Genomic DNA, 72,089 nt, shown 5'->3' with positions numbered 1-72,089 from the left:
TTCCAGGCCCTGACCTTTCGGTCCTCATTACAACGCCTTCCGGCCCATAACATAATCGCCTTCCGGCCCACATATAATACATAGCACATATAACAATTAACTTACCACATATAGCATACATATCACATAACATATCCGACCTTCCGGTCACACAGTCAAACCCTTCCGGGTACAGTATAGTGAGAAGACTCACCTCGTAGAAGCTGAACGCTAGCAAACCCCGAAATGACTCGTGCACAACCGACGAGCTACAACCTCCCTATAGCATTACATATCTCATTAATACTTATATCTTCTAAGTGTGACTATCCCTAAAAAGTCAGACTTAGGTCCACTCTGGTCAACGGTCAACTGTCAACTCGACCGGACTCGGCGAGTACCATGACGACTCGGCGAGTCTGGACGTCTTCCAACTTTCTGAGATTCCTTATCTACTCGTCGAGTACCCTCCTCGACCCGACGAGTTACTCCTGGAAGAATCGCGGGGCCACCCCGACTCCACTCGCCGAGTCTGAAGAACAACTCGGCGAGTCCCAGTAAATCTTCAAGCTACTCGCCGAGTCTGAAGAACAACTCGGCGAGTCCATGCCATGCAGACGAGTAACTGCTTCCTGAGATAGGTCTCGTCCCGAATTACACATGCATGGGACCTTCTGGACCTCTAAAGGTCCTACTACAAGATTATAGTCGTTGGGTAACAGGGCACTACTTCATCTAATCACTAAATGGGTTCTATAAACCCTAATTTCATAAATACATCAATATAGCAGAGCACACACGAATTCTTACCTGGATGATGTATTCTCTGTAATCCCAATCCTCAGAATGTGACCCCTTGCTGCTCCTTCAGCCAATCCTTTCTCTTCCTTGCACAACCACTCTTCTATAACCAACAATGGCCTAAGATCCTTGCTCCAGCTGCACCCAATCGATCTAGGGTTCTTCTCAGAAGGCTAAAACGAACAATGACGGCCAATGAGTCCCTTTTATACGTCCCAAACCTGAACGGTTAGGGTTTCCGCTAAACAGCGTCGACTCGCCGAGTCCATACCTGGACTCGTCGAGTCCAGTCGCGATCCCGCGACCAAGTCTGCGATCCTACTCGGCGAGTCTAGGCTCCAACTCGCCGAGTCCCCTCTTAAACCACCCAAAAACGTAATTTAATAATACCTGAGATTTCGGGCTGTTTCAAAATGGATGTGAAGTGCGCTTTTCTGAATGGGGAACTTGAAGAAACGGTTTACGTGGAGCAACCTCCTGGTTTTGTGAATGAAAAACATCCAAATCACTACTACATTCTAGATAAGGCAGTTTATGGTCTGAAACAAGCACCTAGGGCATGGTATGAAACACTAACTAAGTTCTTAAAGATGTCTAAATTCAAACAAGGTTCGGTTGACCCAACCTTCTTTCGTAAAAAGGAAGGTAACCACCTTATGATAGTTCAGATCTATGTCGATGATATCATCTTTGGCTCAACGAATCCTAGCTTAACAGCTGAATTCGGAAAGCTGATGGAGACAAAATTTGAAATGAGCTCAATGGGTCCGATTAACTTTTTCCTTGGTTTAAACATTAGACAGGGACCCGAAGGCATCTTTATCAACCAGGAAGCATATACCAAGACTCTTCTTGCTAAATTTGGCATGATGGGAGATTCAAAGGTCAAAGTTCCAATGGTGTTCGGCACCAAGCTCACACCATCCTTGGAAAAACCGGTAGTCGACATAACGCTATACCGCCAAATGATTGGTTCCCTGATGTACCTCACAGCTAGCAGGCCTGATATAATGTTTTCTGTGTGCTATTGTGCTAGGTTTCAAGCGAATCCCCATGAACAACATATGCTAGCAGTGAAAAAAATACTCCGATATCTGAAGCGAACCACCTCTCTCGGTCTCTGGTATCCCTCAAACTCAGGTTTCTTTGTTAAAGCCTACTCAGATGCAGACCTTGGAGGATGTGGTTTAGACAGGAAAAGCACTAGAGGAGGCTGCCAATTCCTCGACGGGAAGTTGGTAAGCTGGCAATCTAAGAAACAAACATGTGTTTCTCTATCTACAGCCGAAGCAGAATATATTGCAGCCGCTTCCTGCACATCTCAAGTGATTTGGATCCAAAGCCAACTCCGGGATTATGGACTCAATATGAAAAAGATCCCTCTATATTGTGACTCAGAAAGTGCAATTAGGATCTGTCATAACCCCGTGTAACATTCCAAAACCAAACACATTGCATTGAGGTATCACTTCATTAAAGATCACGTGGAAGACGGAAACGCAAAGATTCATTTTGTTCGAACTACTGATCAACTGGCTGACATCTTCACCAAAACTCTTCCTGAAGCAAGTTTTAATAAAATTCTACAAGGTCTAAGTATGATGGAATCGGAGTTAGTACCAAAAACTCCTTCTCAAAACTAAAAGTTGGAAGCGAAATGAACCGAACGTTCGGGTTCGGTTCACGTAGGTACCGAAATGAACCGAGCGCTCGGGTTCGGTCCTATTCACTTGTCTTCGCTTATCACTTAAAGGTAGTTTCTTTGGTTATAAACTTTTTTGTACTCTTATTTCTCAATTATTTCTTACTTATTTCCCAATTCTCTTTCTTTTTCAAACATTTTTTTTTAAACCGAAATGAACCGAGCGTTCGGTCTATTTCATGTTCCGTTCCAAAAAAATTTTGGTTTGTTTTATTTTTTTTCTCTTTGAATCAAAAATTCCAAAAAAAAAATTTGGTTTGTTTTATTTTTGTTTTTCTCTTTGAATCAAAAATTCAAAAATAAATTTTGGTTTGTTTTATTTTTGTTTTTCTCTTTGAATCAAAAACTCCAAATTTTTTTTTTGGTTTGTTTTATTTTTATTTTTTTTACCATTTGTGGATGATCAATGGGGCAGGTATTGTTCTCACACCTTTTAAATAGTTAAGTGTCCCTAGAAGCATGCTGTTGTATGTTGTCCATAGCCTCAACTGATTCTGAATAAAGCCTTACCTACTTGGTATATACAAACCTTGTCTTCCCAATTAGGCTATCATATTTATTCTAATCATGAGCTACCTTACTCTCTTCTCACATGAGATAAGAGTTTTCTGCTTGGTCCGTATTTTAACAGCAGAGGTACTTTGGTTTCTTTACACCATCTCCAATACTTTTCTCCATCCTATTCACTTCATACACGTAACCCTTGAGACTCTCAGAAATTACCACTGAGGTTTATGGTTACACAATTTCTGTGTTTATGATCTTAGCTTCGTGCCACTACGTGCTAAGTGAAACCCACAATTCAATACCTGCTATGCATTGACGGTGAACAATTAACTTTGCTCTAATTTTCACTAATGAATTAACGAATTCACCCAAGTGGTTGTACCTTGAAATCTCTAATTTTTCTTTTTGTGTGATTCTTATGAAATTGTTAAATCCCATGACATTTCTTCCCTTAGAATCCAGTTTCAATATTTTTTTTGAGAGTTCATCTAAAAGTGTTTTCATCATGTCACTTATATTCTCTTCACACCTACTTGTTCAACAGACCACATTGGTCTCACAAGTACTTCAGTCGATTTTTGTCTTATGTCAAGATCAGGAATTCTGAACTGAAGTGAAAGCCTCCCAAAATAGCCTTATTAAAAGATACCTTTCAACACTTCTTAATTAGTGTCTGATCATAATTCAACGGGAAACCACACAAACACTTTAAGGTCTCTCTTGACTTTGAAGGAAGAGATTAGTGCCCGGGATCCACTGTTTCGTGTCTTTATTGACATCACAATTTCCCACATATGTGTTGCTTTATTTCTTTTTCTTTGACACTCTATGCACGAAAATCTTTTTGATTTTCCATAAATTTGGTTTCATTAATTATATGCTCTTTTTAGCCATCGCATTTACTGTTATAAACGAGATGTGGTTAACAATGTTACACGTGGTTCTCTTGATCTATGGCGACAGCTCATACTAAAAGGATAAGTTTCTGACTCAGCCGAAAGTCTTATCGTTTTTCTATTTCAAATGGCGCCTGATGGGAAGGCATGAGAAGCGGAATCGTTTGTGATATTTCAAACGGCGCTTGATGGGAAGGCGTGTGAAACGGGACAGTTTTTCTCTCTCCTACGTAATCATCGAGGTTCTAAACTGTCACGCGTCAATCACCTAAGGAAAAGCTTCGTTTGTTTTTCTTCTCTCTCTTCTCACCACGGTATAAAAGGTAAATTCTACAATTCTTTACCTCTTTACTACACCAAATATTCAGAGAGCAAGAAAATATTAATTTCTCCTACTGTTCATCATCTTCCCCAAAAACTTCTCTTCAATGGCGGACTCCTCTTCAGTTCATGCTATCTCCCACATTCTACCCTTCCGTCCTCAACAAAGCATGATCATCGATCTCACCCTATGTCACACCCCCGGACCAGACGGCGGAAACGTCTGGGGGCTGTCGTGACTCAATTGAATACCATAACATTGAATATATATGAAACATAACAACATTCGTCACCGTGCATTAATATATTACAACTGATAGTGTTTACATGTCATACATTGTCTAAACGTTACATTCCCAAAAATTAAAATGTTCGATTCATACATAAATAAACTGCAACCGTCACCGAATATGATTTCCTTTGATTCACTGGTTCCCTGAGAATACAAGTATGTTGAAAAACGTCAACATATGAAATGTTGGTGAGTTCATAAGTAGTGTTTGCAATCCAATGTTTTGTATTGTTTGAAAACCACCAGAAAATCCGATATTTTCTGAAAAGAAAAGCTTTTGAAAATGTTGTGAAGATCCATAAGTATGCTTGTTTGTTTTCTATACTTGTAAAATATTGTTTGTTGAAATCGTATGTATTCTGAAATTGTATGTATTGAAAACCCTAGGAAAACCCGATGTTTTCCTAATTCTTTGAATTCCATGAAATTTCTTGAAACCATTGCAACGCATGAAGTTATCATTCCAGACGACATTGGATTATTTTTTAGCATGATTATCCGCTACAAACACGCGTTACACAAACGACTAGTCTATAGCAATACTAACGACCCCGAGGCGTCGTCCGTACTAATCACGTTATCCAACCGTCATGTAGTCCCACATCCGAAGAGAAGGAGGGCACGAAGGCCTCGACGACTCCATTAGCCGGTTGGGGATAAAAAGGTACGAGGGGTCCCAGACCCGCCTCGCAAAAAGGCAGACTCCACTAGCGACACTAAAGGACCCTTGGGGACCAGTAGTCTACAGCCATTGAAAGTCCGGTTACGTCGTGTCGGATTGGTAAAGCCCAACACTTCGTAAGATGAAGTCTTTGGGCCTTAAGATCAGGTCGTCGGGCTAGCTAGGCTCAACGGACAAGATTTTACACTTGTGGGGCCCAAAGATAGTGCGTAGACGTCTGTGCACATGTATAATGAATTCCAAATCGTTATTTGTATGAATCATAGTATTGTAGTATCATAGTATCGTTGTGTTAGTGGTTTGGGATTTCTATTGGTTCGAGACCGAACCAATTCGTTCAACAACGACTTTTGGTGTTGTAGTGTATTGTATTTTGTCGATAGTTGTAGTACCATTACTTGGTCAAATTGTATGTATTGAATTAGTCATGAAAATTTTCTGTTTTCAGCCCCTCCTCGTTTGTAAAATTTACTTTTTCAACCCTTTATTTAAAATATTTTCCGGTTTGGTCCTTAAATCAATTTTCTTGACATTTTAACACCAAAAATTATTGAAATAAACATTTTCCAGCACATTTTTCATAGAAAACAGCTTAAGTCCCTGAAAATGCAGTTTTCTCGGTTTTAATCCCTTCTTTTCGCAACTTTGACAATTTTGGCCCAAATTGGAAAATTTTTGCAACTTTGGTCCTTTTTAAATTTAAAAAGCATTTTAAACCTTTGAAAAGGATTTGGAACACTTATAGTCCACTGTTTTACAGAAAATTACAGTTTTGGCCCTCCAAAACAGAAAAATTCGCATAATGGGCCTCATTGGGCCGAAATTTTCATTTTTAGCCCATTAAGCTTGAAATTCATGTTTTTAATCCTCTAATTGAGTATAGTTCCAGAAATAGTTTTATGGAAACTGTTTTGGCACACTTCATCCATCAGAATCTGTGGAATGTCAATTTGGGCCCTTAATTTTTTTATTTTTCACATTTTTGGCCCAAAATTTGGGTTTTTAGCTTAAAGAACATTGTTACTAAACCATTTAGCTATCTTTCTTGAAACACTTTGTATGTAGAAATACATTTCATGCTAAAATCATATAACATAAGTTATATCTCGGTTTTGAGGAGTTTTATGGCTAGATCCAACATTAAAACACATAAAAGCATACATATAAGCATGGAAATCATACAAGGCATACAAATACATATAGATCTACACTTTCACTTGTATTCCCCCCCCCCCCCCCCCCACAAAACTCATAAAAACAGAAAATAGGGGGTATGAAGCTCACCTTGGGTGTGGTTTCGGTTTTGGAGAGAAGATGGAAGAAAAATGAAGTGATTTTTGGCCTTAGCACCCTTTGATGAAGATTTCGACCTCTAGGATGCAAGATCACAACAGTGAATGAATTTAGAAGAGATTTTAATGAAGTAGAGGGAGTTAGATCATAAGTTAAACATTAACTTACCTTAGATGGCGAATTTCTTTAGGATGATTCTTAGACTTCAAGCCAAATTTTCAAGACTTTTGAGTGGAGAGAGGGGACGATTTCTTGAGTAATTTAGAGAGAGTTTGTGAGGTGTGTGTGTGTGGGTTACTCTCGGCCAAAACAAGAAGGGAGAGGGAGGGAGAGAAGAAAAGACTTTGAGGTGATGTTTGCATGGAAGAATGAGAATGCATGGATGTTTGAAGGGTAATGCCTAGATATCCTCCATACAAAGATGATGTGTCATGCAAGAAGTCAACTCCTCCCTTTTATTTGGGCTTGGGCCGAGAATGGTGGGGGAAAAGAGGATGTTTGGGCCATAAATGCTTAAGCCCAATTTTCATGGTTAAATTGAGTGATTTTTGGTCCAAATAAATATAAAGGTGATTTTTTTTTATGACTTGTTAGGGTCAAATTAGGTTAATTATGGTTCATAGTCATTAATTTATTTCATTCTAGGCCCAATATGGCCCAAAATGTTGAAATAATTTAGTGTGGGTCCAATTAGAGCCCAATTAGGGTTCTAAGCCCATGATAGTCCAATTGGAAGCTTATTGGTCCACTTGGATCCAATAAGGAAGTTCTAGTCCAAAATAGACTTAACAAGAACTTCTAGGGTTTTCCAATTGTTTGATGACTACTTGTGGTACTTGTATAATGTATTTGATTGAAGTTTTTGATTCACATTAACTTGAATGTTTAGATTACATGACACAAAATTTCCAGTTGTGACACCCTACAAGTTTATGATGCTTTCATGTTCCCAATCATGGAATGTCTCAAGTATTCGCTACTGGTTCCAGCACTCACCAAGGTCGAAGCTGTTCCAATGGAGTGTCTGTCGCAAATCTTCTCCACAGCCCACTATGACAAGTCTGTCGATCGAATCTTCTTCGACATTCTTGATAACAAGTCCTCCATCTCCAAACAGTGATTTTGTTCGCTTTTAGGGTTTGAACCTGATGAGTCTAGGGTTAACCCTGAATCCATTCCCGTGGGACAGCTGTTCTCCATGTTTTACAACATGGGTTACACTGAAATTCTGACCACCGTTACAAAGTTCAAGAAATCATGCTTACCTCCTCAGTGGAATGGCTTCTTCACTGTGTTGTTCAAAGGGCTATCGGAACGAAGTGCAGGTTCAGATGGGGCGAGCTGCCTGTTTATGACAATTCTCTATGGATTGTACCACGGCATCAATCTCTATTATGGATCGGTGTTATGGCAGCAGCTGATTCAAAGCCTAGCGTCTACTTCTCGCCATTCAGAGATCTCTTATGCCTGATTCTGGATGTTGGTCACAAAGTGGGTGATGGACAAGTATCATGTCCCTATAGTTGCTGATTCTCCACTCTCCTTGATAGGAACTTTCCACACTACGAAGATCATAATGTCTAATTCCTCCAAATTTCAGTTCGTTGGCTCAATTCCTGAGTCAATGTATGGGTGTGTTCCAAGCGACAGTCACATCATCAGAACATACAAGGAGTTTCGTCGCTCAGGTCCCAGAGAACTCACACCTGAAATAATTCAGTCAATCCATGACACTGATAGGCCTGCTCCCAGGGGAAAGAAAGAAGACAAGGGAAAAGACAAGAAGGTTGTCAAAGGAGCGAAAGTTCCTTCTCCAAAGAAATGCAAACTTTCCAGGGCAGCTCAATCCCCTCCACCAAAGAAGAGGAAGACTCAACCCAGGTGTAAGCTTATTCTTGCCTCCTCCTCCAGTGAATCTGAGGAAGAGAGTTCAGACTCAGAAGAGTCACTTCGTGGTAATACTCCTCCACGTTCGCCTACTCCTGATGTACCTATTTTTTCTAAACCTGTCTCTCCTCCTTCAATCTCCATCTCTATTTCCATTCCCCCCATAACCTCCACTACTCAAATACCACCTACCTCTATCCCCGTACCACCTCCTATCTTCACCGAAGCTACCACAACAACCACCGCTGACGTTCGAACCAACGTATCTGATATGGGGGCTCCTACTACAGCACCTAAACCTACTCCCACTACCGAACATACATCCGCACCCGAACCTACTACCACAACCGAGCCTCCACCCTCGCCCTCATCTCCAGCTCACTCAGCATAAAATGATGAACCTTTTCTTAGAGGAAAGGACATGACGTTTGACTCGGTCTACTACAGTCCATATCAAGTGCAAAGTGATGATGACGATGATGCTCCAGTCACTAAGAAACATCTCAAGGAGCTTCATGAGAAAATTGATACTCTCATTGCTTCCTCCTCCTCCTCCTCTCGATCTACCATCTCAGAGGCTGCTATTCAGGGGCTCGTTGATACGTTCACCAAGGCTCATGAAGCCTCTATCAACTCTGCCACTGCCGCTATCGACGCCTCTACCAAGGCGTGTGCTGCTGCGACCGAAAAAGTCGAAAAACTATTTGTTGATGCTAATTCTCTTTTGCAGTCTTTACAGGGAGCCACTGAATCCAATGCAGAGAAGCTTGACTCTTTTGTCAACAGGCTGCCACTTCAGTTGCCTCCAAACTGCAGTCCTTTTCCAGTCTTCGTCAATTTCTCAACGATGACAACAAATTATTTCAGGCGACTATTGAGGAGCGCCTGACTAAGCTGCAAGAAGATCTCGCTTCAGAGAACTCAGTGATGGATGCTCTTGCTCACAAGATCACTGCTCTCAAGGTCAAGAGTCTTCATCTTTTCCAATTTGAGATAGAAGTTGCATCTCTACGATCTGAGCGTGAGGTTATTTCATCGTGTGTTTCGGATGTCCACGCCGCCCTTTCCAACATCATCGAAGCACATGATCCTATCCTAAATTACTCAGTAAGGCACGCTCTTACAGAGAAGCTTGCTCCTGCCCTTGCCCTACTAAGCAAACTTGAAGGGCTCCTTGAGTTTGTGGCCTATCCGAAACAAGGGGGAGAAGATGTGTCTCAACCGCCTCCCACTTCCACAGCAACTAAAGCAACCGAACCTCCTACAGCAGGTCAAGCCTCTGGTTTGGGGGTCAAAGACAAAGGAAAGAAGATTGCTGAAGACAGTTATGATGATGATGATAAAGAGACCATCACTGATCTCTTAAAGAAACAAGGTCGGGATAAAGATGCTGACATGAGCGCTCGCGTTGCCAGAGAGTTTGAGGCGAACGAATGCAAAAAGAAGGAGGCTCATGATCTTCTTGAGAGTAGAAAAACTCTTTTTCATCCGTGGACTCTCGAGAAGCTTATAAAAGAAGCCATTGCAACTCCTAGCATCTTGTGGCTCGAACCAATGATCTCCTTGGATCGAATCAATTCTGTCGACTCTCAGTTCGATATGTCACTGACCCGAAAAGCCTTCATCTTCCATGCTTTTGATAATGTTGCTGATGTCCCTCATCCTCATCCAAAAGTTGACAGGGAGCTTGTCAAATTCTATCTGAAGTCTGCTCAACCTCAGTATCAAACATGGAGCGCTCAGAAGATCGTTAATGTTCGGGTCCTCAAACCGTTTCGTGAGGGGAACTTCACGAACGTTCGGTTCAAAGTACTGAGGGGTTCTGCTAAAACCGAACATGCTATATCTCTTGCTGATCTTCCCAACCTGAATCCAAATGATTGGATTATTTTGCATAACATCCTCCTCACCAACGAAGCTGAGTATGGTCTTATCATTGATCACTTCAAAAGAATGCTTGTATGCTATATTATGGAGGTTGCCAAGATGGATCAGGAGATCGCTAGTATCTTGAAGAAAAAGCCTACTATCTCTCTTGTTGGCTCTGCTAGTGATTTGAACATGATGCAGATGGGAAGAATCGACCCGAAGCGGAATTCTGTCATGTTTACTAGGAACGAAGGCCAAAAATGCCTGTTTGCCTTGGCAGATAAGCACATTTACACCACTGCATGCTTGGAACATGTTTTGGGAATCATTCATCGATGCAAGCAGAATTCAGCAGATGACAAGAAGTATTTTGATGACATGATCCAGTGGTACATTCGCTTCAGACAGACAATCCTTGCTCTCATCCCACGTCTGCTTGAAACCACTAAGAAAGCTCCTGCAGCTGGACCCAGTAAGTCGAAGTAATAGTCTCGATCCAATTGACGCAAAGGGGGAGATTGTAGGGTCTGAAAGGTGTTGCGTCATGGGCTCGCTCTTTAGTCCATTTTATCTCCGGATTGGAGCTGTCCATCCGTGAGTTATTTCTAGGGTTTTGTATTTATAGGTGCTTGCATGCATCTTAGTACGTAGGATTTTGGAAGTCAATCTTTTCAAAGATATTATCTTTATCGTTTGTAACCCTAATAGCCTCTACAGCGGAAGTTTTTTATCGAGCTATGCTGAGGCTTGAATCTATTGAATCATTCGACATATTTTGATTCATTCTTGTGCCTTATATTGCTGTTTTCTTTTTGTGATTAATCTGTTAATAGATCTAAATGATCAAAGAGTTTCTTATCTCTTCATGTTTAGTGTATGTATCACGGTTGTGCATAATCAAGATCTTATAGCCTGAGAATGTTTGATTCGACCTTAGGGTAGAATTGGATATTCGAAAGTCTATCGAGTCCAGCGTTATGTGTGGCTAGTATACACTAATGTTGTTGGGTCAGTGGAAGTTTCATGGATTGGGTGGGTAGTGAGAGGCCTGGAGGCCAGATATGAAATGTTTAGCATTCCTCTAGGAGTGCGGATTTAATCGCTCACTACATTTATGTATATTGTTAGGGCGTTGTGATGATACTTGAGACAAATATGGGTAGGTGTGGAAGGTAGTATGGGCCCGTACTACTAAAAGCAGAGGACCCATACGCGTGGCAAGGAATTCACAACCCTTATGGTTGGGTTTTGGAGTTGTTTCCCTGTCATTATATAGGTTATTAGAGACCTTTTAGTGTATTACCAGAATGGTGGTCACAAGACGTCTTGTGACCGGATCCAGGTTAGGATTGGGAGCTGGCAGCCAGGATAGGCCAGCATTGTCAGGGGATCATGTCAGGGAGATCGAGATTGTTCGGGGATAAATTCCTAAGATGATTAGGTCTTTCAATACCGCCATGGTTGAGTATTTTGTCGAGCGTCATGCAGACATTGTTGAGACGGTTGCCGCGGCAGCTTGGGCAGCTATAAAGACGGCAGGGAGAGGAGCTGGACGAGCTTTCCAGGACCGAGACATGTTATCGGTACAAAATCTGATGAGCAGAAGGATACAGTTATCTAGGAGCAGGAAGATGACCTGTACTCGTTATATTTCCACGGGTTGAGCGGGAGAGTCTAGCTTGTGGGTTTATAGATTTGAGGCTTGGGGGTTTGCTCGAGGCTGGGTTTTAGATCGTGGGAACTCTGGAAAGGAGTGATGATTATGTCCAGTTGGGGTTTTGCAGCTGGAAGTGAAATGGTTGATTGATGAATTGGAGCGTCATTTGGTGGGGCAACGATTGCACCCTCTCAGTTTCCGAGCTCGAAAGAGTGAGTAGGCTTGTGATCCCAGGATCAGGTATATCCCAGCTCAGGGTCAGTTGGTTACAGGAATATGCAACATTATTTTAGCGCCGGTGAGCTCAGGACGGCCGGCGTGGCATAAGTGTTGTGAGGATCGGTTTTCCTTGGAACTCTTGTATCGGATGGAAAGGGTTGATTGTGCGATCTATTGCACTTTTGGGACTATAGACTATGTCTTAGGTGTGGTTTGTAGCCCAGTTTAGGGCAGAGGTTGTTTCAGATGCTGCCGTTCAGATGTGGGCGTTTAAGTTAGTGAGTGAGTCAGGGTGTGAACCCTGAAGAGAATGATTTCTAAAGCCCGAAAGAAGGAAGCTTGTTTGGAACACCGTTGGAAAAGGGGTTTTATGTGGGAGGATTGCGGATGGAGTCCCACAAAAGGGTTATTCATCATTGTCAGGATTCAGTGGTTATCAACCATTAGTGGTTGACAGATTAAAAGCGCCAAGAGAAGTAACTCGTTGCCGAGGTATTAGTTGGAGCATCTGTATGGTGGTCTTTAGGAAGTGAGTGTGGAGTCATTTGCGCATTAGTGGTTGTTGGTTTCACTGGGATTCAGTAAGTGATCATTTGATTCTTAGAAGTGTGTGATGAGTCGGGTCTAGCTAGCAATGGAACACTAGTGGGAAAGAGTTGGTTGTCATTGGATAAATTGTTGGGAAGTGAGGAGGATTGAAAATCCTCCAATCTTCATGTATTATGAAGGATTAGTTGAATCTAAGTGGGGGAGTGTTACCCTGAGATGCTGAAGTGGAATGGTTTTGAAACGGGGATAAGCTTCACAGCCCAACAGGGAGAGCAGAGGCCCTATTGGCTGCTTAGTTGAAGGTTGTGTTGTTTGGGGGTCGGCAAAACTCCCCAGCATAAGAACACGTCTTCTGGATGCTTGATAGCAGAAGTTGGGTAACCATGTTGGGGTCCTAGTCAAGAATCGAGTTCAGTTCGAGTTTTCGGTCGAGGGTGTGCTCGACTCTGAGGGTTTTGGATTGATAGATTGAGGGTTTTGTTAGATGTCAGGGCTCAGCAGTGCTTTCAGCACGGGAGTGCAGGTTATTTAGCGTGTATGGTAGACACACGAGCCAAGGAACAGACCTCAGATTTCCGAGAAGGTGGACGATTGACTGAAGGCCTGGTAGGGCGGTCCAGTCATGCTAAAGACTCTATTTATGTTTGTAGATCTATGTTCGGGTACTGAGTAGGCTGCTACGCTTTAGCACTCAATAGGGTTGTTCCACGTTTTGAGCATGCTGCTAGAGTAGGCTGAAGACTCCAGTGTATCTTGGTTGATCGAAAGTTGTTATTAATGGTTGGACGAAGTTCAAAGGATCTTAGTGATCTCATCCGTGCGGAGTGTCTCCGAGGTTTCATATTCTTGGATCGGGTAATACTCCATTTGGGGACCGAGAATGGATCCGAATGGGTGTTTTGATTAAAATGTTGGATCCAGTAGTGTTGTTAGCCGGGAGTGTGGCATGATTGGAGCAAGAGATAGACAAGTGGGGCAGGGAACCGACCATGGTTTCAGGAAAGGTAGTTGGTCGATGTGAGGCTTGGGTTTAGGCCATGGAAAGGACTCCGGGAACGGAACTAGAGTTCGGAACCCCAAGAGGGCTAGAACAGACTGCATGGGAGAGATTCCAGGGAAGAATGGTTCAGGGTGACGTACGACTGTTTTGAGCGGTCCGGATAGACTGAAGGCCGGAAGGCATACCAGTCAAGCCGAAGGCTCAGGGGATGGTCCAGACAGGCTGAAGGCCCGGGAGGGCGGTCTAGAGACATGCTGAAGGTTCTGAGAGTGGTCCAGATAGGCTGTAGGCCTGGTAAGGTGGTCCAGTCATGCTGAAGACTTTGTATTTGTTAAGTGGATCTGTATTCAGAGGATGTGTGGATATATCGCCATGTAATAGTAATCGATATGGTCTAGCCCCAAGTGTTGATCTTGATGATGGAGTTGGCTGGAGACCATGTGTGGGCCTTGTTGGTTATGTGATCGGATTCGGGGTAAATGGGAGTTCGAGAATAGCAGTTGCTCTACATGGATAGTGTAGAGTGGAGTTTACCTCAGGGGCACTTATAGGTGCGGTAAAAGTTGTTAAGTAGACTTCCTAGAAAGGAAGGGTATGTAGCTCCAAAAGGAGTGTGATTCCTCTGAAAGGAAGGCAGTAGAGTAAGTGGATGATCGAAAGTCCTCCAGTTAATGGTGATATGCACTGAGATTGTACCAGATGTGTGGAAGCACAAACGGGTTGGATGCTCGTTGAGATTGTTGAACGGTTAGCACTGACGCAGAGTCAGGGGAGATCAGAAGTGATGCACGGGTAGATCCTTGGATCCCGAATTATGGTTGTGGTCATGAGTTATGTATGTAGTTGTGTTTCATCCTAGAGATGGCTGGACCATCGTAGGCATGCCTGGTCTTCCAGCCCGAGGTTGGGTGGGCCAGGTACGATGTGTACGAACGTTATGGATGGATGTTCAGGAGAGTTGCTCGGAAGCTGTGAAATGTTCCATCATGTCGGCGCGGTAAGGGATTTGATCCAAGGAGGAAACGGGATGAGTTTCCATCGGTGCAAGTTAACAGAAGTGGCGCCAGATGGGCGAGAGATAGCGGGATAATACTGGGTCAAGACCCGGTGGTTTAGAATGGTATCCAGTTTTCACAGGTGGCGAATGAATGCGTCAGATGGAAGTAAGGTAGTGTCTTCTGGTGGCACTTAGTGATGGGTGTTGTTAGCAAAGAAAGGAAGCCGGTGGCCGGATTGAAGCAGTTATCAGGACCTTGTAAAGGAAGAAATGGATTTTAGGGATTCGATAGTAGTGTTTGAAGGAATCTGGGTTGGTTTGAGATCAGTGGATGCATTGTGGGAATATCATCTGGAAGTATGTGTTGCAGCAGGCTTCGAGGACGAAGCCTAATTTAAGTGGGGGGAGAGTTGTAACATCCTGAATTTCAGAAGTACGATTTAAGAGTTTAAAGTGTAATTTCGAAGAAGGGACACGACGAGTAGGTACGCTTACTCGCCGAGTCGGAGTGGGTTTGGGTCGTGAATTAAGTGACCAACTCGCCGAGTCGGAAGCTGGACTCGACGAGTTAGTGCTGGGATGAGAAAAACCCTAATCTTAGGATTTACACCCTGTTTAAAGGACTTAATGTCCTCCCCTCAGCTCCCTTAGCCCCCTTTGAGATCCAGTAAACCCTAGCTCGTGTGTGTAAGGCCATTGGAGGGAGATTGAAGCTTTGAGAGGTGTTCTAGTGGAAGAAAGTTGAAGATCAAAAGGGTTTGCATCAAGAAAGTAGTGTAGATCCAGAATCTACTGCAGTTTTGGGTACATCTTGGAGGTAATGAGCTGTTACCTTTCCTTTGTTGCTTCTAGATTTATTCTTGAATGAGATTTGGGGCCATTTTGGTATGATTGAGATCCACTTCGGGTTTTGACTCCAGATCTGAGGTTGCTACTTCAGATCTAAACTTGTATTGGTCCCGAAAGTCATAAAGCATCAGTTATTAAATTGTTGGTGAAGCCCTTTTGTCTAAAACCCAAGCGCTAGTGTGTTTTCGTCCTATATCTCTTTTGTTTCATGTAACTTTTCAACTTTATGTGAGGGATAGATTGTAGAAGGGTGGATCTACGGATTGGAGCCTCAACATGGCTCGAAAAGCCTCTAAATGGATTGAGAACTGGAGAGACTCGGTGAGTCGCATGGGTGTACTCGACGATTTTTATGAACATGTGCATGGACTTGATGAGTTGGAAGAACAACTCGGTGAGTCTGTTGAAGATTGCCTTGGACTCGGCGAGTTTGTTCTTGGACTCGACTAGTCTAGTCGTGGAACCCTAACCTATTTTGGTTAAAGCTTTGGATCGGTGAGTCGAGGGACGACTCTGTGAGTTGAGCAGGATGAGACTCGAAGATCATTGGACTCGTCGAGTCTTGGGGCGACTCGGCGAGTAAAGTCATGTTGTGGGAGGTTCTGAGTATAGGAACTCGACGAGTCGATGGGTGGACTCGGTGAGTAGAATCAATCAGGAAGGTTGACTTTGACTGAGGACTTTGAATTTGACCTTCATGGGTATTATGGTAATTTGGATGTTTATGTCAATGGTTATTGATGGAGATAGGTGTTGGAGTTTGATGCAGTGCTTTGAGATTGTGCTGTCGTGATTCGGTTCGGCAGTGGCAAGGTGAGTTATCCTCACTATATCAATAGGGTCTAAGGCACCAAGGTCGGACCTTTTAGTTGTTATCTTGGTTACAGTATGCTACATGTGGTTATGATCTGTTAGATTGGTATCAGAATAGACAGTATGTTGTATGCTCTTGTGATCTGTTAGGTTTGGTATGTTAGTGACCTGGTTAGGTCGATGCCTTGGTCATGAGAGATTGCTATGATCGATGATCTGTGAGATAGTTATATCTGATATCTGTACTTGTACTGTTGATGTGCTTATTGATCTGTTAGATCGGCGTCCTGGTAATTGGGACACTATTATGTCAGTGACCTGGTTTAGGTCGGTATCCTGGTATATAGGATGATGTTATGTTAGTGACCTGGTTTAGGTCGGTATCCTGGTATATAGGATGATGCTATGTTAGTGACCTGGTTTAGGTCGGTATCCTGGTATATAGGATGATGCTATGTTAGTGACCGGTTAGGTTGATATCCTGGTAAGGATGATGTTATGCTTTATGATCTGCAAGATCGATTTGTTTGCCTATGGACTGTTATGTGATTTCCTTTTATATGTACACATGGTTATTTGCTTGATTTTTGGGTTGAGGCGGTCCTACTTTGTGCTAAAGGCTAACATACCCTACGAGCGGTCCGGATAGATTGTAGGCCCGTATGGCGGTCCAGTCATACCGAAGGCTCGGATAGATCCAGATTGACTGAAGGCCCGGTGCGGGCGGTCCAGTCATATTTTAGACTCAGAGAGCGGACCAGGTGAACTTAAGGCCTGTTGAGGGCGGACCAGTCACGCTGCAGACTTGAGAGGCATGGTTGTTCTGCATTCTTATACAATATGTTATGATTATGGTTGTTGTGGTTGGTATTTTGAGGGTAACTGACTATGCTTTCGAGATTACAGTTCAGTGTATTGGTTCATGTACTTCATGAGATTATGGCAAGGCGAAGGCATGATCGTACCGCTCCTCATGTTTTATGATTCATGTGATATGGTTCTGGGGGATACTTTGATGTTTAAACTATTTGAAAATAAGATGTATGAACTTAATGGTTTTTGAATGAAATAAAATGTTTAAAATTGGCTCAAATTTTTGGTTATTACAGCCTTAGACCCACTCCTACTGGAAGGTAACTCACCTCGATGTCATGTAGTGTCTGAACTGTCCTCGGCGTGAAGATCGGCTCTCCTTGACTCCTCAATCCCTACACGACAACCCTCAAGTCATCAAACAGAACATACAACCCTAACCATGGTCAATACCAAAACCAGGCAGAGTCAACATTGGTCGAAGTCAACACCTAGTTGACCTGACTCGCCGAGTTGGTCTACCAACTCGTCGAGTCCATACTCCACTAACCCGACTCCACTCGTCGAGTCTAGCAAGAACTCTTCGATTTCTCCTTCATTCAAACCATCGGGACCATCTTCATCCGAATCGCCAAGTTCTTCCTTGAACTCAGCGAGTTCATCTCCCTCATAAGAACGTGTCCAGTCTACGACTCGCCAAGTTGTATGAACAACTCGTCGATTCCATCTTCAAATATTGGGAGATTGGCTTAGACTTGCCGAGTATGTTCATACACTCATCGAGTCCCATGATTCCCAGGTCCTTTTTCGCGTCTAAACATCTACGGGACTGTCCTCCCTAATAACTGGTCCATCCACAGAAAGGATTTGGTGGTCATTACAACGCGACTCGCCGAGTCCCAAGAACAACTCGGCGAGTCCATCCTTGACCAACACTATACAATCGATTTAGATGAGCCTTAACACCTCAAAGCCATAGATCTGGCCCCCTAATGTCCATTTCATACGTAAAGCGCCAAACTTGGTGCACATGCATCGGGCCTTTGGCTCAAAAAGCCATAAAAAGTGCTCTACAAGATGCATGGGGCTCTTATGGCCATAAATTTGGCACCTTTATGCCATGAGACTCTTCTAATGACTCAGATCTGAAGTCAAGACCCCAAATAACACTCTACAAATCCGAATATCACTTGGAAAGCCCTAAATGTGACCAAAACCCATGTCTAAATATGAATAAACACATAGAAGACCAAAAACATGGGCATTTTACCTTGATTGTGATGAAAATGGAACTAGATCTTTGAATCTCTAAGCCCCAACTTGAACTCTCAAGCTTCTTTCTTCTTCTTCAAGCTTTACAAACCACCAAATGCACCAAAATGGCCTTAGCACACTCAAAAACGGGTAGGGTTACGATACACAACTTTTTGGGAGTGATAAGGGAAATGGAGGCTGAGATAAGGTGTTTAAATATGGTGCAAACCCTCAGATTTAGGTTTTCACTCAACCAGCACCTACTCGCCGAGTCAGTCCCCTGACTTGTCGAGTAGGTTACTTAAACTGTCTGCGGGTCACGACTCTACTCGTCGAGTTGGGCCTCCAACTCGTCAAGTCCCAGAGAAAAACAAAAAATACTTGAATAATAGGCATACCAGGAATCAGGTGTTACAGGAAGCCTAGTAGTTACACAGGCTGTGTAAACGAAGATTCTTGAGCATCACACTTTGAAGGCCCGACCAAGTTACGCAATGTATTTTTGTATTTACATGGGTCGTGTAAATGGTAGTGTTAATTTACACGGGCCGTGTAAACGTGGTCATGAGTTAAAAACAATTTTTCTTCTTTCTTAAATGGTGCAACCGGTTCCATTGGAAGTTAAGTTGATTTTAGGAGTTCTTGGGGCAATTTTCTGGAAGAATTGGAAGTCAATTAATACTTGGAAACACTTGAATTTTGTTTGGATTTCATTTTGTAAGACTTTAACTTCAATTTCTAGATTTTGTTTTGTTCTAGTCATGTGTGGCTAGCAACCTAGACTCTCCAACTTTATGTATTGACTATTGTGTGTGATTCCAATCATGTGACTTGGTGTTTGTTTCTAAATTCTATCTAGTGAATTTGATTTTGTTTCAATTGAAAGTTTGATTTCAATTCTAGTTCTTATTGGCCATTTGAGTTAAGGTTGAATCACCCAATTATCTATTATGCAAAATCTGTAATTGTTTTGTAAAATAGAACAAGTAAGAAACACTAAATTGATTTTCTTATAATGATTCTAGTGTAAATCAAATTCACACATTCTTATGCTCCTGATCTTATGAGGAGTATTGAATGTTGTTGGTAAAATTCACACAAAGCATAATGCAATCTCTCCACCTAATTCTAAGAGCTTGTTTAGATTACATTGGTAAGGTTAGAATTAATCAAAAAGCTTATTTTGATTAATTAATGTGGTGAATGGGAATTGCTAGATCTAGTTAGCATTTCTAAGTACCAACTTAGATAGAATTAAACAAATATCATTTCATACATGGAATCACATTGCTAGTTAGTCTTGCATGGAGTTGGAGTATTTACAAATATTGAATTTATTTTATTTAATCAATTGCTTACTTATTACTTTAGCTCTTTGTGTGAATCATTACATATAAATCCCCCGTCTTTTGTGATCACATTTGTACCTTACGCAAGAAGGGTATAAGCACTTGTTCTGTGTTTCTGTGGATCGACCCTACTTACCATGTATTACATTTTTAGGGTAAAGTAGTAGTGTATTTTGGAGTCATTTGTACCCCTTTATTTGTTGGGTTTGACATGCCTAACAAATTGGTGCCATTGTCGGGGACACGGTGTTACTAATTGTCATAACCAGCAAGTTAGGGTTAAGATTTAGACTTCTTGTACGAAACCATTCCTTCTATATAACCCTATTTCATCAAGATAGTGAAATTCAAACTACCATGTTATTTAGGTTCATACGTTCATGCATTGTGATTCAAGCCGAAACAACCTCATGCAAGTCCAAAACTCGATCCAATAAGTCAAGTCCAATCAGTTTTGGGCCTTGGCCCAAGAATTCTCGACCCAAAACCCTTATTGGACCAAGACTCCTTCAATGGGCCTTGTTAGGCCGAAAACCTCATATTCGGCCGGAAACTCTTTTGGGCCCTCTTATTGGGCCAAGCCAAAAATCAAAACCATTTCTTTTTGGGCCGAGAACCCTATGCGTCGGTTATGGGTTAATAAAAAAAAGAAAAGAGAAAGAAAAGAGAGGGAAAAATGATTGGATAATAAGCAATGCCACCTCATTTTTGTCTAGAATACCTCCAAGCCTTTAACCTCCATGCATCAAGGCATATATCCCATCAAACTCTAGCAAGGTCAACCCTCTTCCCTCCACTCTCTTATACTCTTAGCCTACCCTCCCCCCCCCCCCTATATACCTCACAACCTCATTTTTCCTTCACTTAGCTTCAAGAAAACTCCCCTCCTCCTTCTCTCAAAAATCTTGAGTTCATCATCATCAAAGATCGATCCTAGGCTTCTTGGTAAGTCCATGTCAAACTCAAAGTGTTTTATTACATACTTTTGCTAAGAACATTCCGTTTACACAATTTTGTTGTGTTTTAAGCACTGAGAAACACCACCATTTCGAGAATCTCACCATGAACACAAGCTTGGCTCGGAATTCCCTTCTTCTTCTTCTTCTTCTACCACTCGAAAACTCCAAGGTGAGCTTCATACCCCATTTTTTTTTTTAGTTTTTCATACTTTTTTTGGGGGGGGGGGGGGGGAATACAAGTTAAGTTTTTGTTTAACCGTTGGATAATTGCATGGACCATTGTGTTATGTGTTTAACCTTTGGGTATTTGCATGAACATGGAGTTTACCTTATACATCTTTATAAAAATCATGAGAAATGTGTTTGATAATATAGATATTGCATGAAAACTTGTGTATATGGTTTATACACTAAAAATAGCAAAAATGAGTGTTGTGTTCAAACATATATAGCCTAAACTTAAACATCAACTTTCAACAGAAAAGTTGTGGTCTATTTAAGGACTGTTTTAGCCATCTTAAACTTAATAATTTTCAAAACTGTTTAAAATAAAAATATTTCAGTTTTATACTTTTCTAAGGACTACTCGCACGCATTCATACGATTTTTCTACAATTTTTGGCGATTTTTACAAAACTGTCTAACATTTTAGAAATGATTTCGGACCAGTCTGTGAAGATGAACATTTTCACACTGGTTTGAGACCATTGAAAATTATGAATAAAGTAGATTCATTTTCCAAACTTTCAGAGTTTACGGATCCAAATTTCGACTTACGGTGATTTTTCTATAATTTTTCTAAAAACAGGGACAGAAAAGTCAAAAACTAGAAATTTTCCCCATCATATTAAATGTTTTATACTTTTGTTTAGATGAAAGTTTATGTGTTATAATCTTTTAAAACATCTAGACATGATAACTTACATGTGATTATAGATTTGATTATATAAATGGACTTAACAAAACATTCATAATAAACTATAATTGGTATAGTCTGGGAGTCACAAACCACACTTTCATTTTAGAGGACATATAATTACTCAAAGGTATAATTATTTCATTTTACAAGAAAAATGAGTCATAGGTCACGTAAATCTGTTAAGACTCTTGTGAGACTTTCCTTTGCCGTACCTACCTAGCGTACATCGTAAGTCCTGCAGTTATAACTAGAGTCTCCTAGAGGGAGAGCGAGGTAATTGTGTATATATCTATATGGAGTTGACACCCCCACACCTGAAGTGTTCGCTACAGCTAGACGAGGCCAGTCTAGGGTGACAAATATCTTACCGAAACCGACGCCTGAAGAACGTCATGACATGCATATCAGTCATATTAAGCATGGTTATAGCGACTCACATATGGAATACCAATACGATTTTGTTTTACGGGAAGCTTACACTTCATCGGTTGTATTAAACTATAAAGCTGCAAATCATTTTTCAAGTATTCAGTCTCTTACACTTCCGGTCTTAGGGTTTAAGACTACAATCTCTCTTACATAAAAAATATTGGATTTTCTGGGAACGTTCACTTTACTTTTACAAACAAAAGATAACAAAGGACATGCATGAATATATCCACAGTTTTTGAACGAGACTTACAAATCATTTTCATAGAAAATGTCGGATTTTCTAAAAGAGCTACAAGAACTATTCTAAACAAGTGCAAAACCATTTTTATACAAAAATTCTTATAAACTCACTAATTTTTTTGTTGGCACTTTTCAAAACGACTTGTATTCTCAGGGATTCAATAACAGGTAATCAACTTTGCTATGAGGTCAAGTGGTGCAACCTTATGAAATTTTACTTCTTGTCACTTTTGTGTAACTTATGAACAAGTACAATATGTAAACAATGTAAGTATGTATTCTCAATGTATGTCACTTGTAATGCTATGTTTCATTCATATTCAATTGTTATGGTACTCTATAATGACATCATCCGCCCCCGGATGTTTCCGTCGTTCCGGTTTGGGGGTGTGACACTAATTGTTTATGCCTAGATCTTTCCGTACAAGTACACCACTTCCAATTGACTCGGAGATAGAGAAGATTTCAAAGAAGTTAAGGAAGCAAACCAAGCTTCGTACGAGGCGACTAGGTTCCGAGACTTCTTCATCATCTAACCCCCCAGTCATTAACATTTGGGATCTTCAAATTTTGTAGTTCTTTTTTTTTTCAAAATAAATATCTTTATTTATAAATGAAATGCTCATTTCGAAGTGTTTAATGTCACCGTTTTTCAATCAAATGTTTGATTTCATGGCCTAATATATATATATATATATATATATATATATATATATATATATATATATATATATATATATATATATATATATATATATATATATATATATATATAGGCTTAGATTATTCTATTCAAACTAATTATTGTACATCTATCGTATGCTATGAGAATTACTAAGAGAATAAGTTGTTTAGCAATGCGAATACATTCAACCTTACAAGAATATCGTCATTTTCATGCATTCTCGTTAATTTTTTTTGTTCTCACACATCGTTTTTCACTCATTTTCATTCTGACATAATACGACCCAATAAAACATTCTGACAGAAATGATAATAATAATAATAATAATAATAATAATAATAATAATAATAATAATAATAATAATAAGTGTATAATAACCTTATAAACGATTTAATTAGTGAGAATGTATGTTAATGACAATAGTTATGTAAGATTGAACGTATTTATATTATCAAACAACATATTTTTTTTATCATTCTCATAGCATACGATATATGTACAATAATTAGTTAGAATACTTGAACCTAACTCTCTCTCTCTCTCTCTTTCTCTCTCTCTCTCTCTCTCTCTCTCTCTCTCTCTCTTTCTATATATATATATATATATATATATATATATATATATATATATATATATATATATATATATATATATAGTTCACATTACTAAGTTTGAATAACTTTTTGTTTGATTTAAGTAAAAACTGTTTTTTTGCTTCTTGAAATTCCAGAATTGTTCATTTGATTTAAAACTTGTATTCTGGAGTTCTTTTTTCCCCAACTTCGTAATTTCAGTCCGGAATCCGAAATATTGGTGTGGACTTCTGGAATGCCAGTTTGAAATGTACTTCTCTGCTAGAAAAAATGTTTATTTTCTCTGTCTAGAATGCACCTTCCGGACTTGGTGATTTTTTTTACCAAAAACATATTTTTGGTTATTTTCTTCAAATACACATTACATTATTAATAGATTACCTAATTTTTCTTGATTTATCTTGAACCAAAGTAGTCTGTTAAATCAGTCCTATAAATTATTTTATTTTCGTGCTTTGTAAGGTAATAAACCATGGAGTGGTCTGTCTTTTTAGTACCTTTAGCATATATTAGACAATTTCCAACGCCACTTAGACATTTTTCCGTTTAAAATTCAAAATCATACATTGACCATTTCGTGGGCAAACTTATCCTATTGACCTACAATCATCTAAGAAATTAAAAAAAAAAAAAAAAAAAACCCTTTCAACATTCAATAGTAGCTTTCCTGTTTCCCTTGTATTACTTAAAAAAACGAGCCATAGCCAAAGCTTTCAAATTCCCTTCCACCATGAAAGCTTCCACCATATTCTCCCCAATCTCCCTCCTTTTTCCCTCATCATCTATAACCGAAACCGTAGTTGGCCCTGCTCCACTGATCGTACACCCATAAGCCCCTGTCTTAAATGCAACCTTCTCTACAACATCCATTCCCAAAATCAATGGCACCCTCCTCGGCTCTACTATCTTATTAAAAGACAACGCCTTTCCAAACCCCTTTCAGATCTCCCTACAAAATTGTTGCCACCAACGCACCCACTTGACTACTGGTCCATTCATGGTGCAACATTGTTATCTCTTTCGGTAACCACGCCCTCGTCTTCTTCGTTGGCGCTTCAAATTATGGATTCACCAAGACAAAGTAGAGGTTTTTGTCGACCTAACTGCAACATAATCAACAGTAAAGGATTGTAGTTCCAAACGAGAATGAACCAACCGTGATTGCCGGCACGTTATAGGCGTGGTATCCGGATACTTTAACTTTCGGTTCCAGCCCTACGAGGACTAAATACAATGTAGGTAACTTTCCACAAAAAACTCATTAACAACGGTTACCGCAATGACGACGCTAGCAACGTTGGAACTGAGGGGTAAATCCTTTTCTAGAGATAGAGAGAGGCCAACGGATCAGATGTTAGAGCATCTTCATGAGGATATGGCAACAATACCAATACAATCACATATAAGGTTTTTGTTGAGTTTATTAGCAGAGTTATCGGTTCCAATGATTTTGGTGATTGAGACCTCGCTAGAACTTGGGGGGCCGATTTGGAGGGTGACATAGTCTACGATTTTGACTTTTAAATGAATTTTGAGAAATGAACAAATAGTCAAAATGTGATTTTGACTTTTAAATGGAAAAATGCTCAAGTGGCTTATGAAATTGGCTAATATAGGTTAGATGGACTAAAAATACAAGTCACTTTAGAGTTTATTCCCTTATAAAACAGAAAAATAAGTTATAGGACTGATCCCACAATGTCAAAATACATGGTTGGGCCAATGTGTCATTTCCCATAAAAAAACAACAATAATTGCAAAAAAAGAAAAAAAAAAAAAACTATTAATGACTAAATGTATACAAACTGAGAACTTAACCTAAATAGATGATCTGATCGTAATTGGAGTAACCGATTAGAGAAATTAGTTATCCTCCTACTTTTATTTCTACAAATTCTTCTACCCAATTAAATAATGACATGTGTCATATTAATTTAATAAAATATCATTAAATAAGCATTAAATGATACACATGTCACTATTCAATTGGGTTGGAGGATTTGTAGGAAGAAATAATAAAAAAATATTTAATTTCTCAACGGATTATAATGATCAAATATAAAATTAGTTTTGTGTTTTTTACTTCTTTTTATTATTTTTTTTATGCAAATGAAATCACTCAAAATAACCCAAAATGCACAAATACAAAACTTGCCGACTCACAGTGAAGGAGAAAAACCACCTGCATTTTCACGACATCAAAGAGAAGCATATGCATATGCTTTACATAATACATACATAGCCATGGACGCATGCAAGATACCTGCAGATTTACAGGTCTTCTTTAAGATTGAAGTCCGTTCGAATCTCTACTATCCAAGCCAATGGAGATTGGAGATTTCAAGGGTCGAGCGCGAAATACCTTAATATATTAGCAAATATCTACTCCGAAATAATGTTCGCACAAGTGATGAAAGGTATGAATCGTCTTCATCACTAAATAACTTCATAATTTCGTGCACTTTTTTAGTTTTATTTGGTGAAAAGCCCCTTGTTTGGTTGTTGAAGGCAACCAAAACCACCACAGAGTTGGAGGTCGGAAGTTTATTTCCCGAATGCCCTAAAATTGTGCTTTAAAAATCCGATTTTTTTATTTATATTTTTGGAAACATTGCTTTCTCTTTAGTAATGAATTTCATTTGGGGCTTGAATCAGGATGAAAACGAGCTTGAAATTGGACCTAATTAATCTTCCCAACGAATCCACACGTGTTTAGACTTTTATTGGTGTCTAAATTTTTGCCAAATGTCTTCCAAAAGAAATGGTTAGAAATTGGAATGATGATTTTTAAGATGATATAACGTTACGAAGTTTTATGCTGGATTATGTTTTTGTAAGTATAAATCGTGTGGCCATGGTTTGAAACCACATAACTAAATTCCCTATTAACACTCTCGTTAATCCGTTCTTCTTCAATCATAACAAAAAAAATCCTATCTCACGTTTCCATTTCCAATCTGATTTTTTTTCCTTTCTAAACAAAATCGAATCAATGGGAATTCTTTCAATCATCAATTGCGATTAAATCGTCTGCAATTCATACTAGAAAACACCAAGAAACAATCAAGAACAGATTAGAAGGAGATGATCTTGAAGCAATAACGTCGATCAGAAATAACGCATAAAAAATGGCAGGTGAACGAGGGTTCGATCAAACGGCAACGTGGTCCATTGCCGTTGTTTGTGCAATCATTGTCATAGTTTCAATTGGGTTGGAGCATGTTCTTCATAGCGTACATCATGTAATTATCCTAATTCTCATCATGAAATCACATAAACACGATTTGATTTTGTTGCGCCTTTCTCATCTACGATTTTCTGTTTTTTAGCTTTTTAAAAAACGAAAAAAAGCAGGGTTGTTGGAAGCACTTGACAAGATTAAAAATGGTACCTTTTTCTTTTAATATTGTTTTTTATTCTAAAATTAAAGGTATATAGTTTAATTTGATGACGTATTTGCGATTTGCATGCAGAGCTTATGGTACTTGGGTTTATTTCGTTGCTTCTGGTGTTTTGCCAGAACTATATTGCATCGATTTGTATTTCAAAGAAGCTTACGAAGGATTTCTTGCCATGCAAGAAAGAAGATTATGCTAAAGAAGATGGAGAAGGTGGTTATGATGAGGAAGCTAAGAGGAGATTATTGTGGTATGAACAAAGAAGGTTGGGAGGAGGTGCTCCCGTAGAATGCAAAGAGGTAACACTTTGGTTAATTACCAATTGGCCCTCATTTAAATTATTTCTCCATCCGCTTTCCCAAAAATTCATTTATTTAAGTATTTCATAATGTATAATTTTATGATTATTTACGTATACTTGTACATACGTATTAATTTACATGGAACCGTTTTTATTTTTATTATTTTTACAAAAACTTTAAGAATCTATATATAATTATACTAGGTATGAGACCCGTGTAATACATAGTTTTTTTTTTTTTTTAAAGTTAGTATATTTTGTTAAGCATTACATGTTTAATAATTTATAAAACCGAATTTGGAAAAAAATATCAATATTAACTTTGAATTAACCAATTTTTGCAATGTTTCTGCAAATTATCATGAATTCAAAAGGGATTGACGGAAAATTATGTTTTTCAATTAGGAAAGTTGATTTGAATTTAATACATTAATTGACAAATCATGTGAAAATTTATGGAGACATTTAAGTTTCCTTATTTTCTTTATTATATTTTTAGATTAGATTTTTTTATAATTTAATAAAAAGCCAAAAAAAATCACATTTTGTCAACTGGCTTTAAATGAAATTGAAAAAATTAAAAAATGATATGTGGCATATTGAATTAGGTAATGATACGTAGCAAAAAACTTTCATTTATTAGGTAGGATGTACATATTAATTTTTATTTTTTATTTTTGTAGTTCATAGATGTATTTTTTTTATTTGGACTCTAGCTAAACACAACCATTATTTGTTAAGTCGCTTTCAATTTCTATATCATATATTTATGAATCTCTATCAAATCACCTTTCTTTAAGTATCTCATAAATTTATAATTCTTATATGTTGACGTTGTAAACAAAATCTATATTACTTTTATTTAAATATGTCTTGAATTTATCAAAGCTATAATCTCCATGTTTTTAAATGTGTTTTTTTAGAATAAAAAAATATGTACAACTGAAATGATGTTTTTTGGAAGCTAAAGACAATTAACAGTTATTATTTTAACTTTTTCATATTCTAACAATTATAATGATTCATATACAAAATTTTAATCCAATTGCATTATTGTGACTAGGGATATGAGGAGATTATATCAGTTGCTGGATTGCATCAATTGCATATCTTTATATTCTTCTTGGCCGTGTTTCATGTAATTTATAGTGCCTTCACAATGATTTTTGGAAGAGCAAAGGTTAGAATCTTAATTTTATTCTTACATATTATAATATTATTTTTTTTATTAAAATGTTACATTAGACACCATTGACGTATTTGCAAAAGCCTTAAAATGCACATTCAACCTTAAAAAACTCATTTAGTTATTTTTAAAAAATGTTGCTCACTTAAATAAAAGTTAATGTTTTTTTTTAAATAATGCAGACACGTAAGTGGAAGTTATGGGAAAAGGAGATTTTGGAGGAACTTGTACCCCATGACGCAGGTACTATTAATATTATCATCATGTATTTGCTATGAATTTAGTTGATTTTTGAATAACAATGATGAATGACTAAATTGACCCTATATGCTCATGTGCAGATCCATCAAAGTATAAGCTTACCAAGGAATTATCTTTTGTGAAACATCACACTGGTTCTTTTACCAGTACTCCGGCAATGTTTTATCTTGTAAGGGAGTTATAATAAAGTGAAATAGTTTTATAATCACTAATCGTTTTTTAAATTTATATATAAAAAAATAACATACACAAAGTATTTTAGTGAGTGATTTTTGACAATTTCAATGGTTAATTTGTAAGAAAACTATGGGTATGATAGTTATGAGCACTCACAATTGCATACTTTAGTGTTCCTTTTTCTGTATTTTAGAAAATATTATGATGATTAGAAAATTCAATTACTCATTAAATCTCTCTCTCTCTCTCTCTCTCTCTCTCTCTCTCTTATTTTTTTTATAATTATTTATTATTATTATTATTATTTTAATTCCAGGTTTGCTTCTTTCGGCAATTTTTTACATCAGTTCGTAGATCAGATTACTTGGCCATGCGCCATGCTTTTTTCTCTGTGAGTTTTACAAACCTAAACAATTAATGTCATTTTTTTTATATATATCGTGGTTCACATTTATAACTATTTTAGTTTTGATTTATTTTTCTAAGACACCCTTTATAGTTGCAAAAAAAAATGTAAAAGAAAATAGTATTTGTGTAAGTTTAAAATATTTTTGTCAAAGATTTACGTGAATGCTATTTTATTTTTTATTTTTCTGCAACTGCAAAATTCTTATAGAAGTTATATAATAAAGTATAATCATAATATTTTTTTATTACTTTGTGTATTATTCATTTAAGAGTTATGAATATTGTCACCATCATCGCAATTGCTAAAATCCCACAAAAGTTTTGTGCTTGAAAAACTTGAACATATTTTCTCAATCTTCGGATGTTAGAATAAGCTTACACTAATGTGGCTTTAGGACTATTTTGGTAATATATTTAAATTAGAGGTATATTTACGTTGTATGCCCTGAACTATGTCATGATGACAGAAACAGTCCTCAAACTAACGTGAGACGTTACTTGGCGATCATGGTTTTATGGAGAAAAGAAAACTAACCACCCTCCATATTTCTGAAGAACATCTCACTTTAGTTGGAGGACCAGTTGTGCATTCACTATATAATTCAGGGTGTATAAAGTAAATATACCTCTAACTCAAATTTCATTACAAAAATGGTCCTAAGATTTCATTAGTGTAGGTTTAATTTGACATTTGCAACTAAAATGGTTCTTTAACCTAATACCAAATACATTGATTATAATGTTTTAAGCTTTACAAATATAATATTTAGTTAGGGTTTCTATACGTAATTTTTGTTTTTATAAATGTATTAAGATGTAATGCAATAATTACAAACATGTTTACTGATTTTTTTTTTGTTCCAATTTTGATATAGGTTCATTTGTCTCCTGGGAGTCACTTCAACTTTCAAAAATATATAAAGAGGTCGTTAGAAGACGACTTTAAAGTAATTGTAGGAATCAGGTAAATATTTATCTGAAATATCTTAGTATTTGCTATTATTGCATTTTTGAAAGATATAATATAATGATAATTTTATAACGAAAATAATATGCAATAATTAAAAAGCTGTAACATTCTTATTTTTATTTATTATCTATCTGACCATTTTTTATGATGCTTCCAGCCCGATATTATGGGCTACTGCAGTGCTTTTCCTTTTTGCAAATGTTGATGGTGAGATTTCCACTTTTTTTATATATATTTAAAGGATAAATAAATTTTTAATCAATGTATTTGGTTTGATGTATTAGCCATGTACTATATTTCCAAAAATATAAAAAAATGTCATAGTTGCATTACCATGATACTTTTAACTTGTATTTATTTTCATTTAGACTTGTTAACTACAATGCTTTTTTATACATTTTTTTTAAAGTACAATAATTATAACGTTCACACCAAATACATTGATTAAAAAAAGTTATTCACTAATTAATTTTATATACTCACTATGTTGGAAACATTTGCAGGAGCTCGTGCTATGACTTATCTCTCTTTGTTTCCTGTAATTGTAAGCATCCATCTCCTATATTCTTTCATTCATATTCTTATTTGACATAAATTAATTGTACCCAAAATAAATGCAACAATTTTTTTTGAATTTTTTAAGTTAAACAAGACCTTTAATATGTTGGGTAATGCTCGACTATAATAAAGTAGTAGCAACATTAGTTTTGCCCATAACATATGTCTACGTCAAAGCCTCGAAGGAATTGGAATATCTGACAACATGGAATGGAATTCAATTATCAAAATTGAAAATTGTCATAAAATGTTACTTTTTTTTTTCAATATGTATATAATTAAGGGTATTTTAGTCTTTTAACAAAAAAAATGTTAAAGATTCTGTTAGCGGTTGGAACAAAGCTTCAAGCAATTGTAACACAAATGGCGGTTGAAATTCAAGAACGACAATCGGTGACACAGGGGATACCCGTTGTGGAGCTCTCTGACAGACACTTTTGGTTTAGTCAACCTAGACTTATTCTATACCTTATTCAACTCACCCTCTTTCAGGTACATAATCTTTCATCTCCTTTTAATAACAACCTACTTTCATTTTATTTTACAACATTATACTTTCAAAAATCTACCTAATCATACCAATTTCCGCTCCTATAATCGGGTAGATTTTTAAGACTATATCGCCTTAATAAGAAAAAAGATTTAATTAAGTACCATGTTGTAATAGAAAGAAATGAAAGTAAGATGCTACAACATATAAACAAAGAATACAATATCGTACTTTCATTTCTTCGTATTACGGTATTATACTTTGAAAAATCTACCGAAATTATACCCAAATACAAGTACGATACTATAATTGAGTAGATTTATGAGAGAATAATGCCTTAATAAAAAATGTTGCACTAGAAAGAACTGAAAGCAGGATGCTATAATAAAAAAATAAATGGAAATACGTTGCTATTTCTTGCATTTAGCCTTTTGCTTAAATGAAAAAGACAAAAGTATGCTAAAATGAGATTGTTTCCTTAGTTTTGTTGCAAAAAAAACCAACATGAAAGTTCAATATATTGCTCACTCTTGCATACTTTATTGTTATTATTTTTAAATAAAACCATGGTTAATAAATGCAAATAAGTGATTTATTTGTTTTTTCTATTTATTTGCAGAATTCATTTGAGCTAACACATTTCTTTTGGATATGGGTAATTATTATTAATCATTCCAACATTTGTTCATTAAGTTTCATTTTTTTAATACTACTTGAGATGTCCTTTTTATCTGTTGCAGTATGAATTTGGCCTTGATAGTTGCTTTTACGAAAATCCTTTTCTTCAATATGGTAGAGTCGTTATAGGGTAAGTTTGAAACCCATTTCTTAATTTGTTTCTTCAAATTAGATTATTAATTATTATAAAATTGTGTTGATATTTCACGTTTATTTTGACAGAGTTCTCGTGCAAGGCTTATGCAGTTACAGCATACTTCCACTCTATGCCCTTGTTACTCAGGTACTTGTTATATTCCATATGATATAAGTTTGAGGTTTAATCATAGACTTATTATTCCATATGATAGAATATCATCATACTTTCATTTATTTTTTTATTATAGCATCTAACTTTCATTTCTTTCTATTACAACATTCTACCTTCGTTTTTTCTTATCAAAAAAAATCTATTCAGTTATAACATTCTACTAAAAAAATATTTCATCAAGACTTTGTACTTTCAAAAATCTCCCAAATTATAGCAATAGAAATTAGATGAAATTGATATAATAAGGTAGATTTTTCTTTGATTTACGCATTTAAACAAAATATGTTTATTATGACAAATTCAGATGGGTTCAACAATGAAGAGGTCTATTTTCGATGATCACACATCGAAACATCTAATGAATTGGCATGAGCATATTAAAAAGAAGGACAAAGGACACGGGAAATCAAAGAGTACAAGCGAACCACCAATAGATGCTCAAGTCAAAGTCAAACCAAGTGACATAGGAAAGTCAACAACTCCAAGACAATCTGCCAACATTGTTGCAAGTGTTGACATACCCGATGATAAAACCTAATAATTGTTACAAAAATGTTGCTAATTTATTTGTTTTACAAACACACAAAATGTGGCTTTTGAATTATGAAGGAGTTATATACACAGGTTGTTTCAAGTCTTGTATTTCGCTTATGTAGTATAGTTACATGTTATTAAGTAAAATTAATATTGTAGTGACTCTTATATTGTATAATAAAAGTGTATATCGTTTGAATTCGTCGTTTTGTAATATAAAATGTGTCTAGCCTTCTATTTTGCTCGTGGATATTTATGGGGTTATTTAGTTTCTATTGTTTTAGGTGACAATCGTTGGTGTTGATGGTCAAATATGTAATTTATATCCCAAGGCACAAATCGCCACATCACCTTTATCTATTAATTTTTTTTTTTTTTTTCTGAGTTCAGTACCTTGGGCTAGAGGACAAAGACAAAAGAGATAATTGGGTCTTATAGAAAAGGAGAGAGTAAGATGCAAAGTTGGCCCCTATCGTTTCCAACCTAAAATGACGAAAATACCCCCATATATGTATGGTAGTAACGGGCAAAAGTAGATGGAAGTTAAGTTGAAGGACCTAAAACACACATAAAGAAAAATTGCATTTTTGTCCGGTCATTTCTGCAATTTTTTCTTAAAATGACGAAAAATTGCTTGTTGCTTAAAAAATTGGACTGAACCTGCGAGTTTTTGTAAACAACAGGAACCATTTGTGCAATTTTTTCTTAAATCAAGTATTACACAATTGCTCCACCATCGGCGACGAGTCCAACACCGTTTACGTCCGCACCTTACGCATGCTGCTCTGATTTCAGTAATTGTTTGAAAAAGAAACACGTCACCGGTGCAATAACTGATCTCCATAATCGGATTTCCCAAATTTCCAATTCTATTCCAAACATAGCTTACTACAAAAAGGCGTTCTCAAATGTTCTCTTTCACCGATTGATGGTAGCAATACCATATCAAGATCAGCTAAAACGAGTTCTTACACATCAGAAATTCTCCACTGTGCTTATGCCATCATTAAGTCAGCCTAAAGCTGGCAAATATAAAAGCCAAGACGAAAGGGGAATTGGTGACAATGCACTCTAACTGTATGATAAAATGCTTCAACAGCAGAACTGCATCCCTACTGAAAAATCTCTTATTTGTATGCTCTTTGTGATGCTAGATAACAAAATTGGCCAAGATAAGTTCCTTCATGCACTCGATGTTTTTGCAAGAAAAAGGGTATTTTGCCCTGTGTAAAATCCTTCAATTTGATGTTGAAAACCCATTGTAAGGGAGACTCGCGCATTGATTTCAAAGATGGAAATCGAAAACAATGTAGTGTTGGGAGGTCACTTGTATAGAAAAAAGAGTGGAATTGATATAGTGGTGAAACAGATTATTTGAGGAAATGTATGAGTTGTCAGTGATTCCAGGGTGTTTGGGGTTGTTTTTAAAATAACTTTTGGTTTTTAACTTTTTCAAAAAATAAAAGAAATAAAAAAAAAAAAAAAAAAAAAAGCCGAAAGTTGTTTGGATAGTTCAAAATATCTTTTGGAAATGACTTTTGGTAAGATGAAAATAAGGAGCTTCTAAAAGTCACAAAAATATGAGTTTTTGTGATTTTTTGTTGTTTTACCTATAAAAGTTAAATAAAAAGTTTTTTTTGCCAATCCAAACACATTTTAAAGACCTTTTTTTTTGCAAAAAGCCATTTTACAAAAAGTCCCTCTACAAGAAGGACTTTGGATGCTCAAAAGTAATCCCAAACACCCTCAAAGTTATGGGGTAGGAAGAATAACAAAAATGCATCTAATAAATAGAAACAGAATATTAAGCACCACTCAAAACATGATTAGTTTCTTAACTACGACGTCTAGTTATTTTAAGCTTACTTAGTTTAAGGACCTTTATGCAAAATTTTGTAAAATAGGTTTGACACAGGGACCATAACTGCAACAAATGAATCTTGTGGACTGTACCTGCATGATTTCGGAAAGCATAAGAAAATATATAAGCAAATGGGTGGTTAGGAAACCAAGTGGTGAGCACATGTTAGATCTCGATCTCTTAACTTTTTAATATGTAGTATATGAGAAATAAAAACAAAAGTTGATATAAAAAATTTACTTGAAAGGCGTGAGCATTCCACCAAACCCACACGACCTCCCAAACTTTTGATTATAAAACCCTGTCAGTAGTCAATACCTTTTCTTCTTTACCCTCTTTTAGACTTTGAATCCTTTTGTTTGCGAAGAACATTGCAAGACTAAAACTAAAAGCCAGGTATTGTTTTTGTTTATTAATATTGTGTATTACTTTACAAGCAATCCATAAATTTGGTATGAACACAGAATAAACTTTGTTTTAATTTCAATCTGATTTTTTAGTTTAAAAAACACTAAGCTAATATCAACTATATCTGGTTGTAATTCTTTGCAATTAGCCTCAACTTCCATATATTTCAATTCTGTTTCTATTCCAATATAAAATCTTACTTTTATTTTTCTCTATTATAAAATTGTATTTTCAATTTTCATTTCCCATATTAATGCATTGTAATTTAATTTAATTTTTTTGTATTAATGCATTGTACTCTGCAAAATCTATCCCATTATAGCATTATGTTTTAAATTTTTTTATTTTTTATTTTGTTAGACAATACTTTGCAAAATATGTCCAACTACAACTATGAAAATGTTGTATCTGGATAACATTGTTGGTAGATTCAGACATGGTAATTGTCATTAACATGGGTCTTTTTTCATTTCAACCTAGATGATGAGAGAGATGTTAAATGCAAATAATGACTATGCAAAACTTTGTTTGTCATTGTGGACTTAGCTTATCACAACTTCATACTTTCATATTTTGTTTATCTTTACATTTATAAATAAACAAGTACACATTTAAAGATTCATCTTCTTTTAATCATTCAAACTTCATATGGCTTTGGATTTTTCTTTTTTAAACAGAATAAATAATCCGTAAAAAGTTGACCATATTGGATGCCATTTTGTTGATTTCTATTACCATCATTTTGTATAACATTATCAAAGCTTTAGGTCTAGATTATGAGATAACACTTTCTACAAGTTAAACTAACATTATTCGTCTATGGGCCAGAGTTAATACAACCATATACTCAGTGAAATGAATTTAGGATGCATGTAATTGCTCGATTATAGATTTCCATCGAATTCCCTTTGTTAACCTTGTTGGTTACTATACAATGTATGCAGGTGCTACCACAAGTGAGATTTGCCAGCAATGGAGGTTGCTATTGAAATAGTGAGAGGAGTTGTTCAAGTTCTCATGGTTCCGGTTAAAAAACAACTGGATTACCTAATTTCCTACAAAAAGTATGTGAAGGATATGCATGCCAAATTGAAGGATCTGGATGCTGCAAGAGTCGGTGTGGAATCCCAGAAGAAGCAAAACAGAGAAAGACGTCTTGAGGTTCCTGCCCAAGTCGACCCTTGGTTGATAGAAGTAGAAAAGATGAACGAAAAGGTGGAAGACTTTCCAAGTGAAGTCCTTGGTTGTCTTGATCTCAAGAGTAGGCACAAGCTCGGAAGGAAATCCTTCAAGATATTTAAGGAGATCGAAAGTGTTTTGGGACGATGCCCTGCTATCCAAGGTACTGAACTACAAATTCCAGTAGGGAGAATTGATTCCACCATTGCATGCACATCTACACCATCAAGTGATCGAAATGACTTCCGCTCAAGAGAGAAGACTTTTACGGAAACACTAGAATCACTTGGACCCAACCACAGTTCCCACATGGTAGCCTTATGTGGTATGGGTGGAGTGGGAAAGACTACAATGATGAGGAAGCTGAAAGAGGTTGTGATAGCAAAGAAAATGTTTAATCATTATGTTGAGGCGGTTATAGGGGAAAAGACGGACCCCATTGCTATTCAGCAAGCTGTTGCAGAGTACCTTGGTATAAATCTAACCGAAACCACTAAGCCAGCAAGAACTGAGCAGCTGTGTAAATGGTTCACAAACAATTCAGATGGAGGAAAGAAGAAGTTCCTGGTAATCCTGGATGATGTATGGCAGTCCGTTGATATGGAGGATATTGGTTTAAGTCGTTTGCCAAATCAAGGTGTCGACTTCAAGGTTTTGATTACATCACGAGACAAAGCCGTTTGCACTGAGATGGGAGTTAAAGCTGATTCAGTTATCAAGATGAGTGTCCTAGAGGAAGCTGAAGCACAAAGCTTATTCTGCCAACTTTGGGAACCTTCTGATGATGTCGATCCTGAGCTCCATAAGATCGGAGAAGAAATTGTAAAGAAGTGTTGTGGTCTACCCATTGCCATTAAAACCATGGCCTGCACTCTTAGAAGTAAAAGCAAGGATACATGGAAGAATGCACTTTCTCGTTTACAGCACCATGACATTAACACAGTTGCGCCAGCTGTCTTTAAAACCAGTTATGACAATCTTCAAGACGAGGTGACTGGAGCTACTTTTTTGCTCTGTGGTTTGTTTCCGGAGGATTTCAATATTCCTAGCGAGAACCTACTGAGGTATGGTTGGGGATTAAAGTTATTCAAGGGACTGGATACTATAAGAGAAGCAAGATACCAGCTGAACGCCTGCATTGAGCGGCTCATTCATACAAATTTATTGATTGAATGTGATGTTGTTGGATGCGTCAAGATGCACGATCTGGTGCGTTCTTTTGTTTTGGATATGTTTTCTAATTCAATCAAGCATGCTTCGATTATCAACCATGGTAGCAGTAAGCCAGGATGGCCTGAAACTGAAAATGACATGAGCGCCTCTTGCAAAAGAATCTCCTTAACATGCAAGGGTATGATTGAGTTTCCTAGTGACCTCAACTTTCCAAACCTCTCAATTCTGAAGCTTATGCATGGAGATAAGTTGCTGAGGTTTCCTCGAAACTTTTACGAAAAAATGGTAAATCTTCAGGTTATATCATTTGATCATATGATGTATCCTATGCTTTCCTCATCACTTGAATGCTGCACCAACCTTCGAATGCTTTGTGTCCATGAATGCTCATTGGCATTTGATTTTTATTCTATTGGAAACCTGTTGAATCTGGAGGTGCTCAGCTTTGCTAAATCTGGCATTAAATCGCTACCTTCCACAATCAGAAATTTGAAGAAGCTAAGGATATTGGATGTGACAGGTTGTGATGGTCTTTGTATAGATAATTCTATCTTCAAAAAACTGGTCAAGATTGAAGAGCTTTATGCATGCCGTTTTGATCATTATCGAGGGACCATTAGCTTTACAGGTGATAACTGCAATGAAGTGATAGAACGCTGGAAAAACATTTCTGCATTGGAATTTGACTTCTGTGAAAACAATTCTCAGTGGAAGAATTTATCATTTGAGAATCTTGAACAATTCAAGATCTCAGTGGGAGGTTGTTTAAAAGGAGAAGATGATTTCATAAAGAGAAAGCTCATTCAAAAACACGTTGACGTTGTTAATCAAGAAAGGTGAAGTATCGGGATCTAGAATTAACAGGTTGTTTGAGAAAACGGAGGTGCTTTGTCTAAGTGTGGAAGATATGAATGATCTTGAAGATGTTGGGGTGAAGTCCTCACTTCGTCCTCAGTCCTCTTCATTCCACAATTTAAGAATCCTTATTGTTTCAGAATGTGCAGAGTTGAAATACCTGTTCACACTCAGTGTTGCAAAAGTTCTTTCAAATCTTGAGCATCTTGAGGTTTTTGATTGCCTTGTTATGAAAGAACTCATACATACCGAAGATAGAGGAGAAGAGACAATTACATTCCCCAAGTTGAAGGTTCTATCATTGAGTGAGCTACTAGAGCTATTGGGTTTATGTCAGAATGTCAACATAATTGCGCTACCACAAATCGTGAAGTTGAGAATTGGAGGCATTCCAAATATCACAAGCATTTTTTCCAAGAATAAGCCGGCAACATCTTGCTTGTTAAAGGAAGAGGTAAATATGTTTTATGTTAATACAGTTCAAACAATCTTTTCGATCAAAAGTTTCAAAAAAATGTTGCTTTCACACTGTTTTTTATGTGTAATAACTGGTGAACTATATACAAAAAGTTATATATAACTTCATTTTTTTGTCAGGTTTTCATTCCTCAGCTGGAGCATCTGTGCATTTGGGGTATGGAGAATCTGAAGGAGATATGGCCTTGTGACTTTAGGAGTGGTGAGGAAGTTAAGTTGAGCAAGATTGAAGTGATGGACTGTGAAAATCTTGTGAATATATTTCCTTGCAATCCCAGCCCATTGCTGCGTCATCTTGAAGAACTTCAAGTCAGGGATTGTGGATCCATTGAAGTGTTATTCAACATCGACATGGATTGTGTTGGTGAGACTGGAGAAGGAGGCAGCAGCAGCTTGAGACGAATTGAAATAGTTGGATTAGGGCAGCTAAGGGAGGTGTGCAGGATAAAAGGTGCAAATCACCCCTGTCTCCCTATCCGTGCGTTTCAAGCTCTTGAAAGCATAAGTATTTATAGTTGTAAGAGATTTAGAAATGTGTTCTCACCTACCACCACCAATTTTGATCTTGGGGCACTTACGTACCTACATGAATATATACGGTTCGGGGGAAATTGAGAGAAAATACGGATTGGTGGAAAGTAGCCAAGGACGAGAGGTATGGTTTAATGAATTTTAGTTTCTATTTAACTAACTACAAAATAAATTACCAACTCCATCTCTTCTCTGAAATTAAAGATTTCACATTTTCTTCAATAGATACCAAAATTTTCTTTGATGGGTAGGAACCAGTTGCAGCTTTTCATAATTTATTATTCAAACAACCTTTAAAAAGTGCTTTGACTCTCTTTCTGTGATATTTTTGACCCTTCCATGTCATAATTTTGTCACAATCAAATAACAAAATGTTCACCATTTTAAGGACAAATCGGAATGTTGTTAAGTTGTTGACTATATCCGTCGTTTCCAAATATTCCTTACAATAATACTTAAAATAAAAATGATCCTTCTCAAATCTAAATGTTTAAGAAAAAGAATTGTGAATGGATGTTCAGTTACAAATTGTGGAGGTATTTCCACTTTAGCTTAACTATTAAAGTTACTAGTTAAATTTCTTGTTATGATACCTATGCAGAATACTCTCTTCCCAACCTGTCTCTTACATTCATTTCATCACCTCCGTAAGCTTGAGTTGGAGAAATATCAAGGAGTGGAGGTGATATTTGAGATCAAAAGTACTCCAACAAGTCAGGATAATCAACAGCGAATATTTCCCTACCTTGAGAATTTGAATATAAGCTCTTTGGAGAGGGTCAGTCGCGTATGGAAGTTTAATTGGAACGAGCTATTAATTCTTCATAGAAAACTGTCAGAATCTCCATTCCATAACCTCACAACCATACAAATTGAAGATTGCAAAAGCATTAAGTACTTGTTTTCACCTCTCATGGCAAAACTTCTTTCCAACCTAAAGAAAGTCAAGATACACAAGTGTTATGGTATGGAAGAAGTGGTTTCAAACAGAGACGATGATGAAGAAGAAAAAAAACTAACATCTACATCTACCCACACAACAAGCACCACTCTCTTCCCTCTTCTTGATTCTCTCATTTTATATGGCCTGCATAATCTCAAGTGTATTGGTGGTGGTGGTGGTGCCAAGGCTGGGAACAATGAAATATCTTTCAACAGTACCACTACAACTACCTACTTTCTTGGTCAAGATAAGGTATGTTTTCCACATATTCAGCTACCTATTTAATTTCCCTATAAAAATCCTTTTTTTCTTTGGAATATTCTTCTAGTACTAAGCATATACTAGAAAAATTCAACAAACCGCCTAGAAGATAATGAAAAAGTTAGGGCATGTAATTGAGTCATCGGCTGCTATACAAAGCCAACGATGAGATTAGAAGGCATAAAAAATATCATTCATTTGAACACACAAGAGAATGAAATTTGTATAGCTTGTACTTGGATTTCGAGTTATTCATGTATGTGTATATCAGTATATGGATTTTCAACAATGTTAAACTCAGATTTCTATTAAGTAACACAAAATGTCAATAAATTTCTTCAAATTAATTTATGGCTAATATTAGTTTTGTTCTAATTTATGCATGATGTTCAACTACTAATGATATACATTCTTCTCCTATTATATGTCTTATACAAGAACATCTCCTCATTAACCAAAGTATTACAAAATCATTGGCCAGGTTGTTTCTCATTTCAAGTAGAAAATATAAGCTTCTTGTTCTAAACATACGCTCTCTTAACCTGGTTAATCTTGCATTCCAAAATTTTAGCCCCATATTAAAATTGTCTTTTTGTTTCAACCTCCTGTTCTAAACATATGATTTCTTAACATCATTAATTTTGTGTTTCACCTTCCTGGGCTACATTGTTTTTGAACCAGTTTCGTGATGTTGAGCATTGAGACAATTCCTTACAAAGAACCAAATGTTGAGTTAAATTACTTTCATAAAGCAGTGTATGTGTGGGTAACAAAAAACTAAGCTTTGTTAATAATCTAACATAATTTTACATTAACTTTTTGTTATTTACTGTAGTTTTCTCAAGGGAATGGTGTTTCTTGGAGCTTATGCCAATACTCTAGAGAGATAACTATATATGATTGTCATGCACTGTCAAGTGTGATTCCATGGTATGCAGCAGGACAAATGCAAAATCTTGAAATGCTAAAAATAGAGTATTGCCATGGGATGAAGGAGATGTTTGAAACTCAAGGGATCAACAAAAGTTTTATTAGGATGAAACCTAAAGATATTGAAAATCGATGGTTGTGATCTTTTGGAACATATATTCACATTTTCCACACTTGAAAGCCTTGTACAACTTGAAGAGTTAAATATTGAGAAATGCAAGGCATTGAAAGTGATTGTGGTGAAGGAAGAAAATGATGGAGAGCAAACAACAAAGGCATCTTCTTCTAAGGTTGTGGTCTTTCCTCGTCTAAAATCCATTGTACTATTTAAACTACCAGAGGTGGTGGGTTTCTTTTTAGGGACAAATCATGAGTTCCAGTGGCCTTCATTGGATGATCTTGTGATAAAGGACTGCCCACAAATGAAGGTGTTCACAGCTGGTGGGTCCACAGCTCCATAGCTCAAGTATGTGCAAACAAGCTTAGGCAAACATCTTCGTGGACATTGGTTTAACTCTCATGTGACAACCACTACTATTGGGCAGCGTCATAAGGAGGTATAATTGTATATATATATATATATATATATATATATATATATATATATATATATATATATAGTCAAGATCAAATAAGAAGGAAATTTTTGGTAGGAAGGTAAGAAGTTTTTTTTCTACATATTTTTTTCGCGAACAAACAAAATGAATCATTAGATGATTCATTTGTAAGATGATTCACAAGAAAAAATTCTCAAAAAAAACATGTCGATGATTCATTTATACAATGATTTTGTTGTTATTCACTAAAATTGTCATAAAAGTAAATTCATTCTTAATTTACTTAAAAATGAATCATAAATATGTTTTTTTGGGAATTTTTTCTTGTGAATCATCTTACAAATGAATCATCTAGTGATTCATTTATTTTGTTCGTAAAAAAATTATATAGAAAAAAAACTTCTTACCTTCCTACCAAAAAAAAATTATTACCGGATCTATATATATATATATATATATATATATATATATATATATATATATATATATATATATATATATATATATTTCACATGCATATATTATATGATTAATAAGAAAATCATGATGCCAAAGCATTTTTAAACACATTACAATTAATATTATATAATCCATTTGTCCATATCTAACTAAAGCAGTTACCCAAGTTAAACCTGTTTTAGTTACCAACATTAATTAATCTCTTAATTATTAATCATTACTTTTCCAAATGTTTTTGTTGAACATTTGCCTTATTATATTCCCTCTTTTCTGGCCTTGCAGAGTACAAGCTTCTCCTTCTCTGCTGCTACTTCAGAAGAGATCAACATTTGGTCTTTTCATAATCTGATTGAATTACATATGGAATTTGATAGATCTATTGAAAAGATTATTCCAGCCAATGAGTTGGTACGATTGCAAAAGTTGGAAAAGATTCAGGTAAAGGAATGTAATTTGGTAGAGGAGGTATTTGAAGTTTTGGAAGGGACAAGCAGTGGTTTTGATGAATCACAAATAACTCTTGTCAAACTTCCAAACTTAACACAAGTGAAGTTGGTGGGGCTACATTGTCTTAGTCATATATGGAAAAGCAATCCGAGTACAGTATTTGAGTTTCCAAACCTAACAAGAGTCTCTATTGAGATATGTTATAGTTTAGAACATGTTTTTAGTAGTGCCATGGTTGGTAGCCTAAAGCAACTCAAGGAGCTACAAATAATTAATTGTGATAACATGGAGGTGGTATTTGTTCAGGACGGAAATTTCGTTGTAGAAGAAGAGGAGGAATCTGATGGAAAAATGAATGAGATTGTGTTACCTCGTCGTCCAAAGTCCTTAGAACTTTATGCACGTAATCGATGGACATTATTTGAGTTTCCAAACCTAACAAGAGTCTGTATTGAGAGATGTGGTAGGTTAGAATATGTTTTTAGTAGTTCCATGACTGGTAGCCTAAAGCAACTTCAGGAGCTAAGCATATCTAAATGCCACAAGATGGAGGAGGTAATCGTTAAGGACACAGATACTGTTGTAGAAGAAGAGGAGGAATCTGATGGCAAAACGAATGACATTGTGTTTCCTCGTCTCAAGTCCTTAAAACTTTCTAAACTTCGATGTCTCAAGGGGTTTTTCTTAGGGAAGGAGGATTTTTCATTCCCATTATTGGATACTTTGACGATCCAGAAATGCCCTAAAATAACGACTTTCACCACGGGAAATTCTGCTGCTCCAGATCTAAAAGGAATCGAAACAGGTTTTGGCTGGTTTTATGTGGAGGAAGACATCAACTCCTTTATAAAGATGAAACAACAAGTAGGTATTCTTAAAGTGCATTTGAAAAGACATCCTGTATGATTTTTGTTATATATTTTCATCAAAAGCCCCGACTATTTTCTCTGTATTTTCACCTTTATATCTATTACGTGTTTTATGCAGCATTATAAAAAATGTTACTAATGGCAAGTTATTATCAAAGGTAGATTCTATTTTCACATAGTCCTTGATGCCTAAAACCTTTATTCTTTTGCATTAATGGCGCCTTCTATTCATGTTTTTCAGATCATGGTGAGGTCGACTCTTGCATTGAATTACAATTGAGATCTCTGTGAACTAAATCATAATCAAGAGGATAAGTTATGATAATTTCAACCATTTGATATCTGACTTTGAAAAAGACGTTACTTATGTTCATCTTTTAGTTCTAGTTAGTACTCAATTCTTTGTTGGTGTAAATAAGAAGGGTAGTTTGGTCATTATGTTTTCTTTGATTGATCAGGACAAAGCCATGTTGTCTGTAGTTTGCAAGAGCTGAGGATTATTTGTTATTTTCTCCTTTTTTCTTGGCTAGTTCTCTTTTATAAGCTAGGATTAGGTGTCATTTTTAGCGTGTGTAATTTCTATTATATCCAGCAGAAAATAAGATGTGAAAGTTGGCTCATCTTCTTGCCTCTTTTATTTTTATGTTCTCCTTCCTGTAGATCACGCAGCAAAGTGCTGCTTTACTTTGTTATTATAATATATCTTCTTTTTGTAGTGGGTTTGTTCACAGAGGGCTGGTTCCAACATTCTTTCCCTCCGTTTTAGTTCTAGTTTCTTATGCATTAATATTAATGGCGCCTTGAGGGTTACGCCTCAGTCGATTTTCTAAACCATGGTTGCATGGTTGCTTTTTTCTCTGTGAGTTTTAGAAGCCTAAAGAATTAATGTCATTTATATATATATATATATATATATATATATATATATATATATATATATATATATATATATATATATCTTCATTAACATTTATAACTATTTTAGTTTTGATTCATTTTTCTAAGACACCCTTTGTAGTTGCAAAAAAAATCTAGAAGATTTACGTGTATACTATTTTATTTTTTATTTTTCTGCAACAGTAAAATTCTTTTAGAAGTTATATAATAAAGTACAATGGTAATATTTTTTTATTACTTTGTGTATTATTCATTTAAGAGTTATGAATATTGTCACCATCATCGCAATTGCTAAAATCTCACAAAAGTTTTGTGCTAGAAACACTTGAACATATTTTCTCAAGTTTCTGCTGTAAGGTTTGACAAAAAAAAATTATCGGCCAATATTTTATGGAATAAGCTAATGCATCAATTCACTTTAAATATAGGAAATAAACCAATCCAATTTAAATTAAACAAAAAAAAAGCCTAACGAAACGTCACTCGGAGAACGTGATCATTGATCGACATCTCAAAACGATGGACGCCTCGCATCACGTTCTCACTAGCCTGATCGATCAATCTCACCTTCAGTCGTCCATACGACTCGACCCACCACCACTAATATGTTTTACTCTTTTTCATTTTATTTATACAAGGAACCATGTGGTTTGTACTTCTAGATTCGCCACTGCCATCAGATATTCTCCACTGTGCTCATGCCATCATAAAGTCATCCTTCTTCAGGCCATAAAGCTGGCAAATATAAAACCCAAGATGAAAGGGGAATTGGTGACAATGCACTCTAACTGTATGATAAAATGCTGCAACAGCAGAACTACACCCCTACTGAAAAATCACTTAATTTGGATACTCTTTGTTATGCTAGATAACAAAAATGACGAAGATAAGTTCCTTATAAGCTCGAGGTTTTTGTAAGGAAAAAGTGTAAAATACTTGAATTTGATTTTGAAAACCCATTGTAATTCGTAAGAGAGGTCGTGTGAACAAGACTCGGGCATTGATTGCAAAGATGGAAACCCAAAACAATGTAGGGTATAGCAAGAAGAAGAGTAAAATTGATACAGTGGTGAAACAGATCTATTATTGAGGAAATGTGTGAGTTGTTAGTGAAGTTATTGCTGGTTGGAGCATCAAAGAAGTCAACGCTAGGCCAAACGCAAATCAGAAGCTGATAGAGAAGCTTCCTTTTGGGAAAGCCAATGTGAAGGGTATGGTTGAAACTGGGAAGAGTGTGGGGCATCCCAAGTTGGAAGGAACTTCATTTAGGTGCTGTTTTCTTTTTTCGAAACGAAAATGTCTGAAGTCTGCGGACCACCTCTGTAACCCTCTGTAGCAGAAGAGGTAGACCAAATGGCTGCAACATGTAATAAAAAGTCTGTTTGTTTTTTAACCTCTGCAGACTGCTGCAATAAGTTAAAGTAAGGTGTGAAGAGATTTGAAACAGAGGATCCAGTGCTGCGCCACGTAGCACACGCGCAACAATTTTTAAGTCTGAAGTCTTCTGAAAAACAAACAGCTGCGAAGGGCCTAGTGCTGCACAGCGCAACAATAAATGGTCAGAAGTGGTTTTTTAGAAAAAACAAACAACACCTTAGAAACCATGCCATGCATTTTAGGAGTAGTTCCCTGTTTTCATTGAAATGATTTGACATTGATGAGACACTCATAGTGACCAGCTTGTACATATTGGTCATTTGAGAATAAGAATGAAGCTCTACAATGAAAAGCAAATTGCAAGAGACACAAAAGAGTGGGATTGTGGGGGACAAGGTGAATCTTTTGGGGTAGGGTATTGCTACACATCAACTTCAGTCTCCCATGATAGGAAGGGGGTATTAATTATGAGAATATCAGCAAATAAAAAGCATCTTTGGTAGTGGAAGGGCAGTTTGGGTATTTTAGCTTTTAATTATGCTAGAAAAAGGTAATCCAATAATTTTGTGTCTCCAGGTTGTTTGCACATTAGTTATGCATCCAATAGCAAAAAAGAGGTTGTCCTTGTTAAAAGCCTCACGAGATAGGTCAGTTTTTTCGGTTCAGTTCGGTTTTTCCGGACCATATGCTCACAGGGCATGAGGAAGAGTAAAAGAGGTGGGGGTGGGATATAGGATTTTTTTTAAATAAATATTTTCTTAATATAAAATATTAAAATAAGTATTAAAAATGTAATAAATAAATTAAAGGATTTAAGTTTGATAGAGATTAAACACAACAAATCTTTGTCAAAAAAAAAAGACAGTATTTGCAAGTTGGAAACCTTTTGGAATTTTCTTAAAAAAAGTTACAAAAAACAGGGACCATTTTTGCAGTTTGCTCTTTTCATAAATATCCCAATATTCAAATCTTTACTACACTACAGCTGTCCCATTTTAATATCCTGTTTTGAGATTTTAGACAATAATTCTCACTTCTTAGTCTATATAGTCTATAGCCAAACATCTTCTCTTCTTATCTCTCATCTGTTCCTCTCTCCTAGTCACCGATTTGTCTCTCCCTCTAGGAGAGATACATCATTTTCCTGCTGTTGGCCTCTCTCTGATTTCCCTGGACCCAGTTAAGAAACATTGAGGTAATTCTTATTGTTAATTGTTCATATTTTTTAGTTTTAATGGTTATTTCTATTTATTGTTATTTTATTAGTTTTAAGAGTTATGTATTTGGAATTCTTTCACATTTTATGGAAACGCAGAAGCAAACCTGGAAGATTTTTTTTCTTATTTAGTTGTTATTTATTAGTTTCAAATTGTTAATTGCTTATTTTAATTGCTAGTTTATATTTTATATTAACCGGGATTGTTAGTTCCACTGTTATTTGTTAATAACTTGATTATTTAACTACAAAATGGAAAGATTTTTGAAAAAAACATATCGACATTTTAGATTTTATTTTATATTATGTTATAAGTATATTATGGACTCAGGTTTGCTTTTTCCCATGGATCTGCCACAGCATGTTGATGGTTAGGAATTCTAGTCATCTAATATTGTTAGGTCGAAAAGTGAACAACTGGTAAGCCCAAACAATATCTGATGTTGATTGAGCAGAATGTGCATGAAAAGAGTCCATGCCAATTTCTACATAACACTTGACGTAAAAGTTCTTTAATGATGGTTGATATACATAAGAAGAGTTGAATGCAATAAATAGCAACACAGTATCTTTCATGTATGTTATATAACCTGCATCTTACTTTTATTTTTCTCTATTACAAAGTTGTATTTTCAATTTCTAATTTCATAATAATGCATTTTACACTGAAAAATCAATCTATCCCATTTGTAGTTTCATTTTTTATTTGTTAGGACAATACTTTGGAAAATCTGCCCAACTAAAACTATGAAAATATTGTATCCGGATAACATTCCTGGTAGACTCAGACATGGTAATGGTCATTAACATGAATCTTTTTCATGTTAACCTAGATGACGAGAGAGATGTTAAACGCAAATAATGACTAGGATAAACTTTGTTTTAATATAAATATCAAAGAACAAAAGCTAATGTGGCCAACTTGGTTGTCATTGTTTTCTATTAAAATAAACTTTGGTTTGGAATGAAGGCTGGTGAAAACATTGACAAGCGTGGACTGTGCTTACTGCAACTTCATATGTTTATGTTTTGTTTTTCTTTATATTTATATAATAAGTAAATATTTAAATATGTTGTATTTAAAAAAATAGTTTTGCCATCTAAAAAGGGGTTGCAGCATAACTTGTTGCTGGTTTACTATAAGCCTCAACTCATCCTTGATTGCTTGTTTTGGGTCCAGGGGTAGTTTCCTCTTTATGAGTTTCTATGTGATTATATGGGACCGCTATCTTTGTCCCAGGTCTTTTTTTTGGGACCACAGTTCTGTCTCGTATTTATTTCCCTTTTGAGGTTATTGTTTAGGGAGCTAAGAATTATATTGTTAAGAACTTTGTTCTTCTTTGGAGAGTCCATTCCTATCGAATGAACAGGATTATCATCTTAATATTATCATAGTTTGATTATCAATTCAAGAAATGTATCAGGGTCTATCATTTACCCGCTACATTTATGTAAAACTTTTAAATAATAATCTTCTCTTAATCATTCAAACTTCATATATGTTTTTGGATTTTCTTTTTAAATCATAATAAATAATCCCTAAAAAGCTGACCATATTGAAAATCCATTTTGTTAATTTCTATTTCCATCATTTTCTATAAAATTATCAAAACTTTAGCCGTAGATTATGAGATCGACACTTTCTATAGGTTAGAATTACATTATCGGTCTATGGGCCAAAGCTAGCTAATACAACCATACTCGATGAAATGAATTTATGATGCATATAATGGCTTGATTATAGAGTACCCTCAAATTCCCTTTGTTATCTTGTTGGCTACTATGCCATGTATGCAGGTTTTACGACAAGAGGGAATTTTCAGCAATGGATGTCGCTACTGAAATAATAAAACAAGTTGTTCAGGTTCTCATGGATCCTGTTAAAAAGCATCTGGGCTACATGATTTCCTACAGAAAATATGTGGTCGAGATGCATACGAAAATGTACTATTTGGATGTTGCAAGAGCTGGCGAAAAAGAGCACTTGGACCGGAACATAAGAATACGTCTTATGGTGCCTGACCAGGTTAGCCCTTGGTTGGACAAAGTACAAAATATTAATGCAAAAGTGGAAAACTTTCCAACTAAAGACCTCGGTTGTCTCGATTTCAATAGTAGGCACAAACTTGGAAGCAAAGCCTCCAAGATAATCAACGAGATAGATAGTATCACAACACAACTCTCTCTGATCAAATGGACTGATGAGAAAATTCCTTTGGGAAGAATTGATTCCACCATGCATCCACCTCTACACCATCAGGTGATCACAATGACTTCCAGTCAAGAGTGCATACTTTTACAGAAGCACTGAAAGCACTCAGACCCGACCACAAACCTCATATGGTAGCCTTATGGGGGATGGGCGGAGTGGGGAAGACCACTATGATGAAGAAGCTGAGGCAGACTGTAGTTGAAAAGAAAATGTTCAGTTATTTTGTTATGGCTGTTGTAGGGGAAAATCCGGACATCAATGCTATTCAGGAATCTATAGCAAGTTACCTGGGTATACAGCTAAAGGACCAAGCTAAACAGGTAAGAGTCGACGAACTTCGTCAAGGGTTTGAGGCCAAATTAAAGGGAGGTGAAAGTAAGTTCCTCGTAATACTGGATGATGTTTGGAAGCTCCACCAACATTCGAGTGCTTCGTCTCCACCGATGCTCATTGATGTTTGATTTTTCTTCTATTGGAAGCCTTTCGAATCTGGCAGTGCTCAGCTTTGCTAAATCTGGCATTAGATCTCTACCTTCAACAATCAGAAATTTGAAGAAGTTAAGGGTACTGGATGTGACAGGTTGTGGCGGTCTTCGTATAGATAATGGTGTATTTAAAAATTTGGTCAGACTTGAAAAGCTCTATGCATGCCCTTTTGATTATCATGGAGAGACCATCAACTTTAAAGGTGATAACTGCAATGAAGTGGTTGAACGTTGGAAAAACCTTTCTGGAATTTGACATCTTTGAAAATGATGCTCATTGGAAGAATCTATCATTTGAGAATCTTGAACGATCCAAGGTCTCGATGGGAGGTTCTTTAAACGAAGATTATGATTTCATAACAAGAAAGCACTCTTTCGAAAACACGTTGAAGTTGGTAACCCAAAAAGGTGAACTAATGGGATCTAGAATTAACGAGTTATTTGAGAAAACGGTGGTGCTGTGTTTAAGTGTGGATGATATGAATGATCTTGAAGATGTTGAGGCGAAGTCTTCACTGCATCCTCAGTCCTCTTCGTTCTGCAATTTAAAAATCCTTGTTGTTTCAGAGTGTGCAGAGTTGAGATACTTTTTACACTCAGTGTTGCAAAAACTTTGTCAAATCTTGAATATCTCAAGGTTTGTGATTGCCCTGTTATGAAAGAACTCATACATAACGGGGATAGAGGAGAAGAGACAATTACATTCCCCAAGTTGAAGCTTCTATTGTTGAGTGGGCTACCAGAGTTATTGGATTTGTGCCAGAATGTCAACATAATTGCGCTACCACAACTCAAGGAGTTGAGAATCAGCGGAATTCCAAATATCACAAGCGTTTATTCCAAGAATAAGCTGGCAACATCTTGCTCGTTAAAGGAAGATGTAAATATGTTTTTATGTTGATACAATTCAAACAATCTTTTCAATTAGAATTTTCAAAAGAGGTTGCATTCACATGGTGTTTTTTGTTTAATAACCGGTGAAATATATACGAAAATTTATTTGTAAGTTGATTGCATGGTGTATAGTTTTTAACGGGCTATAAACAGAACTTCATTATTTTTTAGGTTTTGGTTCCTAAGTTGAAGAAACTATACATTGAGCATATGGGTGGTTTGGAGGAGATATGGCCTTGTGACTTTAGGACGAGTGAGAAAGTTAAGTTGAGAGAGATTGAAGTGGTTGAGTGTGAAAATCTTGTGAATATATTTCCATGCAATCCCATGCCATTGTTGTGTGAGCTTGAAGGGTTTAAAGTCAAGGATTCTGGTTCCGTTGAATCGTTGTTTAACATCGACTTGGATTGCATTGGTGAGACTGGAGAAGGCGGCAACATCAACAGTTTGAGAAACATTGAAGTAGAGAAATTAAGGAAGCTAAGGGAGGTGTGGAGGATAAAAGGTGGTGAAAATAACTCTTGTCTCCCTATCCGTTGCTTTCAAGTTGTTGAAAGCATAAGTATTGAGAGTTGTAAAAGATTTAGAAATTTTCTCTCACCTATTACCACCGATTTTGATCTCGGGGCACTTATCTACATGAAAATAGATGATTCGGATGGAATCAGAAGAAAATATGGATCGGTTGAAAGTAGCTCAGGGCAAGAGGTATGGTTTAATGCATTTATTTTTGCATTTCACAAACTACTGTTGCTTATCAAAACAAATTACCAACTCCGTCTCTTTTTTGAAAAGATTTCACATTTTCTTCAATAGATACCCAACTTTTGTTTGGTGGGTAGGAACTAATGAAGCTTTTCATGATTTTTTATTCAAATAACAAAAAATTCACTCTTTTAAGGACAAAATTAGTAGGAATGTTCTTAAAATTGTTGACCAGATATTCCTTGAAGGAATACTTAAAATCAAAATAATCCTTCTCAAATTTAATTTTTAAGAAAAGGACTTGTGAATAGATATACAGTTACAAATCGTTGAGGTATTCGACTTTAGCTTGACTATTATAGTTACTAATTACATTTCTTGTTGGGATATTTGTGCAGAATACTTTATTCCCATCATGTCTCACACACTCATTTCATAATCTCCATAATCTTAAGTTGGGGAGATATCTAGGAGTAGAGGTGATATTTGAGATCAAGAGTACTCCAACAAGTCAGGATAATCAACAACATATACTTCTCTACCTTGAGAATTTGGAAATAAGTGATATGGAGGGGATGAGTCACGTGTGTAAGTGCAACTGGAATGAATTTAATTCATTCAGAAACAACAGCCAGAATCTCCATTTCACAACCTCGCAACCATAGAAATGAGAAGGTGTCATAGCATTAAGTACTTATTTTCACCTCTCATGGCAAAGCTCCTTTCCAGCCTAAAGAAAGTTGAGATAAAAGATTGTGATGGTATTGAAGAAGTGGTTTTAAAGAGAGATGGTGAAGAACAAGAAGAAGAAAAAAAATAACATCTCCATCTACATCTACCCACACAACAAGCACCACTCTCTTCCCTCTTCTTGATTCTCTCAATTTATATGGCCTGCGAAATCTCAAGTGTATTGGTGGTGGTGGTGCCAAGACTGGGAACAATGAAATATCTTTCAGCAGTACCATTACAAATACCTCCTTTCTTCATCAATATAAGGTACGTTTTTAACATTTTCAGCTACTATTCAATTTTTTTATTTAAATCCGTTCACTACTAGAAAACAGCTCTTTAATAACGCGCAAACAATGACACGCGGTGCTTTACGATACGCAAAAGCGTGTGCCCTAAAAATAATGTCATCTCTTCTAAAATTTGAAGGATAAAGGACACGCTTTTGTGCGTGCCCTAAATTTAATGTCCAGCAAAAAAATTAAAAACACGGAGGTCACTTATTTAAAAATGGGCGTCATCTAGAAATGTCGCTTTATATTTTTTTAATGAAAGGCGCGTTCTCTTCTTTTGCAGCTGGGGGAAACGAAAATCCCAAAAGTTTGAAAGGCCGCCATTGTTATTCTCTATCTTATTTCCATCGTTCTTTTCTATCTCTCTCTCTCTCTCTCTCTCTCTCTCTCTCACTCTAATACCCAAAAAAAACCCTAACATCATCACCAATCCTCTTTTCTCCCACAACAAAATTGCAATATCACCAAATCTCTGATCCCGTCTTTTGAACAGATCAAACCCGCAGGGGTTCTCGATTTCTCTATGTTGATGTGTGGTGACAAGAACAAAAAAAAAGAATGTAGCGCCTCTACCTTTCAATTTCATTTGTTGGTTACTTCAAATCGACTCTTGCTTTTTCTTTCACAGGGGTTTCTTTATGCGTTCCCTTCACCTCCGTTGATGTCGTTTTCCAAGGCCAGTCTGGATAAGCAGTATCATCAGTAAGTGGATGCTTGTGTGCTTAATTCCTCTCAACCCTACATCAGCCTCACATGATAATGTGATTCATGAAACGATGTCATTTTCTGATGAAAGCTGCCTTCTTGCTTGCTTCCGGTCAGCCTGACATCACGTTGAGACGGAAGACTTGGTGGTGGGTTTTCCTTTTGGCCGGTGGAGTTTCTCCTAATGATGCTTTCTACTCTTACATCCCCTTTAATCAACACCTCTTCTTCTTTGCTGCTTACTCACCCTAAATCAGGTAATACCGACACCGACCTAGCGGTGAGGTTTCCTTCTTGACAGTGGTGGAGTGTTTCCCCAAAGCTAGTTGGTTTGAAGCGTCGATGAAACGTGCCCTTTCCACCTCTACTTCCATTTGCCGACTCAGCCTCTGTTAATACTGTCTATTAATAGCTTCAGTCGCCAGCTCCTGATGTGGGTTTCAATGTAATCTTTTTATATTGATTTGCATATATACAAATTTCATCTCCTTATTTTTTTTGCTACTTCTCTCTCTAGACAACGCTTCAGGTGAGGTTTGAATTTAATTTATTATTGTATTATCTATGCTTTATGATGCTTGCAAATTCAAGGGTTTGCATGTTGGTGCTTCATAGTTGATATCCCTTATTTATTAGGTATTGTAGGGATTGGTCTTGAAGAGGAATGAAAACCAGCGATTCATGGTTCAATATATATATATCTGATGTCATATTGGTTCTTTGTTGGACCAATGTCTTCTATCTTGTTCACTAGACAAAAGGATAAAAGTTTTGATGCTTTCACTTTGTAAGATGATATATATGCTATCTGTTCTTGCAATTACAGCAAAACGTATTTCACTTTGTGATTCTACTTGGTGCAAATGTAGAAGACTATGCCGAATCCACTAACTGATTCCGTTGTTCTCTAGAAATTTGGTTAGGGTTTACTAACCCATATATTGTTTTAACTGTTTTGATTCAGTTCATCTTTATATTCTATTTGATTAGGGGTTATTGTTAATAACCAAACAGTAGCCAGAGGGGGAAGAAGCATCAGGGGAGGTAGGAGGTAACCAGAACAAAGCGACTTTAAACTGTTACGCCTTCATGCTAACTGAAATATGGAAGTTTCTTGCCAATTTGAAGAGAGAAAGAAAGGTCTCTGTTTGTCTTTCACAATTTCATTTTTTTCAACGTATGGTTTTGTTTTTTCATTTTTATAATAATTTTCATAACATTCTTATTTGGTTACAAATATTTTGATTTGGAAGTGCAGTAACTAGCTTCAATTGACAACAGGCTTCTTCTAATCCTCGTGAATGATTTGAAGTTGTATTTAATGGTTTCGTAATGGTTTATTCCTACCCTCTGCCCGGGACAGCTGATATTTCTGGCTACCGTTCTTAGTAACAGGTGAGCAAAAAAACCTGTTCTAATTATATTTCAGATTTAGTATAAATTAATAGAATAATCTTTATTGGTTAATGTTGTTTTAACTAGTTTTTGTTTCCCAAAGATTCAATAGAATATTGGATTTCCTCTAGAGGAGAAGGTCAATATTTGGTTATTTTGGGCACTAGTAAGTAAATGTAAATCCCCATAGTTTGGTCAAACTACATGAACTCATGTCACTGCTTTCTCAGGGCATACATTCTTGAAGATTCGTATAATCAATAAACATATCTTTATTGTTTTTCTTGTGCAGCTGCTGTGAGGAAGGAAATCTCTGATGAGACTAATCGTGAGACAGGACGAAGCAAACAGATTTCATCAGTTCATATATATATCTCAGTATCTATTCTCCTAATGGTGAGATATTTGAATTTTTTTCTTGAAGATAGTATTATTTACTTTAAGTTCTTCACTTATTAACAGTTAACTCACCTGATAAAAGTAGATGTTGGTGAGTTTAGCATCTTAAATTATTATTCTTATTTTTTTTCAATATTAGATAACTTTTTGTGTCCATTAACTTTTCCCTCATCTCACACTTTTGTGATTCTTGATTCTTGAAAGTAAGCTATTTTCATCATTTTCTTCGTCAACTATGGTCAGTCAACTATTGAAAATATACTTATTGAAAACATGTGAATGATATCAGGTGGGCTTACTAGGGAATGGTATCAGTTGTTATTGGGGGTTATTTTTGACAAGGGAGCTTTGTATCTTTGGTTTCCGAGATAAGTTCTATGAGTTTATTCTGGTCTATATACACACATGAATATATGATTATTTCAACTCAGCAAAACATGTGTTAATTTTTTTTTTAAATTGTTTCATACAGCTTTATCGAATTCAGTAACCAGTCCTCCAAATTCCTTTTTAGTTCAAAAGAATTCTCCTCTGTTTGGTTCCTGATTAATCTATTTTATGTTGCAGATAACATTATTTGCAATATCAGAAGACAATATACAGATACAAGAACGCAAGCAAACTTATGGAAGCTAAAGTCTAACCACAAACAAGAATTACATGTTCATACCGAACGAATGTCTCTAGTTGTTGAATGGCGGAGAAGATCAGGTAACATTAGTTCAACATGTAAAATAATGTATCTTCATATGTAAAGTTATACACTAAAAGTGTGTTTTAGTTATCACTGATAACCAAAATCTTCATCTGTTGGTATTCAAACTCTGGTTTAATGTTTCTTTTGGTGATTTCTGAAAGCTTAAATTCTTCCCACTTTTTATTATCAGATATGCTGGAGAGAATGATGAAAGCACATAAAAGTGCTTTCCCAGTGTGGGGATCCGAGACTCTTGAGGTATATATAATGGTTAATTGCAATAAATAACAATGTACTTTCATTTTCTTGTTTATTATAGCATCATACTTTCAATTTGTCTTAATAAGAAAAACTGAGAGTATAATGCTATAATCATTGTGTTAGTAAAAAAAAATAATGGAAAGTACAATGCTTTAATAATAGTAAAAAAAATACTTTTTTTTATCATCCAAAATAGCTTGATGGCAAATAGGGTTCTCATGTTATTGGCTATGTCATCTAGAAATGAACCAAATTTATCATCAAAGATTCTCACTGAAGCAGCTGGTCATTTCCTAAAGAATTTAAAAAGTCAACTTCCACAAACAAGAATCCTAGCCATTTCTGCTTTGAACATGATACTAAAAGAGTCACCTTACAAATTATCACATGAAGAACAATCAGATTTACAAGAAAACACAAAGTCTTTCCTTTATGCTGCTTTGATAGAACTATAGAAGTCTCACCTCCAATAATGCCATCATAAGTTACTCCAGGAGTTACTAGATAGAATGATCCATCGCACTGCCCATGTGATTTTTTTACCATTTTACCCTTGAATACATAATGGGCGTTTAATTGTTTAAGTTCAACATGTTAAGGGGAAAAAAGGAGCAAGGGCATACTTAGTTTTCAGTTTTGACCTTGTTTTTTTTAATAAATTACAGGTGGTTCCATTGTCAATGAAAGCTATTGGATGGCAAGGAGGAAGTATACTAGCCCTTGAGACACTAAAACGTGTGGTGGTTGCTAGAAATAGGGCATGGGATGTACTTGTTGCACAAGGTCTTAGGTCAGTAATCATGTTGTGTATCTAAAATCCAATCGCCGCCATCGATCCAAGTCGACCTCGATCCAGATCAAGGTCACCGAGGGTTGTTAGTTTTATAGGAATGTATAACCCATGTTAGTAATGTATTATTTTTGTTTAACATTTGAATGATTATTTTACATGACATTATAATTTGTGCAATTTATTTTATTTTTTGTGTATGAAATTTTATTTTATATTATGAGACATTAAATGTGTGATGTAATTTGAAAATTAGTAAATTTACAAAAAATATATATGATTTTTAAACATTTAAACTTTATGACACGCAAAATTGTATGTCGCCTTTCTTTATGGCATGAGCTTTAATGATATGCAATGCAAGTCGTAAATGTGCGTTGTTTTACGAAACGTGAATGCGTGTCATCTTCTTTATGAAAGGGGCTTCCTTGACACGCATTGCGCGCCATAAATGCGCATCGTAAGGTTACGACGCGCAAAAGCGTGTCGTTTCTCGTTATGACAGGGCCTTTCTTGACACGCATTTGCACGTCGTCTGAGCGTTTTACTACACGCATTGCGCGTCGTAAAAGGCTGTTTTTCTAGTAGTGGTTTTCTCTTTGGAATATCCTCCTGATGCTAATCATATTCTAGAAAAATACAACAGACCCTATGACCAGAAGATATTGAAAAAGTTAGAGCATGTAATTGACTCATTAGTTTTTAATTATACAAACCCAACAATAAGATTAGAAGGCATAAAAGTGTCATTCATTTGAACACACAAGAGATTGAAATTTTTACTGCTCATAATCAGATTCCTAGTTATTCATGTATGTGTATATGTATTTCCTACAATATGAAACTCAGATTTCTATTAAGTAACGCAACATGTCCCTAAATGACAGTCTATGATCGAGTTAAAATGTCTATTTTGCCCTAAATGATATTTTTTAATTTCTTTTAGAATTATATTTTAATTATTATATACATTAAATCATTAAACAAAACCTACCCCCACCCCCGTATCCTCCCTTTATCTTTCTCCCTCAATTCTCGTTTCTATTCTATGTGACTTCATCTCTCTCCTTTTGTCATTTACTGCAATTTTCTCAAGTGGATAGTGTATCTTGGACCTTATGCCAATACCCTAGAGAGATAAATATATAATATTATGATGCATTATCAAGTATGATTCCATGTTATGCAGCAGGATAGATGCAAAAGCTTCAAGTGTTGGAAATAAAGTCTTGACATGGGATGAAGGAGGTGTTTGAAAAAGTAGAAAGGATTAACAAGAGTATTGTTATGTTTGAACCTCCCAACCTAAAGATATTGAATATCAAGGGTTGTAACCTTTTGGAACATATATTCACCTGTTCCACACTTGAAAACTTTGTACAACTTGAAGAGTTATGGATAGAGAATTACAGGCAATGAAAGTGATTGTGGTGAAGGAAGAAGATGATGGAGTAGAGAAAACAACAAAGGCATCTTTTTCTAAGGTTGTGGTATTTACTCATCTAAAGCGTATTAAACTAGAGTATCTACCAGAGCTGGTGGGTTTCTTTTTAGGGACTAATGAGTTCCGGTGGCCTTCATTGGATAATCTTATGATAAAGGACTGCCCACAAATGAAGGTGTTCACAGCCGGTGGGTCGAAAGCTCCACAACCCAACTATGTAGAAACAAGTTTAGGCAAATATAATCCTCGTGGAAGTTGGTTTAATTCTCATGTGACAACCCCTACTACTGAAACTAGTTTTGGTTATAGTGGAGTTGATTGCCTTATATGATATTCTTTTTTATTTTATTTTTTTGGCTTGTAGACCCCATTCCCGAGTTTAGAACATACAAGCTCCTGGTGCCCGGCTGCTATTACTTCAGAAGATATCAAACATTTGGTCTTTTCATAATCTGATCGAATTACATGTGGCATTTGATAGATCTGTTAAAAAGATTATCCCATCTGATGAGTTGCTACAACTGCAAAAGTTGGAAAAGATTAAGGTAATCTACTGTAATTTGGTAGAGGATGTGTTTGAAGCGTTGGAAGTGATAAACAATGGTTTTGATGAATCGCCGCAAACTACTACTCTTGTCAAAATTCCAAACCTAACACAAGTGAAGTTGATGGGTCTATCTTCTCTCAAGCATATATGGAAGAGCAATCAGTGGAAAATATTTGAGTTTCCAAACCTAACAAGAGTCTCTATTGATGGCTGTTATAGTTTACAATATGCTTTTAGGAGTTCCATGGTTGGTAGTCTATTTCAACTCCAAGAGTACACATATTTGATTGCGAGAATATGGAGGAGGTATTTGTTGTAGATGAAGAGGAGGAGGAATCTGATGGAAAAATGAATGAAATTGTGTTACCTCGTTTCAAGTCCTTAAAACTTGATAAACTTCGATGTCTCAAGGGATTTTGCATGGAGAAGATGGATTTTTCATTCCCATTATTTGATACTTTGACCATCCAAAAATGCCCATCAATAATGACTTTCACCACGGGAAATTTGTTTACTCCGGAGCTAAAAGGAGTCGAAACAAGTTTTGGCTCGTATTATGTAGAGGAAGACATCAACTCCTTTATAAAGATGAAACAAGAGGTAGGTCTTCTGAAAGTACATCAATTGAAAACATGTTGTGTACTATTTTTGTTATATATTTTCATCAAAAGCCCTGATATTTTCTCTATATTTTCAACTTTATCTTTGTTATATATTTTATGTAGGACTTCAGAAGAAACTAAGTTTATTAATTAATGTCGCCCTTGTTGCCTATAAGATTTTCTTTTCTATTTATTAATGTCTTATACATTCACTTAAGCAAAGCTTTATAGAAGGGGGTAAGATGGGAAATCAACATCATTAGGGAATCTCCTATAGTAGAAGGGTATTTTAGGTGTAATTTAAGTTTGAGGGTTACCTTATAAGTACTAGGAATAATTAGGGATAGGCATCTTGTTTGTTTTAGAGGATTATTCCTTTTTGAGAGCGGCTTCTCAAATTTTCCAAACTATCCCTTTTTCTTATTGATTCGAGTAATATTGGAGGCTTTTGTGTTTGAATCTATTATTGAAATTGTTTTATTAGTCAGTTCATAACATAATTGTCTTTCATTTGTGTTTTTCAGATCATGATGATGTGAACTCCTGCATTAGATTTCAAGTTAAGATCGAAGGAAAACATCAAGAATCATAGGAGATAAGTTATGATAACTTCAACCATCTGATATCAATATTTGAACACCATGGTACTTATGTCCTTGTTTTAGTTAAAGTTTGTAAGTACTCGATTCTTTTCCTTGTTGTTTTGAAACCAAACCGCATAACTCATTATCATTTTTCATTGTTATGGTTATTGGTTAGTGGTATCTTGAATATTGTTTTTCCAGTAGTCAAACATTCTTTCTTAAAACTTTGTCTCATCACAAACTTCATTTTTTTTACAAGAAACATTAACTAGCACCTTATTTCAAGGTAAAAAATAAATTTCATACATAAAACGTCTCTGGATTAATATGTAAAGTTCCGCTTCCTTGCATATTTTTGTTAAAGTGATTGCCTCTTTCTCAATAATGGGAATAATCACAAATCTAGCACCTTAATTCAAGGCAAGATTTCATAGAAGCCGAAAGAAAATTACTGATAATCGATTTTGGTAATTTAATTTCTTACATAAAACGTGTATGAATTAACAGGTAAAGTTACGCTCCCTTGCATATTTTTTTAAAGTGATTGCCCTTTTCTCAATAATGGGAATAGTCACAAACCAAGCACCTTAATTCAAGGCAAGATTTCATAGAAGCTGAAAGAAGATTACTAATAATCGATTTTGGTGATCTTTGTAGTTTGTAACTCAACTCAAGTATCATACATGTTTGGTTGGACTGTGTCTTTAACCCTTTGTTAGTAGTGATCCCTTTGTATGATAATATGTTTTGTTTCTCATGTTCTCATTTTTTTATGATATACCCGTATTTTTCAATATAAGGTTGTTCTAAAAAACCTGACAAACATGTTGGGGTCGTATACTTAAATTTTCATATTTTGTTAATGTACAAGTCCATGGCCAGTGGTTTTTGAATCCTTGACCCTACATATACAAATGAAATAGATTTAAGAATAATGTCGTGGATAAGAAGAAAAAGTGATGTAGAAGCAAAAAATAAAGTTTCAACAAACCTTGAGAAACAGCTAACGAACCTCACCATAAAAAAAAACCAGACCAAACAATCCTAAATGGATGGGGGCATCAACATCCTTATGTGTCCAACCAGATCCACAAGTATGTTTCCATTTGCCAACCATAAGTTCAACATGACTTTTTATGTGTGAAAAAACATTACTTTCATTAAGATCACTTGAGAAGAACTTACACTTTAGAGGGACTACTACATTTTGTTTTCTTGAAATGTTTCTTGGATGCTTGGAGGGTTTGGAGCCAAGGATTTCCACACATATTTATAGGTGTTACCACCTCCTCTAAAGAAGCTTCAAGATTTTTCTACTAAATAGACACATCTACAACATTCTAGAATCATCAACCATACTCTATATGTATTTACTAGCTTCTAGAATGCACTACCATGTCCTAGAGAAGTATAGGACGTTCTTGTGTCTTCCATGACCTTCTAGAATGTTACATAACATTTCTAGGCCTTCCATGTCATTCTAGAATATTTTATAGTCTTTTGGCATATTCTACAATATACCATAGGCCTCCATAATGTTCTAGAATCTTCCATATTATTTTAGAACACTATAACATCTTTTTGATAAAGGGCTAAACTTTATTAGGCTAAGCTTCATTGGGCTAGTGATGACGTTCAAGACAACATCATCCCAGAAAAACCAATTTACAAAGCAAACAACTACAACAATCAAATTAAAGATGAAGTGAAACAACCTGAAGATGGGATATTTGTTTTATAGCAAAAAAAAATATGCAAAAGACTTTTGTGTGTTCAAATTCAAGATGAACAAATGCAAGAAAGAAGATATACATATGAATAAGAATGAAGAGTTACATAACACAGTTAATGCTGACAAAAACCTGGAGTATGCAAATTTGGAGCAAGGGGAATAGTAACATTCCAAGAGCTACTTTGAGAATTTTTATTTGGTCTTCTTTCTTTAATAGACTAATTCTTATTTCCACCAATCATGAATTCAAAGATAGGCTCACATTTCCTTATTTTCCTGTCAAAAGTTGTTGCTTTAGGCTATGTCTTCTATTTACTACTTGTTCCCATTTCTAGCTAAATTTTAGGACCTAGTTTGCATATTTAATTTGCTTGTATTCATATTGTTTGGTTATTAACGAATTAAGAAAATTGCTTCAAGTATCTCTTTTTTCCCTGTCATTTTCTTAGGAGATTAGTCATCTCAAATTGACTCTTATCACCACTTTGTAGATTTAAGCTTGAATTATAAGCCTATTTAATATGTTAAGTCTTTGTGTATTATGCATAACCTAAATCTACTCTTTGTTGATAAATTAATGTGCTTTATTATAGTTGGTGATGGTGTACAAACACAAATTTTAGATTTGTTGCCTGTAATGATCACAAGAGTCCCATGTCCTTCCAAATCACAGTTGCTTATCATCTCCCAAATGTACTTGAGATTTCATTTGATTGATTAAAATCCCATGTCTTTAACCCAACACAGAATTATATAACCTAACATATTCATCTCATCAGCTCATTCAATGACTAGGCGTCCATGTCAACAATGAAACCGGTAAAATGTATGTTACTGACAGAAAAAGGTCAAATCATCACTAAATTTTAGCTTGGTACATATTCATAAATTATGGCAAAATAATGAGACTTTAATGGAACTAGTGTAACATCCCAAAAATAAGACCCAAAAATTTCATTTTAAAATTATTGAAACCAATATCCAAGAAACATTATCATAAAAATCCAAATAAAACAAATGTATCAATCATCACATCATATCAAAGTAAATCACAAAATGCGGAACAACGTGGTGTGTGCTATGCAATCATCCAAGGTTCTAGAACCAGAAGTACCTGAAACACAAACTAAAAATTGTAAGCACAAATCTTAGTGAGTTCCCAAAACTACCCCATACCATACATAATAAACCACATATTGGGCCCCTGCCCTGTATCGAGTTCCACTCGGCCTCGGGCGCCGCCCGACAACGAGCCCTGTTTTGTATAAATATCTATTTTCCATAGGCCCCACCAGACATTGGGCCCCGCCTACTATACACATAGACATATATCACATAATCATGCTAACACATATAATACTCATAAGGAAAATAGCATACGATACAGTCATCCGGCCTCCTCCGGCATCGAGCCCCACCCAATATACATAGCAACACATAACACATGAAAATGCCACGCAGACTCCTAGCATCCTAACATAATAAACAAGGGCCGACATTGGTGCCTTAGACCCGCGAACCTATTGAAGAAACTCACCTCACAATGCCGAATCTCACAGATAAATCTCTGGCTGCTGGCCCGCTACAAATCCCCGCGATACAAATCACAAAATGATCTTGCAATCAATAATCGGGTCCCGACCCACGCTAAGAGCCCAAAATAGGGTAAAATCCCTGTTTACCCTTTTCCTAACTTCACCCAAGGCCAAAGCCCTATCCAATTGTCCAAAGGCCCAATTTCCATAATAATCACTCAAATCCCAATATGGGCCAATTTTCCAAATTAGGCCCAGACCCCTTTCATGGGCCCCCAACCAAGAGTCCAATAAAATATTAGTAGCCCATTCATAAAATTCTAATGGCCAAATACAGCCCAAGTCACTAAGGTCCACAATAGCCTAATACCAAGGAGCCCATGAAACCGAAGCCTACTGCTGAGTATGCGGGGCGTACTCAACTTGTACGCTAAGCGTACTCACTTCAGGGCTTGTATGTGGCGTGTACGAGCTTGTACGCCCAACGTACTCCCTTTATGTGGTCAACCTTCACTTTTTAGTTCTTTATCGATGAAGACCTCAACCCCAACTCAGATCTAACCTTCTTAAGGTGTCTTATCATGTAAAGTTGCCAACTTTGTGTGCATGCATCGCTTAATGAAGCTATTGAAGCTCAAAAGGACTTAACAAATGACTTAATGGATGCATAAGACCACAAATTCCCTAAATCTTGCACCTTTATGGACAGAGGGACCAAAAGGGTCATAGATCTACCAACAATCACTTCTGGAGTGAAGCAAAAGGCTCAACAATCAAACCATGGACTCAAAGAGCATAAAATGGCACTATGCTAGATCTATCATTAAGGATAAGCAAGATGGAAGCTTTTTACCTCAAAAGAAGGAAAATGAAGAGCTAATCACAGATCTTAAAGATCCAAGCACAAATCCAAGTGGTTCACTTCTTCTTTACCATCACAATGCACCAAAAATCACACTTTAAGGCTCAAACTCTCAAGATCTCACTTAGGGTTCGATTTTCTGGACACAAAGGGATGGAGGCTATCTAAACATGACCTAGTGAGGCTATCACAAGGTTTAAATAGGGCGCAACACCCTAAAATTTGGGTTTCACTAATCCACATGTACGCCCCGCGTACGTGTCCGAAGGAGCGATCGTGCATCAGACTTATTTATGAAACTTACCATTTTCCAAGTGTTACAATTCTCCCCCACTTGAATCGGACTTCATTCTCAAAGTCCACTGCACTGAATAACTCCAGATAAGGTTCCCTTATTTCTTCTTCCGGCTCCCAAGTCCACTTCGAACCCTTGCAGTGTTGCCACTGCACCTTCACGAACTCAATAACCTTGTTCTTCAAGGTTTTGGTCTTCCGATCAAGAATCGCTACCAATCTCTCAATGTAATTCAGATGGTTATCCACCTGAATATCCTCTAATGGAACCACTACGGAATCATTGACTAAACACTTTTGTAGTTGAGAAACATGAAATGTATTGTGGATCTGACTAAGATCATCAGGAAGATCCAAGCACTAAGCAAGCTAGCCCAGCTGGGCTAACACCCATAAAAGAACCAATGTACCCGGGGACCAGCTAGCCCATCTTCCTAAACTGGATAACACCTTTCCAAGGTGACACCTTCAGGATAACCAAATCCCCCACCTAGAACTCTAAGTCTGATCGGCGCCTGTCGACATAACTCTTCTATAGAATTTGAGCTATCTAGAGCCTACTCCGAACCTGTTGAATCAGTTTGGTGGTCTTGAGTACCGCCTCGGTACTGCCCAAAACCCGTTGACCGGCCTCACCCCAAAAAATCGATGTTTTGCATTTCCTCCTGTAGGGTATCTCGAAAGGATGTTGATCAATGCTAGCGTGATAATTGTTGTTATACAAAAATTCCGCTAACGGAAGATACGTATGCCAACTCCCACCAAAGTCCAAGACACACGCCTGAAGCATATCCTCTAATGTCTGAATCATCTACTCGCTCTGACCATCGCTCTTCAGATGGAATGATGTGGTGAAATGGAGATGAGTACCCAGCTCGTCATGGAACCTCTTCCAAAAACTGGAAGTAAACGGGACATCTATGTCCGAAACCATCGACACCGACACCCCATGATGTGCCACAATCTCCCAAATATAAATCTCACCCAATTTCTCTGCGGAAATACTCTCTTGAATCAGAATGAAATGCACACTCTTGGTGAACCGATCCACGATGAACCAAATTGAATCCACTCCGCGTGTAATCCAGGGTAACTTTGTGATGAAATCCATGGTAATATCCTCCCATTTCCATACATGAATCTCCAACGGTTGCATCATTTCGTGAGGTCAGTGGTGATTAGCCTTGACTTTCCTGTCAGTCAAGCACCACTCCACATACCATGCCACATCCCACTTCATGCACGACCACCAATAATCAGGACGAAGATCCCTATACATCTTCATCGCCTCGGGATGAATGGATAACGTCGACTAATGCGCCTCCTCCATCATAACCTGACGCACACCGCCCCAATATGGAACCCAAACTCACTGATGTAGAGTCAACAATCCACAACTATCACAATCGATAGGAAGCCACCTGACCGATTATACGCTCACTCTTCCGGTGTTCTTCCTTCATAGCCTCGACCTGAGTCTCCCGAATCCACTCAACAGTGGAGTAATCACGGTCATCCTCAAACATATATCCCAGATTGGAGCCACGATGGCCTTGTGGCTGAGAGCATCGGCCACCACATTAGCCTTCCTCGGGTGATAGAGGATCTCACAATCATAATACTTCACCACATCCAACCATCAGTGTTCTTTCATATTCATATTAGGTTGGTCCATCAAATACTTCAGGCTCTTGTGATCCGTGTAAATAGTACAATGGACCCCATAGAGTTAATGCCGCCAAATATTGAGGACGGAAGACATAGCCCCCAACTCCAAGTCATGCGTCGGATAATTCGCCTCATGAAGCATTAGCTACCTTGAAGCGTAAGCGATCACGCAACCCATCAACATCAACACTGCTCCAAAACCCGTGATCGACGCAGCACAATAAACTACAAAATCCTCAACAACCTATGGCAGGGTCAGAATCGGTACCTCAAACAACCGTTGTCTCAAGGTCTCAAAAGTTGCCTGATTCTCAGGCCCCCGGTGAAACGTAACCATCTTCTTCATCAACCGAGTCAAAGGAACAACTATCTTCGAGAAATCCTAGATAAATCTCTAGTAGTAACCAGCAAAACCAAAGAAACTCTGAATCTCAGATGGAGACCTGAGAACCTCCCACTGCATCACGGCCTCGACCATGGCCGGATCGACCAGAATACCATTCTGGGTGACAAGGTGCCCCATAAACTGCACCTCGCGCAACCAGAACTCACACTTGGAGAAGTTCGTGAAAAGCCTCTCCCTCCTTAACATCTCCATCACTTACCTCAAGTGCTCCTCGTATTTTTCCTGAGCCTTGGAATAAACCAATATATCATCGATGAATACTATCAGAGACCGATCTAGAACTAGTCTACACATGTGGTTCATGAGATCCATGAACGCGACTGGAGCATTGGTGAGCCCAAAAGGCATCACCAAGAACTCGTAATGACCATAACGGTTCCAGCAATCCGTTTTTTTGCACATCTTCATCCCTAACCCTCATCTGATGATAACCTAATCACAAATCAATCTTGGAGAACCAAGATGCACCCTAAAGTTGGTCGAAAAGATCATCAATCCTCGGGAGTGGATAACGGTTATTCATTATTACCTTATTCAGCTCTCGGTAGTCAATGCACATACGATGAGACACGTCCTTTTTTTTAACAAACAAGATCGGTGTCCCCAAGGTGAACTGCTCGGTCGAATGAATCCCTTGTCTGATAGCTCATGCAGTTGTGTAGACAACTTTTGCATCTCGAGAGGAGCCAACTGATACAGTGCTTTAGCTATTGGAGCCAAACCCGAAACCAGATCAATCCTAAACTTAACCACCCTCTCCGGAGGCACCCAGGAAAATCCTATGGAAACACATCCGGGTAATCCCACACTATCAGCACATCATCCACGATCACCTAACCCTTATCCCACATATCCATAACATAAGCGACAAATCCTGAACAAACCTGATGAATATAGTGTCAGGCCCTCGCTGCTGAACACAAATATGGCCCACTCTGAGCTCTCTCTCCCAGAACCCATAACTCTCCCCCACTTGGGGTTTGAATCTGCACTAACTGCTACCCGCAATCGATCACCACCCCATTGGGGCTCAACCAATACATACCCACAATAACCTTGTTCCCACACAAAGGTATGGGAACCAAATTAATCAAATAATCCTCACTGAACAACTGAAGCGTACAACCCCGATAAACCCTCGCAACATGAACAGATCTATCATCTGCGATCTCGACATCTAATGGACAATCCAGCTCCCCCGGAGCTCCAACAAACCTCTTGCTAAGCGCAAGTGATACAAAGGATCGGGTAGCCCCCAAATCAAACAATATCACAGCAAAAATACCGTCCACAAGGAATGATCCTAAAATAAAACACATAAATATAAGCACCAATTCAATATAAATAAATAAATAAATAAATAAGGAGAAGATACATACCCGTCACCACATCGGGTGTCGCATGAGCCTCCTCGCCCTTCAACTGGAAAGCCCTGCTCTTGACCATAGGAGTATCCGCCTTAACCTAGCGTCCGTCAGTGATCCAAAGAGTCGCAGGAGCGGGTGCAGACACCGGACCTGCAACAACTAAACTCGGACATTAGGCCTTCTTATGGCCCCTCTGATTGCAATGGACGCAAATCAAACCAGATCCTGGGGTGGTGGTGGTAGCAGTACAATCCCTGATATAATGACCCATCCTACCATACTTGAAGCAGCCCGAACTACCCACCCTGCATGGTATCTAGTGCATCCTGCCGCATTTCCCACAACGGCTCCGGCTCTGCTGGCCTCTCGGTCTTGAATCCTGAACCGTGGGCCTCTTGCATGATCCCCCCGAACCCTGAGCCTGGTCTAGCTTCCTCTTCTTCTCCATATCAATATCAATCTCCTTCTCACGAGCTCTCGCTATCATGTCCTCAAGTGTCTTGCAACTGGATCGGCTCACAAACTGCCGAATATAGCTTATCAACAGCTCATGATATCTCGCCTTCTTCATCTCCTCATCTGCCACATACTGACGAACCAAAAGTGCCCTATCCCAAAACATCGTGGTGATCTAAACCACCATCTCAATAGTCTGGCAAAGATCCTGAAACTCTCGCGCCAACTTCTGCACATCGATCACCGGTGCTAACTCAGCCCTAAACCTCATCGTGAAATCATCCCATGACATTGTGTCAACAACCTCATCACCAACAGCGCGTCCAACCCCCTCCTACCAGTCTCATGCCCTATATTTCAGAAAACAGGATGCAAGTCTAACCTTTTCCCCCTCGAGACAACCGCTAGTGCGGAAGGCGTTAGCAACATCTGCTAACCACCTCTAACTCGCTATCGGGTCCTTCACCCCATAGTAGTACGGAGCCCCACATGCCCGAAACTCCCTTAATGTCAAAGAACGCGCTCCCACTAATGCCACCATCTCAGAACAAAACAAGCTTAACCACTCATCCATAATCTCCAAAATTCTCTCCTTGACCGTACCAAAGATCACATGAGTCTGCTCAAGAATACCATGTGTAATCTGAGACAAAATGAACTCCATCGTCTGTTCATCCAACTGCTCGACTCCAGTTCTAAGCTCGAGCCCTCCCCAACACCAAAACTGCCAACAAGTCTGTCCCGCAGAGTCACCATACTAAAAATAGACCAACTAAACCATCATAATACGCATCAAAATATATCGAGGGATCACAAACTCTACCAGCTTACTGGCTTCACCGCAGCTCTCCTTGACTCGAGTACGGATCCTCTGCTTCCAGTAGTACAGACTACCTTCCACATCTATTCGTACTTTCCTCAAGGATTGCCTTGAATCCGCCAAGTCACCTTATATCCATACTATAAACCGTCATAGGATAAGGCTCCCAGCACTACATCTCTTCCTAGGTTTTCCTAGGGAAAACTCCACACCACTCTCCGTCATCAGTTGCAGAAGGAACTCCCGCCAACATCCTATAACTAGCTCACAAATAAAATTACATATCACCAAAAATAGATAATTCTTCGAATGAGAGGTCTCACACTACAACGGTTGGAATCAAACAAGAGTTGCGCAATAGTGTTAAAACCTAACCTTCTGAAATTATTTAGTTTCAATAATATGTAACTTAACATATTCATTTAATAGTTAGTTGAAACTAGAGGAAACTCCTAAAAGCACAATGCAATCAACATTCGAGCATCAAGTGAACAGAAGCAAGTAGGACCCTATCAGGCCATCCTATGACTGGTGGAACAGTACTAGCATACAAGTCTACAAGCTCATCCAATAGGCATAGAAAAGCATCTCTCTTGGCATTCTATCATGCAAATAATGGGTAGATCCTTAGCCCTAACTAGCATGGAGTTCACAGATTCACAAATCAAATCATAACAAATAGCATGCATTGGTAATTTGGGAAAACTTACTTAAGCCCGGTCGATTGCATGCACCACGCCCTTTCTTGTCTTAAAAAACTCTTTTTTTAAAAATACATTAGTTTTTGGAGAACTTTACAAAATCCTCAGTTTGAGTTCAGACACACCCGAGAGTATGTTTGAATCCCTTAAACCAAGGCTCTGATACCAACTTATAACATCCCAAAAATAAGACCCAAACATTACATTTTAAAATTAATGAATCCAATATACCAGAAACATCATAACAAAAATCCAAATAAAACAAATGTATCAATCATCACATCATTTTTGTAAATCACAAAATGCGAAACTAGGCGGTGTGTCCTCTACAATAATCCAAGGCTCTTCCCTTTGGAACCATAAGTACCTAAAACACAAAATGAAAACTATAAGCACAAAGCTTAGTGAGATCCCAAAACTACTCTATACCATACATAATAAACCACATATTGTGCCCCCACCCTCCATCGAGTCCTGCCTGGTATCAAGTCCTACTCGGCTGTGTACCCTGCCCGACATCAAGCCCCGCTCGATACACATATCTGTTACACTTAGGCCCGACTGACATTGGGCTCCATCCACTGTACACATAGACATATATCACATAATCATGCTAACACATACAATAATCATAAAGACAATATCATACGATACAATCATCAGTCCTCGCCCGACATCGAGCCCCACCTGGTATATATATATAGCAGCACATAACACATGCAAGAGTCACACATAGCCCTAGCATCCTAACGTAATAAACAAGGGCCGACATTGGTGCCTTAAACCCGCTAACCTAGTGAGGAAACTCACCTCACAATGTCGAATCTCACAGATAAATCTCTAGCTGTTGGACCGCTAAAAATATTTGCGCTACAAATCACAAAATGATCTTCCAATCAATAATCGGGTCCCAACCCACGCTAAGAGTCCAAACTAGGGTAAAAGCCTTGTTTACCCTTTTCCTAACTTGACTCAAGGCCAAAGCCCAATCCAATTGTCCAAAGGCCCAATTTCCATAATAATCACTCAAAGCCCAAAATGGCCCAATTTTCCAAATTGGGCCCAAACTCTTTCATGGGCCCCCAACCAAGAGTCCAACAAAATATTAGTAGCCCATTTATAAAATTCTAATGGCCCAATACGGCCCAAGTCACTAAAGTCCAATATGGCCCAATACAAATGAGGCCACGAAACCGAAGCCTACTGCTGAGTATATGGGGCATACTCAGATTGTACGCTAAGCATACTCGCTTTAGGGCTTGTATGCAACACGTACTAGCTTGTACGCCCACTTGTATGTAAAGTTGGAAACTTCACTTTTTCGTTCTTGATCGATTAAGACCTCAACCCTAATTCGGATGTGATCTTCTTAAGGTGGCTCATCATGTAAAGTTGTCAACTTTGTGTACATACATGGCTTAATTAGGCTCTTGAAGCTCAAAAGGACTTAAAAATGACTTAATACAAGCATGAGACCACAAATGCCCTAAATCTTGCACCTTTATGGACAAAAGGGTCCTAGATCTACCAACAATCACTTATGGAGTGAAGCAAAAGGCTCAACAATCAAACCATGGACTTAAAGAGCATAAAATAGAACTATAATAGATCTAGCATTAAGGATAAGCAAGATGGAAGCTTTTTACCTCACAAAGAAGGCAAATGAAGAGCTAATCTTGTAACATCCCAAAATCCAAGACCAAAAATTTCATTTTTAATTTAATAATTCATAAAATAGATTATTGAAAACATCATGAAGTTATATCATATCATAAAAACCCATAAGTCATATGTATCAAAACATGTCATAAGATAATAATGTCAGAGTACAAATCCCAAGAACATCATAGTGCGGAAAATCGTGGTGTGATGCGCTGCTATCGTGTCGGCTCCTTTCCCTTCGAAGAAAAAGGACCTGAAACAAAATCTGAAAACCGTAAGCACAAAGCTTAGTGAGTTTCCCCATCATATCACATACCATACAATAAACATATTGTCAGGCATATCTGGGTTCCCGACCTACCCTGTTGAGCATATTTGGGTGCTCGACCTACCCTTTTCAGGCATATCGGTGTAACAGCCCGAAAACCAGGTACCCTTCTATTTAGCCCCTTCATCTGTGTAATGTTGTCAGTTAGGGTTCACATGTTAGGCGAGTACGCTGGGCGTACAAGGAGTACGCTGTGCGTACTCGTGCGCTTCATTTGGACGCATTCACCCTCAGGTACGCTGGGC

The 72,089-nt window shown here is 37.1% G+C and overlaps 2 protein-coding genes and 3 pseudogenes across 14 annotated transcripts; 4 read left to right on the top strand and 1 right to left on the bottom strand.

Annotated features, from left to right (window-relative positions):
- Positions 1-24,238: 24,238 nt before the first annotated feature.
- LOC111898998 (homoserine kinase-like) lies at positions 24,239-25,171 on the bottom strand (annotated as a pseudogene).
- Positions 25,172-25,694: 523 nt separating this feature from the next.
- LOC111898992 (MLO-like protein 9) lies at positions 25,695-33,054 on the top strand. Its single transcript, XM_023894869.3, has 16 exons — positions 25,695-25,974; positions 26,693-26,799; positions 26,887-26,944; positions 27,031-27,254; positions 28,320-28,436; positions 28,625-28,685; positions 28,784-28,872; positions 29,197-29,271; positions 30,164-30,252; positions 30,416-30,465; positions 30,762-30,802; positions 31,135-31,308; positions 31,926-31,961; positions 32,047-32,114; positions 32,207-32,267; positions 32,599-33,054. The coding sequence occupies exons 1-16, from the start codon at positions 25,953-25,955 to the stop codon at positions 32,830-32,832; spliced, it is 1,506 nt and encodes a 501-aa protein (XP_023750637.1). The 5' UTR covers positions 25,695-25,952; the 3' UTR covers positions 32,833-33,054.
- Positions 33,055-33,238: 184 nt separating this feature from the next.
- Positions 33,239-44,550, top strand: LOC111898999 (uncharacterized; annotated as a pseudogene).
- Positions 44,551-47,110: 2,560 nt separating this feature from the next.
- On the top strand, positions 47,111-57,025 carry LOC111898993 (dnaJ homolog subfamily C GRV2). Of its 13 annotated transcripts, none has more exons than XM_052768217.1 (12): positions 47,111-47,247; positions 49,066-50,845; positions 51,031-51,567; positions 51,963-52,563; positions 52,873-54,434; positions 54,553-54,689; positions 54,982-55,085; positions 55,228-55,291; positions 55,378-55,799; positions 55,976-56,043; positions 56,288-56,576; positions 56,712-57,025. In XM_052768217.1, the coding sequence occupies exons 2-4, from the start codon at positions 50,621-50,623 to the stop codon at positions 52,227-52,229; spliced, it is 1,029 nt and encodes a 342-aa protein (XP_052624177.1). In that variant the 5' UTR covers positions 47,111-47,247; positions 49,066-50,620; the 3' UTR covers positions 52,230-52,563; positions 52,873-54,434; positions 54,553-54,689; positions 54,982-55,085; positions 55,228-55,291; positions 55,378-55,799; positions 55,976-56,043; positions 56,288-56,576; positions 56,712-57,025. The 13 variants fall into 13 exon arrangements, with proteins under 13 accessions (XP_052624177.1, XP_052624174.1, XP_052624175.1 ...); XM_052768214.1 differs by lacking the exon at positions 55,228-55,291 and adding an exon at positions 54,793-54,855; XM_052768215.1 differs by lacking the exon at positions 55,228-55,291 and adding an exon at positions 54,793-54,865.
- Positions 57,026-57,988: 963 nt separating this feature from the next.
- On the top strand, positions 57,989-61,908 carry LOC111899000 (uncharacterized; annotated as a pseudogene).
- The last annotated feature ends 10,181 nt before the right edge of the window (positions 61,909-72,089 follow it).

Source organism: Lactuca sativa, chromosome 2 (genome assembly GCF_002870075.4).
Source record: "Lactuca sativa cultivar Salinas chromosome 2, Lsat_Salinas_v11, whole genome shotgun sequence".
NCBI classification, from domain to species: domain Eukaryota; kingdom Viridiplantae; phylum Streptophyta; class Magnoliopsida; order Asterales; family Asteraceae; genus Lactuca; species Lactuca sativa.
Note: the sequence above shows the minus strand (reverse complement) of the source record. Positions and strands in the feature narration are given on the sequence as shown.

Bases quoted from the DNA above. Each gene is read 5' to 3' on its own strand.
- LOC111898992 (XM_023894869.3), top strand. From the start codon at position 25,953: ATGTTCGCACAAGTGATGAAAG. The intron at 27,255-28,319 runs GTAACACTTTGG...TATTGTGACTAG, and splicing joins CTCCCGTAGAATGCAAAGAG to GGATATGAGGAGATTATATC. The intron at 30,803-31,134 runs GTAAGCATCCAT...AAAATGTTAAAG, and splicing joins TCTCTTTGTTTCCTGTAATT to ATTCTGTTAGCGGTTGGAAC.
- LOC111898993 (XM_052768221.1), top strand. From the start codon at position 50,621: ATGAAAGAACTCATACATAACGGGGATAGAGGAGAAGAGACAATTACA. The intron at 50,846-51,030 runs GTAAATATGTTT...ATTATTTTTTAG, and splicing joins CTTGCTCGTTAAAGGAAGAT to GTTTTGGTTCCTAAGTTGAA. The intron at 51,568-51,962 runs GTATGGTTTAAT...ATATTTGTGCAG, and splicing joins AAAGTAGCTCAGGGCAAGAG to AATACTTTATTCCCATCATG.